Here is a 72089-nt window from a genome sequence, read left to right on the forward strand (position 1 = left end):
TCTTTAAATACCTGAGTATGGAAGGGGGCCGGGTGTCTTTGTTCTGATGACGTGGTTTGCTGGTAAAGCCAAAGTCTTTAAATACCTGAATATGGAAGGGGGGTGTCTTTGTTCTAAGTTTCACAAACAATAAAGATTAACAGATATTCGTCGTTCATAAAAAGCGAAAAAAAAATTAAAATAAAAATATAGAAAGAAAGAGAATTGATCACTAGTAGAAGAAGAAGAGGAGAGAAATAACAATACTAAATCAAATATTTTACAGGGTGAATATAAATATACTCCTCTTGTCCCTCTTTAAGTATTATGGTTTGAAAAACACAAATTCAATGTAGATTGAATGATTACTTTTTTGTTTACCAAATTACAATAATATTCTTAAAAATTAGGTCAATCAATATTGTTTATTGGAAAAATACTTAAAATGTCTCATTTTTGGATATAGATTCCAAATATGCCCCTCTAAAATTCAAATTCCCTCTTTGTCTATTTATTAACTCGTATTCGGCTCTACGTTAGAAAATCGAGACGATATGTTTCTTAACTCGCCGCCTCCAAATTAGCTCATAACCCGTCTCCTCCCCCACCAAGTTAGCTCAAACGTCGTCTCCCCTCCATATTAGCTCATAATCCGTCGTCTCCCCACCATGTTAGCTAAAAACTCGTCGTCTCCCCTTCATTTTAGCTCAAAACTCGTCGCTTACTCACAGTGTTAGCTATAAAATTAAATTTAATATATCTTGTTATTTAAAAAAATATATCTAAGAAAGGTACACATAATAATTTTACAGTATACATGACTTTTCTAAATCATATTATTATCTAAAATACAATATACAAGAACTTAAAAACCAATAAAATTTAAAATATTTAAATATTTTTTAATTAAGTTTTGGATCCATGTTTTTAATAAAGATAAGGTAGAATTTGTTTTTTAGCTAACACATGGTGGAGGTGATGAGTTTTGAGCTAACATGGAGGGGAGACGATGGGTTCTGAGCTAACATGGCAGGGAGGCGACGGGTTATAAGCTAATATGGAGTGGAGGCGGCGCGTTAAGAAACATGTTGTCTCGATCTTCTAACGTAGAGCCGAAGACGAGTTAGTAAGGGACAAAAGGGGAATTTAAAATTTGTAGGGACATATTTAGAATCTATATCTAAAAATGGGACATTTTGGGAATTTTCTCATTGTTTATTAATGCTAGTTGTGTGTGTTTAAGGGTAAACTTGGAAACTGGCTAATAAATTTTGAAAGTTAACATTTGTAATGTGATAAATAAAAAAGGAAACATGAACATTTTTAACGAGACGGATGAGTATAAAATGTTTGAGCTAAATTTTAGAAAACTTAACTGATTACCGGATATTTAAATTCACTTTATGAAAATTGTGTGAATTACGTTTTTAATTGATAAGATAGTATTGTAAATTTATAACTGAAAGGTTCACTAGCAAGGAGCTAGCAACCAAAAACAAACAAGTATACATAGTAAATGTGTGAATTAGTTTAAGCAAGCATTCACACGTTTTAACAAAAAAATAGCGATGAAAAAAAAAATCAAATTTACAAATAAAATGCTGAAAACCCATTCATGTTGATTTGGAGCTATGAATAATGGATTTTGGGTCTCACTCAGGGGCATTTCCGTCCATTGTAGTCGTCAAATTTTCATTTCTATTCACTTTCCTTGAGAACTAAACCTAAAGTTCAGATTGGAAATTATAACTAAGCAAAATAACTAAGTGGTCAAGTCAGCAATGATGTAAATATAACCAAGTATATTCTACATTAATGACTTTGGGGCTATTTGGCAACCTCTGCACCAGTAAGTGTTGAATCAGTAAGACGTCTGATTGAGCTAGTAAGTGTTGGGTCGGTAAGTGTTGTATGGTTAGACCTTAATAATTTTGTAGAATGACTATTTTACCCCTATGAACCAAGGGTGAGCAGAATTCAGTTTGACTCGAAAAATTTCCAAGAACCAGACCGAGAAGTTCCCAAAACCGAACCGATATTATGTAGACAAGTTGGTCATCAGTTCTTTGGGTCGATCCTTGGTTATGCACCGAATGTGACCGAATTATTAAAAACTGGACAGAATTCGTTTCATGTATTAATCTAGTTGGTAACGAATCACTATTAGTATTAGTAGCCTCGATTCTCAATTTCAAGAAGTTGAACAAACATTATCTTCATCGAACCAATTTTATAAGCAAGTTTTATACACGCATTTCATGAGCAATTGATGTACGTGTGTTTATTAGATGAAGAGTCAAATGGTTTGGCAATTCCTGAGGAGGGGATGAGTCGAGAGAGTTTTGAATTAGAGCTCTAGATTTTTGTTAACATTTTAGAAATTATAAATTTGATTCAGTTTAGCCCCAGACCCGTAAGTTTAAACGAGAATCGTCATTAACTTGAAGCATTACGTTGGTTTAAATTTTAACAATCAGTGACGATCGAAAATAATTGTGTACTTGCAAATCACCCATTGTGAAGATATTGCTAAGTACAAACATCAGATTCGTTGTGTAGGAATTGTTTGTGGTAGTTGGTGATAAAGAAAGGCATTGGATTCGCGAGTCAGATTATAGAAGATAATAGCATTATAGCAATGAGAACCTAATAAAGATAGATGCAAAGGTTTGAGGCGACGGGCCTTGCAACTAGAGGCAGAGTCCGACGACGAACTGAAAACTGATTGGAAGTGGCTTGTGACTAGATGAAATGCTTCACCGGAGATCAAGGAGGTATTGATGGATATAGAATGTACCTTCTTCTTCTCTCTGTATAAGTATAGGATGTATAGGGTGGTTGTGCGGTGGCGGTAGATGTGCGGTGGTCGATGGTGCAGAGGTGAGCGGTGGTTAATAAGGGGAGGGGGGGGGGGGGATGTTTTTGACGAGTGTGTTTATTAAGGTAAAGGGTATATCTGTATACTGAATCAATTAGCAAGATTTTGGAGCTAAAACACTAAGAGGTGTACTAAACCATTAAGAGGTGTTTTTTTTCATTTCCTGTTTCAAATTTAGTGTTTCCTGAATAGGAGTGAACTTGGTTCTTTTTGGGTTAGTTATGGTGTAAGACCAAGCTTATAACCGAATTTTTCAGTTTAAAAACAACCCATTTGAATAATTTAGTACAAATCAGTCAAGTAGTCAACCGTCTTTTGGGCTTGGACAAACTAGCCTAAGAAACACCTATATTTATAACTTGAGCCTTGAAAAGTGATGCCGAACTAATTGTTAATTTGTTATACTATATATATTGGTATACTATTTAGCATGAAAGGTATACAATTTGACTATAGATTAACACTGGTGATTAGTATCAAAATTCAAAAGCATAGAATTTGAGGCGTATTGCCGTATTGGTAGAGTGGTTAGTTTTTTTGAAGGAGCGTTCTTGGTGTGACGATAACAACGGTGGACAGACATCCGTGATGCCTGTGACTGGCAAAGAGTAGAGGCAGTGGAGACAGATCCATGATTTGTTCTCACTTTTTTCATCATATCACGAACTACACTAAAACCCTGTCTTTACGGCTATTAGGCATGAGCAATAACCGATTTGTCGGCTATCACTCCTTTCAAGTAGAGTATAGACATTTTTTTAAGCAAAACATAAATTATACTTACTAAAACAAAGTTAGCGTTAAACTTTCATTAGATTTTAAAAATTACATAATTCAACAAAAAAAGAAGTAATAATTAAAAATCCACCTCTATTTGCTCATTATTTAACGTTTTCAGTTTATACTTTGCATTTTAGGAATTTATAAAGAAGTCTTCTGAATATAGACGATACTTAAAAAAAAATACAAGTTTTTGATCACGCATTATAGACGTCATACCACGGTTAACAATCAGTTTGGACATGTTAACTAGACGAAACAGGTGCACTACCGCCTAACCTACCCAAATGGATGCCGACAGTAGCTGCACGGCAAACTCCACACGGTTGAGAACAACAGAGTACGTCTCTACGCCCTTTAAAAGACTGTACATGTTAACTAGACCGACGAACCAGCCACAACAGGTCTGGCCCAAAACATTGCATATAATTCAAAAAAACAAGACACCAAAACTTCAAGTAATAGACAATAAAATCATGAGAAGGCTTAAAACTTCAACAAAACCAATAGTTTTAAACCAAGGTATCAAAAACACAATCTTATTAAAGGTCGAATTTTAAAATGTTCATAGATAAGCTAGAAATAAAGCCAACACAAATGCAACATCAGATACAACATCAAACTCCAATAATAATCGCTTTCGAAACAAAACTTTGATTAAATATAAGTTCAAATTCAACAAACCATAGTATTCTTAAAACAAAACTAACAGTACCAACCATAACCATCCACACTCAAACCCAAACAACAAACCTAAGCAGTAAGCAAAACAGCACCACCAGCCTCCTTAATCTTCTTCTCCGCAACCTTCGAAACCAGCTTCGCCTTCACAACAAACGGGTGCGCTGCCGGCACATTCCCCTTACCCAACACCTTAAAGTACCCATGCTGAGTCACATCAATCACCGGCACCTTATCGCCCGTCGCCTTCTCCTTTACATCCTCCGGAACAAGCGACCAAAGCTTGTCGACGTTCACAATTGGACAGTAAAACTTGTTACGGAGCTTGTGGAAGTACCGCATACCGACCTTACCGAAGTATCCGGGATGGTACTTGTCGAAGAGAATACGGTGGTGGTGCATACCTCCAGCGTTACCTCTACCTCCCGGATGCTTTCGGTGCTTACCGATACGACCGTGGCCAGCGCTTACGTGGCCACGCTTCTTTCGGTTCTTTCTCAAACTAGTAGTCATTTTCTCCTACATTTATTATTAATTCAATACGAATCTCTAAATAAATAATATCATACATACACAACAATATATATATATATATATATATCAATTGAATACAAATCTCTAAATCAATCAAATCATACATACGCATCAATAATATCATACATACACAACGTGTATATATATATATACGAATCTCTAAATCATTCAAATTATACATACATACGGATCAATAACCTAAGGATTAAATATCAAGCTCAAATTCAAGGAATTAATCAAACAAAGCATATATATATACGGTTTAATATTTGTTAATACACAATGTAATATACAGATTAGGAGATTTGATATTAATCGATACAATGGAATTGATATGTACCTGAAGATAGCGGCAGAAACCCTGTGTGTTGAGTCGACGGCAGAAAATGAAACCCTAGGTGGTTTTTATAGTAAAGTGTGATGGAAATTGTGTGTGGGCTGGAGTATGTGGGCTTTGATTTAGATGATACTACTGAGCAGCCCAATAAATGTATTTTGGTTACTTCCAATTTAAACTACTAGTTTTAAACTTTTTACACTTGTATATAGTGGTGCATAAATCGGATTTTTTAAATATTCGGGTTTGGATATGGAACCGGGTTCGGGTATGACTGGGTATTGGTAATAATCGGGTCGGGTATTGTCTCTAAAAACCATACCCTATGCATCGGGTTCGGGTTCGGGTCGGGTATAGAACCGGGTATTCTAAAACCGGGTGTTTGAATACCCTATTATCGGGTATTGAAAAAACAATATTTACGGGTTTTTTCGGGTTTTTTTCCGGTTTTTTTTCGGGTATAGATTGAATTTTTTAAAAGTTTTCACTTTTTAGGGGTATTTTTCGGGTTTTTTAAGGTATTTTTCGGGTAAACATCGGGTATTTGAAATACCGGTTTCGGGTATTGGAAAAACCTGGTTTCGGGTATGGAACCCGTTCGGGTTTTCGGGTATTACTGAGTACAAATCGGGTCCGGTTCGGGTTCGGGTTCGGGTTTTAGTGCCAAAATGCATACCTTATCCGTACCCTACGGGTAGGGTCGGGATCGGGTTCGGAAATGAAAAAAACCGGTTCCGGGTTTTTATTTCGGGTCCGGTTTCGGGTTCGGGTTTTTTTTGCAACGCCACTTGTATGGGATGGATTAGGGTGTACAAAACCAGTTTTATTTCCATAATCAAAAGCGATTTGATCCAAACCGGTTTGGTTTATAAACTGGTTTAGAAGAAAGAGAGGGCGACCTGGTCCATCGGTTCGGTTTAGAACCATTTTTTAATCGATTTGGTTGTTTAAAAAGGGAACCAGTATCAAAACCGGCGGTTTGGGTCGGTTCATAAACCAGTTCTGGTCGGTTTGCCATGAACCGGTCTTTTTGTACACCTCTAGATAGAGGGATTACGGATTGCGTATGATATTAGTTTTTAAATTTTTGTGATGTAGAATGAGTCAAGTATATGCTAATACTCGGCTCAATTTCCTGAATCATGCATATTCATATTCGTTTGGCCATCTACAAATTCACTAATTTCTAGTAGTTAGTGGTTCTATAACTTTTGGTAATCAAGTTATATAAATTTTTCATTTGTTTTAAATAATCTCAATCATGTCATACTGACATATAATAGTTTCAACTTCACTCTTGGTTGGTGTCAGTTCCAACTAATAGTGCATTGTTAAAAACTGTTCGCAACTAACAGAAGACTAACTCCATTAGTTGCCGGTTGTCAGAAAAATGCTTTTATTTAGCCGGAAAAGTCAACCTGAACATCATCTGAACACCACATTACCACGAACTGATTCTGATGGTGGTTCTAGGGTTCCTGTGACCTCGATAACTGGGACTTTTACTAAAAAAATATATTCATATAATGCTAAAAAATGTTTGGTACAAAAATGTTAAGTTTTCCGAGAAAAATGTTAGTGTTCCAACCAAAAACATTTTTTGGACCGTTGAACAATGCATCTTTAGTTAGAACCGCCACTAGGCAAAAGTGAAGTTGAGACTGTTATTTGTCAATAGGGCATAATTATGATTATTTAAAACCAATATTTCATTTTAAAATAGTAAGAATGTGTGTGAGAAATCTAATGAGTAACTTCTAAAATACTATCGGTATACCTGATATGACTAGTAATTACCCTTGCTATATACATCCAGCAGGTATAAGACAATGTATAATTGAGTATGGAACTGAGATTACTAACTCCCGTCAAATCAACATCCCTAGATTCGTAACAAATTTCTATTTTCACTATTTTTGTGCCACTATATTAGTGCATATCAATACTTTCATGAATTTAAAATATTTGTGGTAGAATTTGAAGTTGATCATTAGTGGAATCACGTATTCAATAATTTACTGAACAAGTTTTAATATTGTAGAAAGTAAAACCGACAAGGAGTGATGATGTCCTATAATCTATATCATTGTCATATCCATTTGTAAAGTGGTATGATTTCACAACTCTAGAGTGAATACAAATGTGAAATAATAATACTTCAAATGAATCGTATTATACTAGGGATACGAGTAATTTTATTATTCATGTATATACCGTACATGCAGAAAAAAAAATCAATCAATTTTGCTTGAGAAACAAGCGCACTCAAAAAATTTCCGTTCCACTTGTAAATGAGCGACTCTTAACCCATTTTGACTTGTGGCCATTTTAGGAGTAACTTCCGTAACTTGTAGTTGTTGATCGTCCATAACTTGTTTTCCGTTACAAACTATGCTAACTTTACAAAAGTTAGGTGCGTTCTTCTTAATGAACTCTCCTTTGCCCGGCCCCTTTCTCAACCGCCTACATAACAAGACGAATGCCTTACCTTTACCATTTTTCATGTTTTTTATAGAAAAAAGTTCCAAACGTTTTATCAAAAAGTTACCTTAGCGAAGGTGTTCTTTTAGTTCCGATGACAAGGTTGGTAATGTTGACGACTTGAATAAGATCCAAGATAGCCTTAGTTGTGGTATTGCTCTCGAGAAGCATTGTTTCAACGGCTATCTGTTCACCCGACCCAAAATGTTATTACATATAGAAAAAAATGTTCTCTTTATGTGAAATACTAACGAAACGTACCTTGGCATCTGTGCATAGACGTATATACTTTTGTAAGAGGCTCCTTCTTTTGTTATTCTCTTCGTTAATGTATATCTGGACTTGCTCTTTGCTTAATTGGCTCCTAGATAGCTTCCCAACTTTTATGACATCAAAACATATATGTCAGATAGTGTTATCATATACAAGATGAAGTAATATAACCAGATCCTTTTATTAAGTGCATTTACTCTCTATTCTCGAGTCATTATTATAATATGTCTATGACAAGGAACCCGCTAGAAAATAATATAACGTTTACTTTGCACAGAGTTCTATTACTATTAATGGGTGGCTCTGCGATTTCTTATGGGCACATGCATCCCAGGTAATTCAGTCTTATGGTTCTTCATATGCCTTGCACATGACGATCTTTTAAACATTTAACTCCCAAAAACATGTCTTCAATGTTATTTAGGTCGAGGCAACCATTTGTGAACCACTACCTCCACAAAGATCATCGTGCCCTATGGCCTCTCCACAACAACCATTGGCCTAATAAGGATCACGACTATTGGCCTAATAAGGATCATCATACCCTCTGTAACATCCCAATTCCTCAAGACTTCACCAACCAATGTTTAGCGGGTTTCTCTCGAGGTTCGTGGAGCTACAAACTATACATTGCACATGCTCTTAGAGAAAGTGGTCAAAGTTGAAACAAGAAGGGTTATGAAAAGCTTTTCTAATACCATTTTACTCTTTTAGATGCTTTAGGTAAAGGAAGAAAACACCTATGATCTATACATGGATGAATGCATTTGATTTGGTCGGTGGAATATGTATTATTTGGTGTTTAGTAGAAAGAATATTTGAATTTGAGTTTTATACGTTTCTGTTTTCACTTTTAATGGTTGTACATAATTAAATTCGTGTTTAGAAACGTATCGTATTTGGTTTTGATGAAACGATAAAAATGACATGAAAATATACACCGTGAGGGAGGCATCCGAGTATGTGACGGTATTAAACAATTAGATTCTAACGAAATACACACTAGGGACTAAATTTTGCTATGAAAAAAAAGTATGAACTATGCATATATAAATTGATTAATAATTTCAGAGAGAATATTATGACAAAGTTATTGTAATTTATTATTATTTTAATGTTAGCTTTTGATTATTTAAATAGCATTAAAAACAAACCGAAATATGTAATTTGACTCATATAGGAAAGCCCTTAATAAAATATTAAAAGTCGGTTTTTAAATATTAAAAAGTTATGGTAATGTTAGCTAATTTTGAAGTTGTCAAGCACATTAGCTATTAAAAGGAATAATAATTGTTTAATGAACTCAATTATTTTCTTAATCAAAGTTTCGTATTTGTCCCTAAATATTTAACTATAATTCATTATACTATACTAAACTTAATTTATCTTAAAAATCTTATAACATAACATAGATAAAATAAACACACATCAGCCGAATATTCAAATTTATATATTTTTAATTAATAAATTTAAAAAGTTAATCTTGTCATGAATAGTATGATTTGTTATGTTTGTAGTGTTTGGTAACAAATAAAAGAAAAGGGCAAAAGTGCCTCTTTAAAATACTTATAAAAGTTAAAAACATTACTTAACAACCATCAATAGTCACTTAAAAAATTAAGGTTATTAACACAATTATAAACTCTTAACTAAAACCTAATTTATAAACTTTAGACAAAGTCATCGAAAAGACATAGATTATTCTCACACCATATATGTACCTGGAGTCTGAATATGTGTGACAGGAGGGTAGACATGAACCAAATAAACACGAGCTCCTGGAACCACAAGATGATCAACAGCCCATTTGACAACATCTAAATCATTCTTCCCGACAGCAACAAAAACATCAACAACTTCTCTAGTAACATGATCACTCTTGTTGTCTTGTTCTTCAACCTCCACAATCTCCGGTGACATGACTCGCCGCCACGTGTGTCGTGACCCTTCTTCAATGATTTCTGAAGTTTGTTCATGATCATTATTATTATGATCACCGTTTGTGTGTTCTGACATAACAAGATTATTAGATTACAGTTGGGTTGTGTTGTGTTTGGGAGATTAAAACAAAGGTGTGTGTGTGTGAGAGTCTGGTGGTGGTGGCGGTGGCTTCTTGTGAAATATGAATCTGTCTCGTTGCTTTCAAAGCCTTTTTTTTCATATAAATAATTAAATGGCTTTAATAATCTTTCTTTCTATCTTCATTTTTTTCTTTCTTCATATTTTATACACTTTGACACACGTATACATATATACAACATTTTTTATTTTCTTTATTTGGACATGATAAAAGTATTATTATTTCTACAATCTACTAATCTAGCTTCATCTTGAGTTGAATATGGAATAATTTTATTATTATTTTTATGTTATTTCAGTAAAACAGTTTGTACAAGTATATTATACGGTTTTCATAATTTTTTACTCGGTTGATAATATTATGAAATAAATAAGATTCGACCTAGATCTTCATTGGATTATTATTGACGTGTGTTGAAAATTTCGTATACTAGAGATCTCTACTCGTGATACGATCTTCTTCTCACCAAACCTGGCAAGATATGTTGTAGCGATTGCTTGAACTTTTGGAGTAATGTGACTTATGGGTTTGAAAAGTGAGCATCTTGTGATTTAAACGTGCTTCTTGTTTGTATTAAAAGGGTAGTCAATTATAAACCAATTTATGTTAGGTTTGTGCACATGTAAGATGTCTAAAGTGATGATATCTCTCAATTGATTTTGTACATGATTTGTGATTGAGTTAACTTGTTTTACATTATTCAAATATTCAACATGATTTGTTCAATAGTCAACATTTAATTAATATCTTTAGCTTTTTACGAATTTTTAAAATTCAACTAGACGTGTGAGAAAATAGTCATCCTAAAATGACTACAACCACACATAAATCATCTTCATCTCATCTCTATCGTATAGACAGAGTGGCGTGTTTGACACCATAGTCATGCATAGTTGAGTGCGTGATAAAGTTCACATGAGGTTAAAGCGTGTTGGTGAGGTTACGTGTCCCTAATGTTCTAAAATGGCATGATTATTTAAGAGAATTTTCAAATCAAAGTGATTTGCAATTATAAATTACGATTTGATTCCCCATAATTAGGAAGAAGCAAATTATGATAGTGCACCTCACAATTATTTTGGTCTTCAGTTTGATAAAACCCACCATAGGAGCATTAACACAAGTACTGACTTATTGTGCTATCCTTGTAAATGAGCACTAAAAGTCTGCTATATTAGAGGCCCAAATACAACACTGTGCTATAAGATAAGTAACAACAAATCAACAATGAATCACATGTTCAATAAGTTTCTAATTAATAAAGGGATTATAAATGTTATAATAACTTAGTTTTACACATGAATCATATTATCTGCTTTTTTACACCTGAAGTCACTCAACTTCAATAACTATTTCGATTTAACTAACATACAAATGAAAACATGTTACTACGATAACTGAACTTGTATAATGTATGTCACGTTCCAACATGCTCAATTTATTGATTTCAAAAGGTGAAATGTGTTTTCACAAGGTATAGTTTGATATGGACACTTATTGAGTCAAGCCACGATCCATACCATTAGTAACGGATTTTTACCACTGGAAACCAAATCAGGCGCATGAAGTGAAAGTCTTTTTGGGTATGTTTATCGGTTTAATAGTTTGATTTAGTTGCAAGTTTATTTATTTGTTTGAATTTTTAATTTTAGGAGTTTGAGTCATAGTATGTTTAGGAAGTTATTTAATATAATTATATGGTTAGGGTATATAATTATGGTATCAAGAATTATAATAAACTGCTACAGTTTATCTTTGTTAAGATCAAACTCCGTATTCATATTCTTGGGACTAATTTCCAACAAACTAAGCATTTACTAACGGTTTGGTTTCAGGGATTAGGCTTATTCGGTCCATATAATAAGAAACCATATATACGATCAAAATAAAAATAACAATGATATATAATTTATTGATCAACTCCATGTATTATATTATTAAGTAAAGCTCAATCATGCTTATAGTTTAACTTAAAATAACTAATGGTCGAAGTAAGATAGAAAAATTACATATAGCCTAAAATCCTACCGTTTCGTTTGGTTCGGTTTTTCAACCAATGTATAGTATAAACCTTAAACCATCATTGTACATATGTGTATCTCTGACGAGCAATGTCTATCGGTGATCGGTGGTGAGTCACAAAGTCACAAACATAATCCACATTGAAGTCTTGCCTTCAATGATCCATGATGTTATGGAAGGTTGTCCTTACGTAGGGCCAGCCCGTGGGCCAACGGAAACAAGTTAGGACTTTAGGCTCACATTTAACTAAAGCCTATAAATCCAAAGAAACATTATATATAAATATGTTATAATGGGTAAAGTAAATTCAAAGTAATGTATTGGTGTGGTTGTAGGCTTGATTGTTGCTTAGGTATAGGCCATGAGTTCAAAACATGTATTGTATTTAGCAAAAAAAAAAAAAACTTTAACAATTGTCGTAAAAAAGCCCCAAAATCTTATTTCGATTTAGGCTTCCATATATGTTGAGCCGGCCTTGTCCTTACGACATGTTGCCAAGTCATGTTCGAGATTTTGTGAAGTACATCTTTATTATATTAATATATTAATTATATTATTTTACTATTTAAATAAACTTGTCGTTGCAAACGGTCAAAAAGAGTCAATGGGCTGCGTGGTCTTCATCAGGCGTACCCCATCATGAGTGATGTGGTTAGGGTGGCGCGGTGTTGGCAGGGTGTCACGAGCACCAGGTCAACACCACACTAGTGGTCAACCAACTCTCAAAAGGGCTTTTAATTTTTTAAAAACTCAAAACAGAACAACATTGAATCTCACAATTAGCACGTTAATTTCATTTGTATTTGATCCAAATTCATTACATATATACCCTCCATATTAATTGACATATATAGAACTTATCGATCTTTTCTAGCCAGTATAAAAATTTTTAGTTGGAAGTGTAACCTCCTTCGCATATGTCGCATGTCAAAGCCAATCCATGAACACTTAATATTACAAGATCATCTCGCATCATCACTATACCACTACTACTACCAAAAAGAACCATTACTTTTCAAAAGAGTTCAACGACTAGTGTAAGTCTCGTGTCTGTCCTTATTATGGACAACTTGGAGGTATGGCATCCTGTTGGAGAGAAATTAATAAAGTCTAATTCAGGACCACCCATGCGTATGATGCGCACACACGAACTTGCGCTCCAGTCAAGTTGAGGTTAAACACGATCATTGCGGCTTGAGTCGCCTTTCTTAACAAAAACCTAGCCAAATGTAACATATGATCAAAGTTTGTTAAAAAGATAGATATATATGAGACTGCCATCAAATGAAAAGGATTGAAAACATCAAAAGTAAAGTGACAAGAAGTGGAGGGGACCGAGAATCCACTTTACAAATGCGGGTCAATTATATTATGCTACAAATATATATATATATATATATATGTGTGTATACATGATACATCACAAGGTAAAGGAAAGAGATGGGAAATATCATGAAGCTGACAACATGAATGCCAAAGACTACCCATCTACATGTCATAAGATAATAATGAAACCGTTGTTCTTGAACTTAATATTATTCTCATAGCTATGTAGGGCCCACCTGGACTACAAGAATATTAACATACACGTATAAGGTTAAGATTCCTTGAATATTAAGTTGTGACCAACGCCATGTTCATATTAATTTGCCAGCTATGGTTTTTAGTAGATTTGTTCGCATCAAGTAATTTCTTGATTTGTGGCGGGTCCTATATATAGCTAAGTAATAAGAACCATCAATTCTCGGTTTAAGTGCGGGTCTTAAAATCCGGTTTATAACAACACACACTACTTACGACTTAACGGTACTAAACTAGTTAGAGCATTCACATCCCAAATTTTATCTCCATTCATATAATTTAATTAAAATTCAGCTTTAACTTTAAAATTTGTTAACATTTGAAAATAGAAAGCCACACTCTTATTCTTTATACGTATCTTTATTTAATTAAATAATATAAATTTAATCAGTGTTACAATTTTTCCCTCTTTCACTCGCGCAAAGTCATAAAAAAGGAATAGTGAGTTTTAAATTTTTAAATATAAGAAATCATTATTCAAACTATACATATAGGAAAATATAAAGAATGGGATGGAGTGGGTTTTGTTATGTTTTCATATATTTTTTTGATACGAAAGATTACAAGAAATAAGATGTGAATGCTTACGGAGATAAAAAGTAATATTACTTGGTGTTAGTTATAGTTATTAGTACTTTATTATGAGAGTTTAGTTGTATATATTAAAATAAGTTTTTCTACTGTTTTTTAATGTATACAGACAGTGTGTCTAAATTTTATCTGTAACAAATTATAGCATGATTAATGTCTTTACTTCAACTAAACTAAGAGTGTTAATTATAGTATTAGAGCATTCTCATTTCATTTCTCATCCTTATCTCTATAATTACACTAAAAAAATACTACATTTCTCTCTCCTGTTCAATTAAAAAATATTTTTTATACCTTTATCATTACAGTTTCTCTCTCCTCTACTCACAACCAATCCAACAAATATTAAAAAATAAATAGGGGCAAACAATCTTCCCCAAATGTTTCCCTAAATTTACAAAAAATCACTACATTTTCTCTCCACCCTATAATTTACACTCACAACCACTCAAAACCTCACCCTAAAATTTACATACTCTCCTCACATAAATTTAAGAGACGGGATGTGAATGCTCTTAGAACTTTATTTTTATTATAGGTTTTTAACTTTTGCCGGTGTTACTAATTTATATATATTGACAGTTAGGATAATTTTATAAGCAGTCAAGGCACATGATATATCAAATATTTTATTATTGCAAGAGAAAACTAACTAAAAAACTCATTACAATAATTTTCTAATGATCACACATCTTGTCAAGCTTCTAGCCAAGTTTTATATTTATGTTATAACTATAACTTATTAACCAAGACATTACTATAATAATCATATTACAATTAGGAAACTAAACCAACTTGACTGACTTGTCAACTTAGGTCCTTTCATTTCACTAACTTATGAACACGGTTCAGAATTACTAACAATCACCCTTGTAATTTCATAACCGTAATTGTAACTTGATTTTACTTGTTCATTAGCCATTGATCGTCTTCAGTTCTTAGTCCAGTCATTTGGTCACAGTCGGATCCGATTTTCAACTTGAAATCAAAATTTGAATCGATTAACCAAGAAAATTAAACGTCGATCTTCTTGTCACCAACTTTGGTAGCAAATATGACTCAGATTTGGTTCCACTGTTCCCGGATTAATAAACAAGATTTGCAGCCGCTTCTTGAAGCAATCGGTCGGCAGTCCTTAGATCTTCTTTGGCGTCTCTAATCTGTTGACCCTAGATCTCACTTTATAGATCTCTCCTTGGAGAAAACGATCAACCTTATATCTCTTCATGACGGCGACATGCTTTCATGCGATGACTAGATCTTGATATCAACCCAAGGTACCTTGATCTTGGAACGCAATTACACCAAGCTCTGATACCACTTCAAGGCACATGATCGATCAAACATTTTATAACTGTAAGAGAAAACTTATTCAAAAACTCATTACAATAATTCTCTATTGATCACGCATACCAAGCCCTATATTTATAATTTAACTCTAACTTGGTGACCACGTTACCATAATAATCATATTATAATTATGAAACTAACCAACTTAACTGACTTGTCAACTTAGGTCATTCCATATTCATCAACTTGTGAATACGGTCCGAAATTACAAACAAGATGTTTTCCCATTCACTTTTACACTTAATTTCTTTTTTTTTTCTAAACGGCACTTTTATACTTAATTACCTTAGCTATATATGATTATTTGTTTTTAAATCCGATACCTGTTAGAATAATCACTTTAATCAATTTGTATGGCAGCATAGTTCATCATGAGATTTGATGACACATGTGTAGAATTCCAACACCATTGGGAGATATTGGAAATATATTTACAAAATGATCATCATGATTCATGATGCACACTGTACTAATGGTGGGGTGTACTAACAATATCTACATCTCTATATATCATGTTGATATATAAATAGGCATATCTTCAACTTGGTGATCACCAACTTCTGCAAAAGAGGTCTTTGAGCACTGTATAAGCTCAAAAATGGCAAAATCTTTTCTTCTTCTTCTCAAGTTTTTGATGATCATACTAGCCGTCGTTTGGGCTTTCTTATGGATTATGAAACCGACTCAAATATGGACACGAAAATGGAAAGAAGCCGAAGAGGCTGCAAGAACTACAATTCTCGGTTCCAATGGTAAGATCATCTAAAAGTTAATAAAGATTTAAATCATGATTGTTTGTTTATACATGGTCACCTACTTGCTATCGGATAGAATATATTAGGTACGGTTTCTTGTTATATTATTACCATGTTTAGAAGATATGATTTGACTAAAGTATATATGATACTTGCAGGTCTTGATTTCGTTGTCTATTCATTCCCTATTATCCTTTCGACGATAATTGGATTTGTGTACCAACATTTGAAAACAGAAGAACAAAGACGAAGGTAATTTAGAGATAAGACTATGATTTTAAACTCATTAATAGTTCTATGTCTTGATTACTTTTGTGTCGTTTATTTTCAGACAAAGGAGGAGTTTGATCTCATCCTTATCAAATCCGATCATCGTCAATAGTTTTGTTGGTGTTTTATCTGCCATGGAAATTCTTGTGATCTTCATGTTCGTCATCTTTCTAGCATGGACGTTCTATTTACGTGTATCTAATGATTTCGAGAAGATGATGCCTGCTAGAAAGTTGATGAAATTAAACATGTGAGCATTCTTCATACCAACTTGGCATTCTTTATTAGTGTTTGGTAAAGAAATTTGATTATACCATCAAATATTGTCCAATTTGATCATAAGAAGGTAACAAATTTGTTTTTGTTTTCCCGAAAGACCCCAAAGGAGGTAGCCCATCTTCGGATGACCCCACTTGAGCATGCTTTGATGCTTCAGTGTGGAGCACTCCTCTCATCTTCAACCAATGTGAGGGTGTTGATATTGAAACGATGTATAATTTGCTTAAGGTGTTACATAATCAGTATTGTAAAACATTAAACAATATATATCTAATTATTACAAGTTCAGATTAACGTGCATATATCCAAACACTACCCTACAATCCATTTTAGTAATCATGATTATTTTAAATCACATGATCAACAATCTAAAACAAGACTTGATCTCATGATGTCTTATTTTTTTATCCAGATGGCAATATAAGACCTTTAGGATGGCAACACGGTGTGGATTGTTGGCGGAAGCATGCCTAGCATTGCTTCTATTCCCTATCATGAGGGGAATGACTGTTTTTCGATTATTCGACATCCAATTTGAAGCATCTGTTCGATACCATATCTGGCTTGGGACGTTGATGTTATCATTCGCCACTCTACATGGCGCCGGCACTTTGTTCATATGGGGTATCAAAAACATGCTTCAAGATGAGGTACATTTCTTGAGCTTTGCAATTTTTGGAGGCCAAATGAGTAATGTTCCAACTATTTTTATGAATTTTATAAATATTTTTTAACTTTATGAAACTACAAATAGAAAAGGCTAGTATGAACATTGTAGCAAACTTTCTGTCACTTATCAAAATAAAAAGTCACATGCTTTGACCTAAAAAAGTTAAATTGGATCCTTTTTAAAGTAGACTTGTTTACATTTAATTCATTAACTTTAAACGTTGAAAAGAAATATACTAACCCTTAGATATGGTTTGGCCGAAAAGCAGAATCTAAACCTAAAATCAATTTGAGTTGAACTATCTAATTATCTTTGTAATAAATAGAAGCTACAATTTACATACGTTTCGTTTTACTCTTTTAACAAGCTCAACATATCTTTTCACGTCAGTAAGGATTTGTTTTCATATATTACTATACTACACAAAAAAAGAGTATATGATGCTAGAAAAAAAGAAAAAAAAACACTGCATAACATTTGGGTCCGCCTCCATGACTAAAACTGACCTTAATTTATGTCTAACCGTCGGTGCACCATAAAACATATCCTTAGATCAATTTATTGTATTAATCTTATCATAATCAAGAGTTACAACTTGTTTATGTTTTTTTTCCTTAAATTATTTAAAATTACTTCAGTAAATAGTTAATGATAATGCACAAAAATTTACCATGGTTGTCTTAAATGTAGTCGCGCGTAGGCAACATGGCACGCTTCATGTGGTCCACAAGTTTTCCCTACCAATGAAAAAAAAAAAGTTTAATTTGTTTTGATTATTCTGTTATTCCGTCAGTTTACCAGTAGTTTTTATTTCATATATAATGTCTCGTTTTTGTTGTTTTTTATTTTTTGGAAAAATAGGTGTTCCAATGGCAAAAAACAGGAAGAATATATCTAGCAGGGGAAATATCACTTGTTGTGGGATTAGTCATTTGGATAACATCACTTCCACAAGTGAGAAGAAAAAAATTTGAAATATTTTACTACACACACCACTTATATACCATCTTCATAGTATTCTTCTTGTTTCATACCGGAGACCGTCACTTCTACATGGTGTTGCCTGCCATTTTAATTTTCGCCATCGAGAGGTTACTTAGAATAATACAGTCGAGGCCTGAAACGTGCATTCTTTCTGCTCGGATCTTTCCATCGAAAGCAATTGAAGTTATACTGCCAAAGGACCCAAGTAAGATTCCTTGAGTTGTCACTTGTTTACTTATTAAATCGAGGCAACGGATTAACAGTCATTACAAGATGGCTTTTTGTCCAGTTTGGGTCATTCAGTAAATCTACTAAGCGTGTAAAAAATGACGAGTTGTTTGTTAACGTGACATGTTATTCGTCATACAAACCACTAGTTTTGTAAAAACTAAGCTGAAAAAATGAAAATAACTTATCTTAATCTATAATGAAATGTGTTATGCAGGTTTGAAGTACACACCAACAAGCATAATCTTCATAAAGATACCAAGTATTTCCAAATTTCAATGGCATTCTTTTAGTGTAGCTTCAAGCTCCTTGGTTGATGATGATACAATGTCAATAATCATAAAATGTGATGGATCATGGACAAATTCTCTTTATGACCTAATCCAGGGAATGCCTATTAATGGGCCCGATCAAAGAGCCCAAAGATGCATTCCGGTTTCAGTTGAAGGCCCGTATGGGCCCGCGTCAACCGACTTCCTAAGGTACATAAAATAATCATCCATTAGTAAAGATTTGAGCAGGGCCCTACCCCAGAGCTCGATGGCCTTCGTGGGCCTTGGACGAGTTATATAAATAGACCTCAAAATATATTAAAATAAATCAAATATTGATATAATATATTGATATATTAAAAGAAATTAAATACTTATGGGCCTCTAATCTTGATAGGTCTTGCACAATTGTCTAACTTGTACATGCTCTAAGCCGGCCCTGAATTTGAGTATGCGCGGGTTGGACACATTGGGTGATGTGTCCAAACAGTCTGGATCAAGTTAACCCTAAACAAATTTATGGTCTATTACTCCTATTCAACCCATTTGAAGCAAAACATAACCTGAATCGGCCCATTTTTTAAAATGTGGGCAAAACAGCCACCTCTGTCGTCCTGTTTTTCTTTCTTCCACTTAACTTTAAAAATGTAAAAAGAAAACTAGCGTTCCAAATATTGACGATCCTATTCAACCCGTAAGAGGTAAACCATAATCCGAATCGACCTGTTTATAAGAAAATGGGCCGAAAATGCCACCTATGTTATCTTGTATTTTACTTATGTTTAACTTCAAATCATTATGCTTTCAGCAAATATGATAGTCTGCTTCTAGTCGCCGGCGGGATCGGCGTGACTCCATTTTTGAGCATATTGCAAGAAATTTCTTCTACTAAGAGAAACAATTTCCCAACAAAAATACAACTTGTTTATATCATGAAGAAAAGCAACAATATCAGTATTCTAAATTCCATCCTACCTCTTCTTACCAACAAAAAATCCAAAGAATTTAATCTCAAGTTGAAAGTTTATGTGACCCAAGAAACACAATCGGGCGCAACGATTGGTGATATGATACGCGAGTTTTCTCAAGTCGAAACGGTTAACTTTGAAACGGAACGTATAAGTTACTCACCAAATGGCCATGGGAGCCCGATTTTGAAGGCTGTTATTATCGGGTTCACCTCGCTTTTGTTTTTTGTTCTTTTGGTTACTTTTAGCCATGTTTTCTTGCCTTGGCCTAAGAAAGGTTCTACGAAAGAAAAAAACGCATCATCGTTCGTTGATCTTATTGTTATGTTGGCTTTCATTTTGTCCATCGTTGTCGGCGTGATGGTGTACTCGGTTTTGAGGTTAAAAAGTTTGAGGAAACAACATTTGATGGATTTTAAGAATAAAGGAAAAGAAATGAATGCAAGTTCCTTGCAGTCAAACCGAAATCTTGATGAACATGAAGTACATTTTGGAGCAAGACCGAATTTCCATGGTATGTTTTCTTGTTATATGTTTTTTTACTTATGAACGGGTTTTTCAGATTGTGTTTTATCTTAAAACGGGTCAAGTAGAGAAATTTATTCATAAAAAGGGTCAAATGGGCCAAACGGGCTCATCTCAACCTAACCCATTTTGACCCGTTACGGCGTGACCTAACAAATCTATATTTACACCTCTACTTACAATTCAACAAGTTTTAAAACCGGTATGTTCAATAAACTAATCATGTAGCGCGTAAATTTTTGCAGATATATTTTCAAACTTCCCAAACGAAACGGGTGGGTCCTATGTGGGGGTGTTGGTATGTGGGCCCGAAAAGATGAAGGAATCAGTAGCTTCAATTTGCAGGCTAAGTTCTCAAGGTTCCATCAAAACAAAGAAGCCATACTTCAATTTTCACTCACTAAACTTTACTCTCTAGGAATGTATGTATGTATGTTTGGTTGCAACTTGCAAATATAAAAGTTAGCTTGTTTTGCTTTCCATAACTGTTCTTGTTATTGTGCCCCGGGCCCAGACCTGACCCGACCCTAGAGGGCCTGGTTTTCGGTTAATGGCTGGACCCAAAGGTTATAGTTAAGGCCCACAATCTGATGAGGAACATGTCATGGGCTGGCCCAGTTAGCATGATATAGACACACATGACATAACTAATTAAAAAGATTTGTAAAAGTAAATTATTAATAAAATCTTATATGTTATAAACAATTTAGGATGCCGGTAAAATGTAAATATTTGAACACATTGTGCTTGACTTGAGCCTTTTAGTTATTATTATTTTTTTTTAAGTTTTACCCATTTTTCCCGCTAAACATAACCCAAACCGACCTATTTGTTGTAAACGAGTCGAAATTGACTCATCTACAATATTGCAAGAAAACAATACAAATTTGTAAGAAAATAATACAAAATCAATATATATTGACATAATAAACAAAAATACCATTCAGATTGTCCTACTTGCTATATTGCTTGTATGTTGTATCAACAAGCAAAATATAACACAACAGAAGGTGCTGTATACTTACAACCGAAGCGGCGGCAATGACAGTGGTAGTGGTGGTTATGGTGACGGCTCTTTCGTGCTTTCTTGCAAAACAACTCTCAGAGCAACAGTGGTATCCTCACCCAACAAGATCGTTACCACCTCCCTCATAGTCGGCCTATGCACCGGATCAGGGTGGCAACAACTCAACCCTAACTTCATCACCGCCTCCATCTCCGCCATGTCATACTCCCCCTTAATCCTCACATCCACAAGCTCTAATAGCTTCCCTTCAACATACTTTTCCCTAACCAAATCAACCAAAATCATATCGTCATCCCTATCCCGCCACGTCTCAATAGGCTTCCAAAGCTATAAACATCACTAGCCGTCGTGGGTGCCGCCAGTATAGCCAGCTCTGGCGCCAAATACCCGAGTGTCCCCACTACCCGCGTGGTCCCCGGTACCTCACCTTGCGTGTACAACTTAGCCAACCCAAAATCACCCAACCGTCCTCTCATATCCAAATCCAACAACACGTTACTCGATTTAATATCTCTATGCACCACCACTTGCTCCCACCCGTGATGCAAATAACTTAACCCCTCCGCCACGTCAGCCAACACCCGTTTCCTCCCCGCCCTACCCAAAACACCCTTCGGTTTATCGAAAACCCAAGTGTTTAAACTACCATTCGCCATATAATCATACACGAGAAGCAACTCGTTACCTTTTCTACACCAACCCCTCATTTGAACCAGGTTTTTATGTTGAAGTCTACCCATACTCTCGATCTCGTTCATAAACTCCCTTAACCCTTGCTTCGAATCATGATTCACACATTTAACCGCCACTTCGGTTTTGTTACTCAACGTTCCTTTGTAAACTTTACCAAACCCACCCGCACCAAGAATCTGATCTTTTGAAAACCCGTTCGTAGCGGTTTTCAGCTCTTCGTAATCATACCGGTGAGGCCAGTATTCAAGCTCCCAATCTTCAATCTCATCTTCTTTATTTTCGTTTCGTTTTTTCAGCCAGACAGAGAAAAAAACACCTAGCAAGCATAAAAAGAACCCCACCGAACCACATACAACACCCACTATAGCTCCGGTGGACAAACCAGAATTCGACTCCGGCCGAGCCAAGAAAACCAGTAAATTTGTAGTATTGATGTTTCTTGCGACACCTGTGTCGCTAAAACTCCATGCTAGAACCCTCTGTGCTTCAACCCAAGTGGTTTTACCAGAAGAAAACCCAACATACATTTGGGGAGACACATAATTAGCAATAATCGGATCTCGGTAAGTAAGCAACGGTCTAACTGGTCTGGACATACCCGCTGGAGCGATCGTGACGTTGATCTCCAATCTAGGTCCATCGAACTCAATCCACGCGTGTATGTTTTGCCCGCTTCGCATATTGATCCGAATGAAGCTCCCACTGGAGTTGTAGTAGCCAGCATCAACATATACCTGGGGTGTTCAAAATAATGAGTTTCAATATCCAAATCAGTATTCGAATTTATTAATTTTAAAAAATATTTAAGAACCTTAAAAAAATTTTACAGCTGCAAACAAACCGAACGAACACGAACAAGGTCCTATTCATGTTCGTTTGTTAAGAAATAATGTGTTCAAGAACGGTTCACAGACACTTACAGAACGAGAATTTATGTTCGTGCTCGTTCATTAAGGACATGAATGTGTTCACAAACACACACAAATGAAATTGGCGAAGCCTAGAGATTGAGATCGATGAATTTATGAATGTGAATAATGAGAAATGAAATGGAAACAGTGTGAGAATATAGTTTCCTATTTTATGTTAGGAGTAATAAATTAAAGAATATATAATGTTTAGATAAAATAAATGTAAAAAAAAAACTTTCATGAACAATATGTGCAAACGAACATGAACGAACTTCATGAACACATTACCGAACGTTCACGAACACAATTGAACGAACGAGGGCTCTATTTATGTTCGTTTGTTTAACTAATCAAACGAAATTTCTTGTTCCTATTCATTCATTTATTAAATGAACGAACATAAATGAACTTCCCGCCAAACTATTCCCTGATTGTTTGGTTCGTTTACGGCCCTAATTACGGTAGAGGTGTACAAAAGTAAACAGTTTGGGACCAATTCTTTGCAAACCGAACTGGTTTGAAAATAAAACCGGTTTAACCCAAACCGGTTCCCGAACCGATCCAAGCCACGGGTTCTGGGACCGGTTCCCCTTAAGATCTACCAAACCAGTATTAAAACCGGACCGGTTTGGGTTTAAACCGGTTCGAAACCGAACCGAACCGAGCTGGACCAGGTCGACCTCTGTTGTTCCTAAACCGATTTTTAAACCGAACCGGTTCGGTTTTGACTAGGGTTGACCAAACCAGTTGGTTTGGGAAAAAAACCGGTTTTGTACACCTCTAAATTACGGACATCCGAAATATCTGAATATTACAAAAATATCTAAACTTTAAATTAAATATCCGAAATGTCCAAAAACTATCTGAAATATATCCGAAATATCATAAATTTCTAACTAATACTTGTCATTAAACAATTTTAAAAAACATTTTGGATTAATTCGGATATCCGAAATATCCTATATTTTCTAAATGTCCAACCCGAATGACAATATAAAATTTCGGATATCCAAACTTCGGAATTTTGGACAATATACCTCCGATTCGGGGCTATTAAGATCAATCCCAACATGATTATCATTCGTTTCATTAAACTCATCCGCACCCGAGTTCGAAAAAACCCCAAATACTGCCCTCCAATTGCTCCAGGAGGGTCAGTAACATTAGACAACACAAAGGTGATCCCAAAGCCAGGACTGGAACTGATTTCTGGCAATATAGAGAACACGAACTGGGTCGAAAAGACGGTGAGGTTATTGGAAGTTGGTTGGATGATTTGGATTGGAGTTGGGTAGAAGGCTCGGCCGATGGACCATCGGTTTGAGTCGTTGGATAAGCGGATGACAGGTGGTTGGATGCGTGCGTCATGTGAGAGTGTTAGGTTGGTGGCGGTGGTGAAGGAGTTGAAGAGGAAGTCAACGGCGGTGGTGGGTGGTGGTGGTGGTGGTGGTGAGAGGATGAAGATGAAGATGCATAGTTGGGGTTTGGGTTGGGGTTTCATATGATGGATTTGGGATTATTATTTGTTGTTGCTTAAGGAACAGTTGACAGCAAATGTTCGATGACATGTGTTTCAAACATGGGTTGCTATGCTTAAGGGAAAGACATGGTTATATGAAGAGCAGTCAAATAGTCTATTTATTATGGAAAATCCCTAAAATGACCCATTATTATATAATATGGTTTCAAGTTTGTTCCCTCAAATTTAAGTTTTCAAATTTGTTCTTTTGGTATTTCGTCGTCGGCGACATGTTAGCGAACACCGACGATGTGTTAATATAACATAGGGTTGACAATGCGTTATGTTGCTAACATAGGGTAGCAGCGATGCGTTAATGTTTAAAGCAGGGGTTCGCCGACGATGCGTTTATGTTGCTAACATAACATAGGGTTGACGATGCGTTTATGTTACTAACATTGGGTAGCAGCGATGCGTTATCAACTAACGCATCGTGGAACCCCTGCTTTAAACATTAACGCATCGCTGCTACCCTATGTTAGCAACATAACGCATTGTCAACCCTATGTTATATTAAAACATCGTCGGTGTTCGCTAATACGCCGTCGGCGACGAGATACCAAAGGAACAAAGTTGGAAACTTGAATTTGTGGGGACAAAGTTGAAACCACATTTTATAAATGAGCTATTTTGGAAATTTTCCCTTTTATTATTTATAAGGTACACACAATTGAAAAAAGAAAAAAAAATCCTATATCAAGGATTTTTTTTTTTTGGTATACTTTGATTGTGTGATTTCACATATTTAACCCATTCATTTAAAACTTTAACCTGTAAACTCAACATGATCGACAACCATTATTGTTATATACATTAATCATTTGATAAGCGAGGTTGTTGTATATATGTTGATCAATATGAGGTTGTTGTATATAAGTTGATCAATATAAGCCACGTAATTAAATCATCGTTTAACGCATTATTGAAATCCGTCAACTTGTTTTTCACATTTACAACTCGATTCCAACCCACCAAATTGTCAACCAATTTGACTCTTGCGATAAATTAGATTAAACAAGTCGCATTCAGGACTTCGGGTTACACCACTTTAAGTGTTAGAGTTGTTTCCTTGACACAAATAAATATACGGGTCAAATTAGAGTTTAGTTATTCATCTAGTTAACCCGCCAACCTGACATGATTAACACCCTTATTTTAATGTTACTGATCATAAATGAAAGGCCATCAACTTGTGAAGCACATGACCACGTGCGGCTGGGATCTCCAGTTTCGTGCATTACTTTTGAATTCAATCAAGCACACTCAAAACATCTATCTATGACAGTCGCCTCTGATCCTTTTCTAAGGTACACCCGTAGGACAAAAGAAATGTATAATGTATCTAAGAAATCCGGGTTAAACTTGTTGAATTGTCACGTAAATATAGACTTTAATACTTAAGCTTGAATATGCGACTCTACGAAACGTACACCACCAAAGAAGGATTCAAATGAAACTTGTTAAATTGATGAAGACGATATTGTCGTATTAGGTCCGACTCAATGTTTTTCAACGAGTGAAAATTACTTTAAATAGTTGATAATACCAAGTGTAGTTTCAATTCTAAATTCGTTTGATGATTGTTTGTTTTTTGGGTTTTTATTTACTTGCTAGTGCCCGTTTTATAACCGTCCTTAGAAAAGGTTGATAATACTAAATTCATTTCAAAACTCAGAAATATCAAGTGACAAGTAAAATAAATGATTAAAACCGAATAAGGTATTGATGTTTTGTACTATTTATATAAAAATCTGATGATACTAAAATTATTTCAAAACTCGTAAACATCCGAACGAAATAACTGATTAAGGCCCCATTTTGAACTATTGTGTATGAATGATTCAAGAGAACGAAAGAAAATTGATGGTCAAACAAACACCTAATGCACCAATTGCAAGTCAAAGGTGGACTTTTATATCTAACAAGAAAAGGTCCTAGTCATTTATTCAAAAATACTTATGCAAATTTTGTATTTTTGTAAAACTAGCAAATGTGCCCACGCGATGCCGCGGGTTTCTGCAGGTTATCTTCTCGTATTGGTTTGTAGTGTGTGGCGTGGTCTGTAATGGGTTATCAGTGCGAGCGCGCTACCACATGTGCATATGGTTTGTTAGATATTGTTTTTTGTGGGGTGTTTGTGTGTTGGGGGGGTATTAAAATACTAACGTATGCATATATATTGTATACATCGTGTTTTATGAAATATTTATTAGTAGTGGTCTTTTTGGTTGCGGTTGGAGTAGAAAATATAAATAAGTTTTCCCAACCGTTCTACGGCATCTGAAAGACTGAAACATAAACGTTTTTCAAAATCAAATTGGAAAATCTATGATCATATTTATGCATTTCGTTTAATAGTTATCTTAATTAAAAGTGTTTAATTCAATTGTTTCTTACTTGTAAAAGATTATGTACTCCATATATTTTACAGTTTTACCTTAATGATAAGGTGCAAAACTTAGTTAAATACATTCTAAATGATAAGGTGCAAAACTTAGTTAAATACATTGACTCGTTAGCTGCTGCTAAATGCATGTTTGACTTTCAAAAAGTCAACTATAACAGTATCTAAATGACCTGAAATGAAGTTTACCAACAAAGCAACAGTACACCAAATTTCTAAAATATGTTCGATGTGAAACTAAATCTTTTTATACCATAATTTCCATTGTATTTAGTTTCACTTTTTGAGTATTCCCAAAGTACCATTCTCGTAAATCTAGCCCGTATTAGTATTTTGTCCACTGCAAATCCTTTTTTTCAAACTGTTTCAAATAACCCGAAACAATTAGCACCTTTTTTCCTGGAATTGACAATAGTGTAACCCATTTTAACTTTTTCAAACATAATACAAAATAAAAAATAATAAGGGAAAAAAACTTGTGAAGCTAATAAAAAGCAAATGATGTCGATAGAATTATTAGCAATAGAGCAATAATTGCATATGTTGGTGATTCATATAATCTATTTCCGTTGACCTCATTTAACATTAAACCCTGGTCAAAGTATTTAAATTTATTTTTTCAAATGTTAAGTATTAGCCAAGTCTTTTTACCTTTAAGTTTACCCAAGGCTTAAGTAGTTTAATATAGAAGTTTTAAGCTAATGCCTCAATAATTATTTCCCTTTTAGTAGTCCTAGTCTTCTGAAAACTGAATAGAAACTGTCACTCGTTAAACACCATAAAGACTAAATAAAATAAAAATTTGAGATGACAATATTTATTTGTCTACTTATAAATGATCCAATGTGGGTATTTTTAACCTCAAATGGAACACCCCATACCCTATGCACGATCATTATCAGAAAGAACATTAATTAATAATATTAATGATGGAAAAAACAACAAAAGACAATACTCTTAAGATGTACTTGGAACAATATTAATTATCACAAAGTTTAATAGCCATATCACACACCGGAAGTCTCCTGTTGATGTTATTATAGTCAGTATTAGGGGTGTCAATTCCTGACACGACCCGAAACCCGACACGAAAAAATATAGGTTTATGTTGGCTGACATGACCAGTTTTATTAAACAGGTCAACCCAAACCCGACCCGTCAAAAAGTGGGTTGACTCGTTAACCTTTTTAAGAATTTTTAGAGAAGTTAATGTTTTGGTTTTAGAAATAAGAAGTTTATTTCAAAATATATTCAATAATTTGCTAGAATCAAACTGTTGGTATGGTTCCATTTTTATTTTTAAACGTTTCGATTTATTAAGATTGAAAATTGTTAGTACGGTTTGGATCACACTTTTACCTAAAAACCGTCAAAACTGGGCCACAGTTGCATATATGCACGAGCCACGTGATCCAACCATTTAGTAAAATCACATAGTTTAACCAATAACCACCAACAATAATTTCAACATGTTAAGGTAACACCAATATTAAAAAAGAGAAAAAGAACAATTTAGCATCGAGAAGAATATAAAAATGAGGTGCTAGGCTTCACACTGCAGGGTGTTTCAATCATAGGTCTTGTTGAATTATAGGCGACTGATTTATACTTGAAGGCTTGAAACCATATATTTTCAAATCTTCAAACCAAATAGTTTTTAAGTGAAGAATGCATAAATTTTAAATGCACTGGAGTATGAAGTGGAATTTCAAGATTTCAAGATGAGCACCCATGCTGTAAATCTCCATGGCTTTCGGTTTCATCATAAACTCACAATTATTTTCTTGTGAACACATAATAAAGACAAAACACTCAATAATCAGACTAACCAATGATGTATGCTCTGATTCGTAAACAAACTGTATAGGACTGGAAATTGGGTACCTGTTAAAGACACGATAATACCTGTTAATAAAAAAAGTGCGGTATGTGAATTTTTTATTTTCTTAAATAATTGAAATTAGTAGGCTAGACTCCCTCATTATCCCTTATTGTTACACAAAACTTAAAACTGTCTTATAGTCATGACATATAAAGTAGTTAAACGAGTCGTATTCAAGTTTGATATTTGTGTTACGCGCGTCGCCTCTTACCTGTTAAACCTGTTAAGCCACGAATTGCCAGCCCTAAAACTGTATATAAACACTTAATACCGATACCGGTACCCCGGGTATTGATATGTAGTTTATTTGTTTTGACTTGAAAACTGAGTTATATAATACATCTAAATTCGACTTGCTTATATATTTGCCTTATCACAAATGAACCTCTTAATGGTTGAACAAGATATGTTGATATTATCAAAATTGTAATGGTAAAAATCTTTTAAATATATGAAAAAAGCTATTGTTTTGGGATATTTTAAGCAAACAAAATGGTTGATTTATGATGTCACTTTAAATAATAAAAAAATATAGACTAAAATTAGTTTGGCATTCCAAATAGACAAAATGGTAAAACACGTCCTTTATGTTTGGTCTGATTTTCAGTAGACGTCCTTTATCAAAACAAATAGCAGAAGACATAATTTATGTATCAAATTCCTTTCAACTTACGTCCTTTGACACTAACCTAGTTAAAATTTTCTGTTAACTTTGATCATGTGCTTTGCACATGAGGGTAGTGTGGTCATTTTACGCCTTTAAGGATTGTTTGTGTAATTAGACTAAAGATTTGACCTTTTGTGTAGTAATCATCTTCTTCATCACCATCCAACTCATCACCACCATTCAACACCATCAACTCCGGCCACGACCATCCAACACCATCAACTCCGGCCACGACTATCCAACACTATCAACTCCGGCCACCATCGCCGCATACCATACCACCACCAACTCCGGCCACCACCAAATCCATCTCTATAAACTTTGGCCACCACCGGCCATTAAGCCACCATAACCAAATCCATTTCACACCAACTCCGGCCACAACCATTCAACACCAAATCCATCTCGTCGTCGCCGCCTACTCTGCACCCTCTGTTTTTCCCAGATCTCGTCACACCCACCATTAAGCCACCATAACCAATCAAGGATTCCACCTTGTACAGATCTAGTTTGAATCCCTAATCCATGCCCACACATGTTTTGAACCCCGATTACCACCTGAAACCACCACTGTCGCCGCCTTTAAACCCCCACTTGACCACCATCATCGTCTTTCTAATCTGCGTCTCCACCACCACCACCACCTGTCATCTCACTCCACCACCATCTATGGAAACCACCACCCAAATCAACAAATAAGCACCACATCTCCCATAGTAGATCCATGATATACTTACCCGATTTCACCCACTCCGACGAAAACCCACTTCCCAAATTTCCCGATTCAACCGTTGATTACATTTATGATATACCCGAAGATTGCTTAGCCTTAATTTACTAGTTTCTAAACTCCGGTGATATTCTCGGCCGCCACCACTGTTTTCGGCGAGGTTTGTGTGTGTGTGTGAGAGAGAGAAAGAGCGAGAGAGATGGTGAAGATTTGCAGGGGAGAGAAAGAGAGAAAAAGAGAGAGAGAGATGGTCAAAATTTTATGTAATTTTATTATATTTTTAGTTATTAAATAATAATGTTAAATGACCACAGTACCCTCATGTGCAAAGCATATGATCAAAGTTAACAGAAAATTTTAACTGGGTTAGTGTCAAAGGACGTAAGTTGAAAGGAATTTGATACATGAGTTATGTCTTCTGCTATTTGTTTCGATAAAGGACGTCTACTGAAAATCAGACCAAACGTAAAGGACGTCTTTTGCCATTTTGTCTTCCAAATAAAGCCATTGGAATCAAGCGGTTGATAACTTCATGGCTTGGCTCGTTATACTTAATTGATCCATTAAAAAACCCGAATCCACCCACTCGAAAGCAAATTCGTTAAAAGTTGCCATATCAAATCAGTGGAAACAAAAAGGGACCCTCACACCAAGGGCCACCGAATCCAAGTTCATATCAATGTTTTTTGATCTGAAAAACCTAGTAGGCACCAAACTAAAAGCATGACCCCAACATTGACCTTATTGACCACCACAGGTGTCGTTGAGGGTGAAGATTGTGAATCCCTAATCTTCCATACTTCAAATCCTTGAGTATATATTTTTTCTGTAGTTGCTTCCCTTTTTTCTTCTTAACTTACCGATTCAAACAACATCTAATACAGTCCAACGGCAAATCCCCCGTTCATCTATAATGGTTCACATCGATTCAATAGGAAAAAAAAGGATTAGTTCAATACATGAATTAATTATAAATACGACTAAATGAATCAATTAGGAATGCAAGAATATCAATGTTGTAAAACTCGCTAGGCGGTCCCTAGGCGGCCGACCCTCTTTTAGGGAGTACTCGGAGTACTCGTGGAGTACTCGGCTTATACTCGGACATGATAAATATAACATAAAATAATTATTGGATATTATATATATGTTAAGATAAGCATAATTCATGTCAAAAATAAACATAATTCATATAAAAAAACATAATTCAAAAAATTCATGTTTTGTTGTTATTTTTAATTTTTCACTAAAAATTAAAAAAATTAAAAAAAATAGAAAAAATTAAAAAAATTGGCCGAGTTGACCTTGGAGGCCGAGTAATCCCGAGTACTCCGACTTTTGACCGAGTTGGACCTTGGCGAGTAATGGTGTCCGAGTTGAGAAAAGGCGGCAAGGTTGATATCCGAGGACCTTGGAATCGCCGATTCAAAGGCCTTGGAATCCGACTTTTACAACACTGATGAATATACAATCTCATATAAAATGAAAAAGAAGAGCACATAAACAAAATCGAACATAGTTGATTCAAAAATAAAAACCCTAAATATGCAAATACATAATCGAACGAATATGAGGAATACATATGTGAAGCGAATCAATTGATGAAGAATATTGTTTGATTTATACGGAAGGGATGAGTTGTTGAAATTGATTAGCTTTGATTTCTCATTAATTGGAATCGGTGTTTAGTGTTTCCCCATTGATATCGTGAAGAGACGGAACGTCGTCGACCATAAAACGTCCAATATGTTTAATGTAATAATTGAGATTTAAGTTAGCATTCAATTAAAGCATTAGATGTTAAGCTAATCATCAATTAATCATAAGAAAATTATAAAAAATACATGTTTGTCCTTCACACTTGTGTTAGATCTAGTTGTACCGAACACTTTAAGAATGAAACGAGAGATTGACTGTAATACCCGGAAATTTGTTTAGCAATAAAATAAAATAATAAAGCAATAATCGTTGAATGTTTTGGGGTCAATTATTAGATGTGTTAAAATCTCATTAAACAGATGGAACGTTAATAAAAAAAAATAGTCGAACATTTTGGATAATAGAAAAAAAATGAGTTTAGGGATTATTTAAATTAAATACTAAATAGAAAGGTTTGTTTGTAAATATTAAATTAATTATAAAGCAAAGTTGGAGGACTAGTTTCGCCATATACCAAAAGTTGTTTTGAAACCCACTGCATCTTCCACGTGATTTCCGGCAAAACTTATAAAATTTGAATTATTAGATGTAACCCTATTATCAAAAGAATGGAGCGTAACTTGAGGTACACGATTCGTTTAACTATATATTCTTTTCACAAACCCTACATCGTGTTCAACCATATCGCATTCACCATTACGACACTACCACCTCCCTGTAACTCGTCGCCGGAAAACCTATGCCACCCTATTCGCCGATTGTTGTCGCCACCGTGGTTAACCACCACTGCTGCTACCTATCTTCTGGTTCAGTTCTGTTCAACTATCGAGCACATACCACGAAGTCCGACTTTTCCGTTTGTCTACAACTCGTTTCGTTTTGTGCAGCTACTTAGGTAAGAACTTCCGACCCTCGACTACTACGCGTTTCGTACATATGCTTCTGTGAGTTCGATTCATGACGGCGACTAGCAGATGTTTAATATAAAACGTTTTGTTTTGGAAGAATATATGTGAGTATAAATAATAATAAATAAATAAATTAAGCATCTGTTGGTTTGTTTCTTTCGACCATATATATACTAGCAACATATTTAAATAACTATTAGTATATTTATGAATTCATCAAATTTCTAAAGCTTGTTGTGTCATTTAGTTATGTTTTCGTAAGTCACACCATGATTGAAGAGGAGATTGATATTATTATAATGCTAGAATATTAAGTTTATTCATCTCACAGTTGATTAAATAATAAATAAAAGTATTGGTTTTTCATTAATAAACATGTTATAACAAACGTTATGAATCCGTCGCCGGATAAGTCACTAGAACCCTCAAGTCAAATCGAGTAACATATTTTATAGTAATTTAAAGTTGGTGTCAATAAATCGAAGGTTCTTATAATTGTTGAAGACAAGCCAACTTGTTACTTTTGCGTAATAATCAAGGTACGGATTCTGTTTCTTGTTACTTCGTAGTACGGTTTCTGATTTCTGTCACTCATAGTATAAATTATATTCCGTTACTTCATTACGGTTTCTGTTTCCGTTTACACTTAGTATTGACTCTATTCCGTTACTTTGTAGTACGGATTTTTGTTACGCGTCAGTTATATTTTGAGTTCAGTTATTTATATAATATATTTTAGTTATAAGTTTTTAGTTTTAGTACTCTGTTACCCGAGCATTTTCTGACTTGTCGTTGGGGCGTCAACGGCATGACACTTGTCGTGACAGTGCGTAATTAAAGTTCACGGCGTCTCTAACCAGTACTTGTGAAGTATTATGGCCACTTAGGGGCGTATGGATCGATCCTAGTTCTGTTCTGACTTCTGATTTCTGGGGGATGGAATAATGTGTGTACGCCATACGTACCATCTCATAGGTGCATGGACTAGCTAGCTGTGTACCCCTCTGTTTTTGGCTCTGGGTGCTTCTGCTTACATGACTTATTTTATTATTACATCACAAGTCGTGTAGTTTAGTATCTGTATATGTTTCTGTTATAGTTCTGATATGTTTTAATATGTGTATATATATATATACCTCTGATTATGTTCAGATCGTGTATCGGATTTTGGTAGCGTCTGTCCTGATTTGGTATTGGTTCCGAGTTTATATTCGAATCGGTTTTGGTGTCAACGTAGTTCAGATTTAGTTCAGTGTGTATATTTGCTTTATGTATGTCCGTCTTTACATGTACTATTGTTCTTTCCGTTACTGGGCAATTTTTGGCTCAGCCGTGTTTTCTTGTTTTGTTTTTCTTATTTTGTTTTCAGGTAATCCGGGATTCGGGGAATTTAGTGATGAAAGATAATAATGAAGTTAAAGCTTTTAAAAGTTAATTCATTTTGTTTAATAATATGACGTAGTTTGCATTAATTTTTGTTGTATTTTGGATTGTGGCGTTGATTTGATATCTGTAATAGTGACACGTCAGCCCGTTCCGGGTTGGGGTGTTACATTGACAAATTACTTTTTCTCCCCAATTATGAATGTCTTTTTTGTCTTCATCATGCAATTGTGAAATTACGATAGTTGTCATTCACTTCTCCTTAATAATAATATAATATAGATAATATAGATAGATAATATAGATATAGATACACATATTTATTCTTTCATTTTTGTATTTCTAAGTAATAATAGCATAATTCATTAATTATGAAATGTCATTTTTGTCCTTATCATTCAATTATGAAATACCTAAGCAAAAGGATAAAAGAGTAATTTCATAAACCATGAATTATGAAATGTCCTTTTTATCCTTGTGATGCAATTATGAAATGACATTTATGTCCATCACTCTTCCTTTATATATAATATAAATATAGATTAAATGGTGGCTCATCAATTACATAGATAATCCAAATAAAAAGGCTGAATTTTTACAATAATATAGATATATTAAATTTAATTACAAGGTTGCAAAAGTCGTTAAGCGGACCCTAGATGACCGACTGGGGAGTTGGGTGTACTCAGAGTACTCGATAAATACTTAGATAGTACTCGAAAATGGTAAATATGAAGAAAGTTAACTTTTAGATATAATATATGTCACATATCATAATTATACTAATATTTATAACAAAACAAATGAATATCAAAATAAATAAGAGAAATAATTTTAAATACTAAATTATTCTAAAATTTGTTAATCATTAACTAAAAAAGTGATATCCTTATTTTAATATTATAGAAATATGAGTTATGCTTTATTTTTTATGTCAAAATCGGCCCAAGTTAACCGACTAGATGCGATTTCGGCTGAGGTTGACCACATTTAATCGATTCTTAGTAATTAGACGGAGTTAAAGAAACTCTCATTGATGTCATACCTTATAGCGAGTATTCAGGGAGTACTCGACCTTAAAGACCTACTTTTACAGTATTACTTAATTATATACGTAATAAAAGACAAATTAAAGTTTAGGCTAATGTATTAGTAAAAGATAATTTATTAAAGAAAAATAGGGAAAAAGAGGGGGCGACTAGGAAGAACTGAGAAGTGAAAACCTCAAACATACAACCAAGAGAAAAATAAAGGAAAAAGAAAACAATTTGAAAAATCATAACACATTAAAAAGGGAAATTTACCAAGCTAATTGGCATCACTTCTCCCAATTGATGACGTGAATTTGATGTCGTTTATCACTAATTAGACATTCGGAAAAGCACGTTGTTAATTAAAAATAATGTTATTTCTTGCTTTCCATAATAATTGATAAATGGGTTACCTAATTGTTGAACTTGATTGTCTAGATTCACACTAAAATGAGAAGCAAAAACATTTATTTATGGGTGTTCTTTTATAACATTACATTACCAAGTTCAATGTTTTAAAAACTGATATTTTACTTGTAGCGGATTGAGTTATAAAATGGTACAACCGGTTGAACCGGATTATACCGGGAGGTTCAACCGGTTGAATAATTTACCTTGTAATTTTTTATAAATATAACTTTAATCCAAAAATAACCCAAAATTAAATGATTTTATAAAAAAAATAATCCAAAAGTTAATCGATATTATAAAAAATAATGTAAAAGCATTCAATCTTTAAAAAATAGTTCTAAAGTTTACACGTTTGAATGTTAATTGTTGGGTTAAAAGTAGTTTTGAAAAAATATAGGCTACAAATATCAAAAATTTATCGGACCTAAAACCGGTTTGCCGGTAAAAACCGGTATTTTAAACAAAAACCGCCGGTACGATGTTCTAGCAAACCGGACAAAGATACCAGACTCAAAATACCGGCTTGTTGGGCGAAGTCCGGTTTAACCGGTTCAACCGGTCGGTTTGAACCGGTTTCTAAAACACTGACCAAGTCAACACTTGTTTATTTTATTTGCATTTGATATGTTTTGTTGCTTGGCGCTTGAGGCTATGAAACTACTTAGTCACGTCTAATGAATAATAGCGGATCAAGACTAAAATCTTAAGGGTAATGTTTTTTTTGTTGCCATATATCATTCAATTTAAATGAAATAGAAATAGAAACACAATAATAAATAAATTTTAAACACATTGGGTGAAGAAATATCTTGTTCAACAATTGAGGAGGGGTAGTCTTATATTTTTTCAAGGGTAGTAAAATACAAAAAAATGTCAGAATTTTGTTTGTATTTCTGAAAAAGAGTTGAAAGGTATTGGAGGCTAACTCTGCTTATATAACATGTCAGGTCTTGCTAACAAGTCTGAATAATAATGTTATAAACACATGATCTATGAATATGAATTTAAACTAACAAATTTTGGTATTAAAAAAGATAGCAACGCATCATATTGTATGTTCGGCTTTTTATATCGATTTATACATTACTCTTTGATGATAAAAGTATATGATTCACATTTGTGAATTAAAAATGGCCACTTGTTTAAATTTTAAAACGTGACAAAACAATATAAAAAGAACTTGGTGCTAGGTACATTTTATGCCATTTCAACATCATATAATTATGTTTCTTTATTTTTGGAACGCATATAGTTGTTCACAAGTCTTTTGACTGTATAAAAACAAACGAATATCCGAATAATTTGTATATTTCCCGGAAACTTAGAAAAGTGTCATTGAGTCGTATATTGCGTGTGAGAATTGATTGTTTTTTTTTAACAATAAACTAGACCCTCAACTATTTATCACTACAACTTTTAACCATCATTTAACGAGATGTTAGATTACATGCAACTCTTATTCCTTGAGTTTTAAATTTAACCAATAACCATGTTCTCTGGTTCATCTAAACTAGAAAAAAATGTAATACCATCTATAATTACTAAGAACCTTAAACAATAATAACCATATAAATTATTCAAAGTCTTTTATCATTATATAATTAGGTGTTCATCATGTTGGTATTTAATATGGTTATTCAGGTTTTCTGAATTAGGTAGACATTATATCTCTATCTCTACTATATATAAAGTAGGAGTTAAGGACTTCTTAAAACTTAAGAGGTACAAATTGTATTACATAAATCACAACACTTTATGCATGTCTTAAGGTAGTTAAGGGGGGCATAGCAGTCTTTTGGCAAAATCAAATACACGATTAAAGACAAACTTACACTAATAGCCCCTCAACTATAGTTAACTACTTGTAAATATAAGTAATAATTATAAATTTGGCCCTTCATCTTTCCCTTTTTATATGACAAGTTTATTTTTTTTGTTACTACTATATCTCTAAATATATTATGATTTTAAAAAAACCGAACTCACTGTTGCAACATGCATATTTTTGTCGATGTTTTGACATAAAAATTGTTTAATACCGAGTTATTGATTATAATGTACAACTCATTATTGCATCAATGTACACGTCACTAGATAATATAAAAATAGTGTGATTTAATTCACATTAAATACAATTTTTAAATCTAATTGAAAAAACATGTTCACTCCAAGGCCAAACTATACGGTTACCACATTTTTTCTAGGGTCAATTGGTGTGGAATTTCAAAAGAATGTCATGGAAATCTTCAATAAGGAGATCAATTTACCGATGTGGAACATCACTTGTCAAGAGAGGTTTCGCGTTGTCACCTTCGCCTACTACTGGGTGCACCTTGCACCTTATATGTTTTGTATATTTTTGTTCAATTTTATATCTTCATTGATTTGCTTGTTTTTATTTTATTCTATGTCACAAAACTAGATTTTAACAATTTGTTTATGACTCGGATTTTTAGTGGTCTCTAGGGTCAAAGAGGGTGGGAGAAAATGGGTAGCTTTATTATTGAAGTATGAGCAAGACCAGAAATTGCAGTCACAACAACATAATTCAAAAGTCAAGTTAAATGAGTTTATGTCAAAATGAGTAATTATATTACGGGCTTCAGGTTAATACGTTTTCGGGTCGGAACAGGTCCGTCAAAAAGGTTTGGGTTAAAAGTAGTTTATTTGAGATGATTGTACATTTCATCTTTGCTTCTTGCTTGTCGCTACATGTTTTACGCGTTCAAGTATCAGTTACGTGGATGACATTGTTTAACCCTAATGAAAAGACACTCTTCATAAATTGAATTTCTTTGTATATTATTTGGAGCTAGAATGTATTTTTATTATTTTAACTGTGCTCACCACAAGGTGTTCAATGAAATGCTTATGTTTTAGTTTTGACATCATTTTAATAATTTCTTGCCAAAAAGTCTGTTATCTGTTAGGTAATAATCTGATTTATTAGGTGAAAATTTCATGTTATGTTAGGTGATTATCTTATTTATTATCTGAGTTATCATGTGTTAATCTGATTTATAAAGTTAGTGTTCTTCACCATCTTCTTTTAATATTTCCTCCACTTAAGGTTGCCATCTAGGATTACCAAAGTAATATTCTTTTGTATTTTTGGTTTTGTTATTTTCACAAATCATTATAGACGTAAAATCCGTGCGGGTTCGTTTACTAGTTATATATCTAGATTCTAAAACCCAAACTTGACCCTGTTTCTCCCGGGTTTTATCAGGTTGGGTTAAATTGGGTTTCGAGTATTTAACCTAGAAAACTGATAAATCAATATTTGGCCGAGGGGAAGTAGAATCGAACGAAAACATGTAGAATTGAACAAAACCCGATCGAACAAAAACCCGTAGAATTGTTGTTGTAGATAAATTGAAAATTGTAAAAGTCGATGGAATTAGAAGGGCTCAGGTTCAGGTAGCGTGAATTCCGGTTCCATGGATACGATCATACGAGTACTTTTGGGTTCGGGTAGGGGTGCAAACGAGCCGGGCTGAGCCCGAGCTCGGCCCGTGAGTTGTTTTTAAGCTCGAGCTCAGCTCGGGCTTATATCATTTACTATTTATTAAATAAATTCTATATATTTATAATTATTTTTATATAGTTTTTCCAATTATAGTTTTATGTATAGCATAATATATATTAATTAATATTTATTACACACACACATATATGTGTATATATATATACTAGCTTATATCCCATGTTACACACGGGTTTAAAAAAATTAATTAATAAATATAATCTTTAAAATTTGAAAAATCATATTAACATGTACCTAAATAAGTTAAGTTAGAATATTTGGACACGTGTTGGTTCCTATCACGTAAACCAACGAACATGTACAAACAATTGAACAAATTCTTTTTTTTCATGTCTGTTAGTTAAGAACTTACAAACACAGACAAACATAAAAACACAAACAATGTAAACAAACAAAGTAAATGGGGAAATCACGGCTTAGGCAAATTCACTACTCAATGGAAAAAATGATAATATACGGGCTTGTTTTTTGATTATTTTTACTAAATTAACTTGATATGTACACTTGTAATAGCACATAAATCAATACAAGTGGTAGTAGCAGAAGTATTACATAACTTTTCACACGTCAAGAAGCAGTATGAGTGAATTCATCATATATCAACTTAATTACATTAGGAATCTTTATGCTATTGAGGTGCATACTTGATTAAATGCATATTCAATTTACATAAAAGCATATAATATATTTAGTCCTTGTAGTGTCTCTGAACATACAATGCATATACCAGTCACTCAGTTGACATAAATCATGATCTAAATAACCAATATCCAAGGACCTGAAATGTGATTTGATTCGAATGGAAGTAATCACGCACCTGAATAGAAGATATTACATTAAAATCCACATTAAGTGCGACGAAAAATGTAATATGGGCAGCAAAAACATACCGTTGTTCCATCTTTGGTTGAGTAATCAGTTCCAAATACTTTAAGTGCAGGTAACCTACCAACATCCACTTGCTGAATGAAAGGCATAAGATTGTTCGGAGACCCCAAAGGATCCTCACCAATATACCCACTCGGGTGGGCCCCAACTGGGTAAGAAATACCTTAACATTATCATTTTCCACCCAGAATCCGAAGCATAAATGTCACGAAAAATGTCCTCAACCATCAGCTGAATCAATTAAACGTGTATACGTTAAACACATCAAATTCCTAGAATAATGATAATAATTTGAAATGTTTGGTACCTTGATTCGTCCGTATGGGCTGGCTGCAGATAACGGGAAATCTTCTGTGCAAGGTAACACCTTAGGCCAACCATAAACAGTAGCTGACGATGAAAACACGATCTGCAACGTTTAAAAAACGAAGAAAAACATGTCACATTTACAAACTATATATTAACATAATATGTACGAAGTGAAGCAAAGAAATAACAAATTTTATACCTTTTTGCATCCGTGAGCTTCCATAACTTCCAACAGAGTTAAAGTGCCAACAACATTGTTGTCATAATACATTAACGGCTTCTGCACACTTTCACCAACCGCCTTCAAACCAGCAAAATGTATGACAGCATCAAACCTAAGTTTCAATTAAAAATCCAAATTAATACAGACTCCCACTTGTTTATAAATTATAACTTATAAACCATCAGTAAATAAGGTTTTTTTACTTTGTGGAGGCAAAAAGCTTCTTTAACTCTGACTTGTCCCTAATATCAATCTGCAGTGAATCAAAATAAATAAAACACAACTATTAACTCATAAATAGATAAATAATAATAATAATAAATGAAAAATATTTTCTTTTTTAAATGAGCTTACTTTTAGGCTCGGGCTTGTTTAAGTTTGGCTCGATCGAGCTTTTTCACGAGTCGATCTCGAGTAGCTCGGCTCGTTTGCACCTCTAGGTTCAGGTTAATAGTTTCTCGGGTCGGCCTTGACCCGAAACCTAGAAACAAGTAACCAGTAACCGAACTGAATTCAACCAGCTCGGATTCAGGTTCAGGTTTATAGTGTCTCGGGTCGGGTTTCGGGTTGCGGATAAAAATGACGACAGGCCAACTTGGATCATGTCATGTTTTGGGTATTATGATAACTTGATGTGGATCTTGGACCCGAGTTTATTTGTTATTCTTTTTGTGCAGTGTTCACATGTAAGAGTGTATAAGTTTCATCATTAATGGCGAGGATTAAACCGCAAGCTCTGTTACAGCAAAGCAAAAAGAAGAAAGCACCGAGAAATGTTTCTCTTTGCTACATATAGACACTGGTCTCAAAGGTTTGTCGATAACAGACACTATATCAGTTACATTAACATACGTTTATTTATTTATATCGTTTGCATAAGAATATTGCACTAGCCAGTGTTTGATCATACGCATGCAGTACACGGCACACGCTAAACGCACCTAATGAGTGATTTGTGTGTTACTTTTAGGTCAATAATGCAGACGGACGACGCAACATCAAAGTTTTAGGTACACATAACATTATATTAATTTAATATATTTGTTTCAATAGGTATATTGTAAAGTTTTGTATCTTTTGAAATCAAAGAAATCTGATGTTCCAAGATACGCTGTAAGTTTCTTGTGTCTTTTATATTTTCGTTAAAAACGATACATTAATATCAGTCTGGCTTTTGTTTAAGCTGCGGTGTTGTGGTTTTGATACATTAATATTTGTGTATCTAGATTTTTAACACGTCTAAAGGTTTGATTACTGTGGAACTGGTTCACCCGAAATTGTGGATGCGTTTATTGATGCCTGGTGAGTATTTGTTATTAACTTATGATTCAATGGCATCTGTTAAAAACTCAAAATTATATTAGTTTGATGCAATTTTCTTCTGCATATTTTATTTGAAAATTAAAATTGTAATTGTTATCAAGCCCAACCTCGATCCTTGTATAGGAAGATAGTTTAGGCTCGCATTTTTAAGTTTTAACTCTTTTAGACTTCTGTGTATTAAAACCGAGCTCGAGCCTAGTTTAAGGCACTACACACGTGCTCATACTGAGCTTAGGCTTGTTTAAGGTTTTTCTCAAAATATATAAAAATGATTAACAATGGATATAAGTTAATTAATAAACAATAAACGAACCAAGCGTGAGCCTAACTTGAGCTTGAAAAATGACTCATGAGACGAGCCGAGGTTGAGCTCGAGCCTTTGTTAGTCAAAACGAGCCGAACTCGAGTCTATTCGAGTTAAGGCTCAAATAGGGAAAAATAATAAAACTTGATTATCAAAACGGGAAACTTGAATATAACCACGGATTATTAATGTTTTGAAATGTATTTTGCAGCCAAAAGGGACACTTTAAGGAAATGCAATTTCAACGCGTAGTGAAACATTTTGTAATCCAAGCAGGCGACTCTGAAGAACACGCGGTTATAGAAGATTGGACTTCTAGAGAGAAGCACTACAATCAGCTTGATAAAAGGTTTATTTGAATCCACACGAACCATCATCGTTTTTAATGCATAATTCACTCATCATATTTTTTTTCGATATAGTTTAAAACATGAAGCGTTTATCCTTGGAACATCAAATACCAAACAAGATAAAGACGGGTTTGATATTTTCATTACAACCGTACCAATTTCTGATTTTAATGCAAAGCTTAATGTGTTTGGACGCGTTATTAAGGGAGAATATGTCGTTCAGGTAAAACCAACATTGTAATTTATCGTTTTGGTCTTTGTTGAGTTTATTGATTTTAATTTGGAATTTGTATTATCCAGGAAATCGAGGAGGTGGACACCGATGAACATTACAAGCCTAAATCTCGAATTGGGATAATCGACGTGACACTGAAACAAAAGATTTAAGGTTCGGGTTGACTTGATCCATGGACATAGTTGTTTTGAGTATGTGTTTATAAGTTTGTTATGCACACATTGTACAAATTGTGGAAGAACAGTTGGTTTAATTAGAGTTTTAGGTCATACAATATTTTTGTCATATTTGTTAAATCATTTTTCTGCAAGATTCTGTTTTTGTTGTTTTGTTTTGTTTTATAACACTAAGGCTATGCGTAGTGGAGGGGCTACAATTGGGGGCGAATTGCGTCGTGTGACGCCTAGTCAGCAAGGGGTGAGAATTTGTTTTTGGGGTGTAATGGTGTTGTAGGCTAATATATATATACATATATATATATATATATATATACCACACACAAACATATATAATAATAATATAAATATACATACATATACATCTCCAGCGACAAGAACAATCCGCCCCCGCCCAAATCGCCCCAAATCGCCCACGGGGCGGTGTTGTAGCCCCTGTCGCCCGTTTCTCGCCCCAATCTGTCGCCCACTACATATGGCCTAAGGCGAGCGTATATTTGCGAGTCGCCACCTGTGAATTTTTTATTTAATTTAGGTGTGTACTCGTAAGTCACAAAATATTTTTACAGCGACACCCATAACATGTTTAAATAAATGACTTAGAAAAAAATTATTTTTAAATAGTTCAATATTAAAATTTTCAACGTGCTAAAAGATAAATTAACACACAAATGAAAAACCCATAACTTGTAAATAAAGTACTAGTTTTAAAACTAAATCCTAATTCGAATCTAGGGCTGTTCAAAAAGCCTTATTCGAATCCATCCAAAAAGCTCGAGCTAGGGTCAGCTTGGCTCGTGGCTTGGTCTTGGCTCGACTCGTTAGCTCGGCTCGTTGGCTCATTTAGATTAAACCCTAAATTTTAATATCTATATATAATAACATCATACCAAGAAATAAATAAATAAAAGTTATACATAAATTATGTCACCCGATACCTAAAACCTTATAAAAAATAACGAAAATAAAACAAATAAATTTATAAATTCTCTAGTTTATAAATTTTATATAATATGCATGTTAAAAATATATTTTTTGTATTTTATATATTTAAAATATAAAATAAAAAAATAATAAATAAAAAATAAAAAAATTAAAGGAATCCGGCTCGATGAGCTCGAGCTCGACTCGAGCTTTATACAAGCCAAGCTCGAGCCCGATTTTTCAGCTCGATAAAGAAAACGAGCCAGCTCGATTAATTTCGAGCTCGAGCTCAAACACACTCTGACTCGACTTGACTCAGCTGTTTTTACAGCCTTATTCGAATCCACCCAAATTTTATATAATAATAATAATAATAATAATAATATCAATCAACACTAAAAACCCTACGCCGCATACTAAAAACAAACCCAACCCTACGATAGAAGATTGAATTCGGCGCACAATTGAATCTCCGGTCAACAATGGCTCTCCTCCGATCTCACCTATTCTCCTTCACCCCACAACACCACCCTAATAATAATAACCGTAGATCCACCACCATCAAACCCTTCACCATCAAAGCCACCATCTCCTCCTCAGACAAACCCACCAAGCACCGCCGCCCCGCCGACGAAAACATCCGCCAAGAAGCCCACCGCCGCCACTCCTCCGACCAACACTCCACCTTCTCCGCCAAATACGTCCCCTTCAACGACCCCACCTCCACCGAGTCCTACTCCCTGGACGAGATCGTCTACCGCTCACGCTCCGGCGGCTTACTCGACGTCCAACACGACATCGAAGCGTTAAAAGCCTTCGACGGATCCTACTGGAAGTCTTTATTCGATTCACGCATCGGCAAGACCACTTGGCCATACGGGTCGGGTGTCTGGTCCAAAAAAGAATGGGTCTTGCCCGAGATCGATTCCGACGATATCGTATCGGCTTTCGAAGGTAATTCGAATATGTTCTGGGCCGAAAGGTTTGGGAAACAGCATTTGGGTATGAATGATTTGTGGGTTAAGCATTGCGGGATTAGTCACACGGGTAGTTTTAAGGATTTGGGTATGACTGTGTTAGTTAGTCAGGTTAATCGTTTGCGTAAAATGAACCGGCCCGTTGTCGGGGTGGGCTGCGCGTCGACCGGGGACACGTCGGCCGCGTTGTCGGCCTACTGCGCGTCCGCAGGTATTCCGAGTATTGTTTTCTTGCCTGCGAACAAGATTTCCATGGCGCAGTTGGTTCAGCCGATTGCGAATGGGGCGTTTGTGTTGAGTCTTGATACGGATTTCGATGGGTGTATGCAGTTGGTTAGGGAGGTTACGTCTGAGTTACCGATTTATTTAGCGAATTCGTTGAATAGTTTGAGGTTAGAGGGGCAAAAGACTGCTGCGATCGAGATCTTGCAGCAGTTTGACTGGGAGGTGCCGGATTGGGTTATTGTTCCCGGGGGTAATTTGGGGAATATTTACGCGTTTTATAAAGGGTTTCATATGTGTAAAGAGTTGGGGTTGGTTGATAGGATTCCGAGGCTCGTGTGTGCGCAGGCTGCGAATGCGAATCCGCTCTACTTGCATTTTAAATCCGGATGGTCGGATTTTAGTCCGGTTAAGGCGAAGACGACTTTTGCGTCGGCTATACAGATTGGTGACCCGGTTTCTATAGATCGGGCGGTGTATGCGCTCAAGAATTCGGATGGGATTGTGGAGGAGGCTACCGAGGAGGAGTTGATGGACGCGATGGCGCAAGCGGATGCGACCGGGATGTTTATTTGTCCGCATACGGGCGTGGCATTGACCGCGTTGGTTAAGCTTAGAAACAGCGGTGTGATCAAGCCGACTGATAGGACGGTTGTGGTTAGTACTGCGCACGGGTTGAAGTTTACTCAGTCGAAGATTGATTATCACTCGAAAGCGATCCCGGAAATGGCTTGCAAGTTGGCTAACCCGCCGGTTAATGTGAAGGCGGATTTTGGGTCGGTTATGGATGTGCTTAAAAAGTATTTGGAGAGCAAAGAATCAAGGCAGTAAGGTTCTATGATATTATGTCATTTGGTATTTGTAGATTTAGTGGTGGTGTTAGAGTTGTTAGTGGTGTAATGTGTTTTGGTAAGACTTGGGAAGAACATGTTTTGTAACTTCTGGTTTCCATTTGTTTGGGTACCATTGAGTTGTTTATGGTTTTTTAAAACCTTTTGGATTTGTTTATCGTTGCGGATTTGCTTGTGGGCGAGTGTTTGTTATAATCTGTTGTTTGTTTATAAGAATAAGAATAAGGTGTTTTTGGTAGTATTATGTGTTGAATGTATGATTATGCCATGAACCTCACGAAACATTGGAAGCCAGTTTCAAGTACTCAGTTTGGTTTCGTTTTAGAACTTGAAACTGGCTTTCAATGTTTCGTGAGGTTCGTATTTGCCCTGATGGACAAACCCAAAGTGGAAAAAAGGCGGTATCCTAGATTCTTATTCGATAAGAGTAATTTATGTTCGCTTATATTATGTTCGGCCCCTCATCCATTCAGTTTTCTTTTATTGTAGTTTAGTTTTAGTTTTAGACCTGAGGCAGTACTATGGGAATTCTTATCATATTAAACATTGGAGCTTGAACATTAGCCTGGATCACGCCGTACTTGTAAATGATATACACCCTTGTGTATGTTGTTCGCGCTATTGCAGAATTGCACTTAAACCTATTTCGATGATGATTGAAAAAAAGAAATAACGGGTATCATTGCCTAACTCCTCTTTTGATAAAAAATTCATCAGTCAAGGATCCGTTAACCAAGAACGAAGCCCTTCTTGATTTTAGGTAAGCCGCTATCCAAGACCTCCATTTGATTTGGTTTCAGTCTGGTTTTTATTTGGTTATTATATACTATATTATCTAATACGTTATCCGATTGTTAAATCTGGTCTAACCGGTTCAACCGGTCCGACCATTGACCCAGTAAGACGATCAATTTGGTGTCCGAACCTGTTATAAAAACATTGATATTTAACAAGAAAAGGTCCTAGTCATTTATTCAATAACGGATAGCAACGTTGTAAATTAATGAATGGTGTTACCTAATTGTTGAACTTGATTTTCTAGATTCACACTAAAATGAGAACGAAATTATAACATGACATTACCAAGTCTAACACGTGTTTATTTTATTTGCATTTGATATTTTTTATTTCTTGATGCTTAAAATTATGGAGCTATTTAGTCATGTCTAATGAACAATAACGGATCTATAACAAAATCTCAAGGTAACGTTCAGAATATTTTTTGTTGTCATATATCATACAATTTAAACGAAATGAAAATAGAAACACAATAATATATAAATTAAAACACAAGTGGTGCATATTTCTCCTTATCGACTATTAAGAAGGGATAACATTATATTTTTTCAAGGGTAGTGAAATATAAAAAAATGCTAGAATTTTTTTATATTCTCGACAAAAAGTTGAGGATAGTGGAGGCTAACCCTAACTATATGGTGGGTCGGGTATTGCTAACAAGTCTGAATAATAATATTATAACCACATGATCTATGGGTATCATTTTCATACTAACTAGTATTAATATTGAAAAAAGCTAGCGGCATACATATTGTATGTTTGACTTCTATATTAATCTAAACATTACTCTTTGATGAATAAAAAATATATGATTTACATTTGTGAATAAAATATGGCCACTTGTTTAAAAATTAAAACGTGACGAAACAATATAAAAAGAACTTGGTGCTTGGTACATTTGATGCCATTTTAACATAATATAATTCCGTTTCTTTATTTTTGGAACGCATATTTTTGTTCACAAGTCTTTTGAGCGTATAAAAACAAATGAATATCCGAATAATTCGTATATTTCCCGGAAATTGTGAAAAGTGGTATTCAGTCGTATTTTGCGTGTGAGAATTGAGTCTTTTTTGTAAACTATAAACTAGACCCTCAACTATTTATCAATCTACAACTTTTAACCATCATTTAGTTCTATTAACGGGGATGTTAAATTACATGCAACTCTTATCCCTGGAGTTTTAAGTTTAGCCATGTTGTTTGGCATAGATACTACTAAACCTAAGACAATAATAACCATATAAATTATTCAAAGTCTTTTATCATTCTACAACGGTTTTCTGAATAAGGTAGACATTTTTAAACTAAATCCTAATTCGAATCCACCCGAATTTAATATAATAATAATAATAAATATAACAAGAAGAAATATGTGCAATTTTTATTAAAAAACAATATAATTTCAATTTGTATAAGACTCGATTTAACTATTTGAAACTCAATTTAGTAACACCGCTATTCTATGCACTAAGAACGTACAATTTTTTTTATTCTAGTTAAGTTCATTTACACCTTATTTGAAGTATCAACTAGAAAGATTGAAACTATGTCGCATTGTTGTGTTCATTAATATCAAAATAAACCTCCCAAAAGTATTAATCGATAGTTAATTTTTGAAATTTGATATTCTAACTTTTACTTTCCTAAGTTTACAAACAAACTTGTCAATAGATTTACTTAATTATCGCAATACAAACCCAACATGATTAAGATTTCACTTTATTTTTTTTCAAATAAAACAAACCAAATTATAATTTACTTACGGTTGGATTTAGGGGTGCTCTTCGTGTTCGCTTTTTGGGTTTTGGGTTTCAAAGTTTTAAATCTTGACCCGAAACCCAATCTGAATCTATCACGGGTTTTTCGGATTTGGTTAATCGGGATTCAAGTATCCTATAAAACAAAAAAAAAATTAATAACTAAAATGCTAAAATTAAAACAACATTTTATTCTTTGCTCATAAGCAAATAATCAAGTAATAAACCAACATAGCTTGATAAAACAATCCAAAAGAAGAGCACAACTAACTCGAATCATAATCGTCTTCAATCGGGTGTGATTTGGTTATTCGATTACGACTGCTATTAGTAATAAATAAAAAAAATAATTAACAATAAACAATCGATCTATAATAGTTTTAATGTACAAAGCTTACGGCCCAAAACCACATATTAACCATAGATGAGGGACTAAAGTTATGATATAACAATTCTATTCCAACACTAAAAACCCTACGCCTATAAATTCACCACAATTCATCTACCGTATTCAACTCTCAACAACTCACTCAAAGACTTAACCATGACTCGAGTAACGGATTCCGTTAACAAACCGTCAACAACCACCATCAAGTTCCTATACAGCTACAACGGCAAAATCCTGCCACGTCACACCGACGCCACACTCCGTTACATCGGCGGCCACACCAGAGTCCTCTCCGTTAACCGTTCCATCTCATACTCAGAACTGATAATCAAATTCTACGAAGCGTGTGGATTCTCAGTTACCGTGAAGTGCAAGTTACCGTCTGAAGATCTTGACGTGCTGGTGTCTGTGTCTTCTGATGAGGAACTTGCGGATGTGATTGAAGAGTACGAGCGTGTTTCGCCTGATGCCAAGATTAGAGTTGTCTTGTGTCCGGTGAGTTCGGTGAAGTCGGTTTCGCCTGTTCCGTCTGTGGAATCGCTTGTTGAGTATTCGGCTGATTCGAAACGGGTTGCGTGTCCGGGAAGGCAATGGCGCCGTGAGTGTTCGCGGTTTGGTTGTAATGTTGAAGGGGTGAACAAGAAACGGTTACAGATAGGTGGTAGATGATAATAATAATAATAATAATAATAATAATAATAATAATAATAATTATATAGAGAATTTGATTGATAGATTCAAGTTCTAATCAGATTGTGAAGATTGCATATCATTTTATTGTGGAGTTAGGATTTATTAGTGAGATTTAATTAATTCTTTTAAATGATTTAGATCGTTTCGACGTGTGTCTCTAAACTTTCTTTTATGTTTTTTTAACAACGAATTTCTTTTAATGCTCTTATCTGACTCGAACTCAAGATTTTCACTCCTAAAACAAAGCGTTTATAAGCTTTGTAATTGCTAATGAGCCACCGTCTCATATTACTATTGGTCTAGAATTTGAATATTATGATTGAATTATAAAAAGTACAATTAAAAGAAGGAATAGTAAGCCTCCACCCCACCCCACCCCACCCCACACACCAAAATAAATAAATAAATAAATAAATAATAATAATAATAATAAATAAATAAAAATTTAGGACCACTTTATTTAAAAAACTTTTTATATTATAAAGACAATTTTATATGTACTTTTGAAAACGTATATGGTACCATAGATGACTGATTTTAACTTAAAAGTATGTTTCTAAAATTTTAGATTTGTATGTTTCAATGAAAACAATCCAAAAATTTACTTAAATTTGAATCTACAAATTTAGCACCATCAAAGTGTTAAAATTAAACTCGCTGACAGAAGAATAGAAGATACTTGGGGGTGTTCACGGTTCGGTTCAAAACCGTGAAACCGCCCAAATCGGTCATTGGTTCGGTTTCATGGTTGTTTTTTTTCTACGTTTCGGTCGGTCGGTTTCAAAAATTTCAAACCGTGGCGAACGGTTTGGTTTACGGTTTATACCGAAAACCAACCGTATAAAACCGGACCGTACTTTATAATTTAATTATGTTTAATTTCTTAAAATATTTTAGATTATATGAATACATTTGTTAAATTAGAACTAGTAATGTATATAAAATATGTTAACTGCAGACTTGCAATGAATTAGAAAATGTGTTAAGTCAAACCGTTAACTTTTTGATGTATTTTGGCATATTAAAGTTTGTTAACATGATTATTTTGATGTGTGTTTCGAACAACTTGTGTTTAAACTTAGACCGTGAACATATCGTGTTTAAACATGTTTGATATTTGCAAATTATTGACAACTATACTATAAATATATCATTACATATGTCGAACATTTGTATAAGAAACCCGAAAGGTACAAACCGTTAAACCAAACCGGAACCAAACCGTTAGTAACGGTTTGGTTCGTTTTGGTTTAAATGTTCTACGGTTTGGTTATTGTTTGCAAAAACTAAAAACCGTTACTAACGGTTTGGTTTGCGGTTTGACCCTAAAACCGTGAAAACCGGACCGTGAACACCCCTAAAGATACTACCATATTGTGCCACTAGATGGATTTTGACAAGTGAAAATAGCTAAATTAACTACAAAGAGTAAATCGAAGCAAAATTTGGATGTATCAATTGGCAAGAGAAATATATGATTAAAGACGAAAAAGAAAAATTTATAAGGATTTTGAGCCATATAAATGAATGATGCGAGACCGCTAAAGAAATAGATGGTCAAAGTCAAAATTATTTTCAAACAGAAAAGGTCCTAGCCATCTAATCAAAATGCATATGTGAATTTTTAGCTTATTAGAAAATAAATTTGTGGCTCACAGAGATTACATATAACAATCCAAATAAAAAGGCTAAAATTCAAACAATATAGCTTTATTAAACTTGATATTAAAAAGTAAGTTGTAACAAAGGTAAAACCAAAAATCCCATTAAAAGTGTTATGGTTAGAGAAATCAAAGTTCAAGATAGATTGAATAATTATTTTTTTAACTTACCAAATGACAATAATGTCTTTGTAAATTAGATCCATCAATATTGTTTATTAATGTTAGTTATGCGTTTAAGGGTAAATTTAGAAATTGACTGAGGGAATTGAATAAACGAGGCAATGGAATGGACCCTCACCATTCAATTGAAATGTTTAGTTACCATGTGGGAATGAAATGACTTATTAGTTTTTATTTTTTGATAAACTAGAAAAAGCCTGAATAAAATAAAAATGGTAGTGAGATGATGGTGGTGGGCGGCGAGCAGTAATGGTGGTGTTGGGTGTCGGTGGGCGGGAGCCGGGAGCGATTGTTGGTGATGGCAGGTGGTGGTCTTAGTGGGTGGTGGTGGCGGTTTCAGGCCGTAGTGATGGCCGGGAGCGATGGTTAGTGGTGGCGGGTGGTGGGCGGCGCTGGTAGGTGGTGGTGGCGGTGAAGGTGGGTGGTGATGGTAGCAAACGACGGATGCGGGTGGTGGTGGTGAGTGGTGGGTGGCGGGCGGTAGTGATGGCCGGGAGCGATGGTTGGTAGTGGCAGTGGTGGGCGGCGCTAATAGGTGGTTGGTGGTGGCGGACGGTGGAGGCAGGGTGATGGTGGGTGGTAAGAGGACAATGAGTAGTGGTGGTGTGGGGGTGGTGGAGGTGATATAGTGCGAAAAAAGGATGGAATGGAAAAAAAAATAAACAATATGGTGGATGTAATGAATATGAGGTGTTTTAGGGGGAATGAAATTGACATGATAATGGACGATTCTATTCCATTGACCAACCAAATATATTTTTCAGTCCATCATAATGGTCAATTTCATTCAAACTCTTATTCATGCGTACTAAACACTACCTAAGTATCTAAGTCTCATAATGTCTATAAATTAAACAATTAATTAGCATCCAACAACTTAGAAAACATCTCATATGAATATTAGAACACATATTTTATGATTAATATTATTGACCATCTAATCTAACTAACTAAGATTACGGATGTATTTGTTGTTGAGCATTTGTGCGGATTTTCATGTAAACGTGTTATAACCATCAATTATTGATGAGTTCGGGTCTAGTCATCGTACGATTTATTTTGACGGAAATTCACAGCATGAAATGTGATTTTAATATTAAAAAAAAGTAGAAAAATAACAATTTAAACCACAATAGACGTGATGTAGTTAAGTGATTGACCATATTGGCCAATCATGATTTTGGTTTTGAATGATCTATAAACCTTTCATCATAGGTTACAACCTTATAAACTAATACGGAATGTGGTCAAACACATTTTAATAAATTTAAACGCAAACATGTAGAAGCAACAGTTGAGCAACATATGCTAAATCCACTTCTAGGTGTAGATGATTAAATTTGCCATATGATCACGCAATTACAATTTATGCTCAAAACACACTAAGTGATTTGGAATAAACATTAATTAAGTTATGTTGGGCAATGACTAGAGATACCAGAGTCCTCTCCGTTAACAGCTCCGTCTCATACTTAGAACTCATCGTCAAATTCTACAAAGCGTGTGGATTCTCAGTTACCTTGAAGTGCAAGTTACCGTCAGAAGATCTTGACGTGCTGGTATCCGTTTCTTCCGATAAGGAACTTGCGGATGTGATTGAAGAGTACGAGCGTGTTTCGCCTGAAGCCAAAATTAGAGTTGTACGTATTGTGTCCGGTGAGTTCGGTGAAGACAGTATCTTCTGTTCCATTAGTTGGATCTCTTGTTGAGTACTCTTCGGTATCGAAACTGTTGCCGTGTTCGAGAAGGCGGTCTCGATTTAGTCAGGATCCAAGTGCTAAAAGTTTGTTATATCATGATTGTAACGTCCAAGGGTTGAACAAGAAACAGTTAGTTGGTAGATAAATAATAAGTAATAACAATAACTGTTGAAATAACGACTTGGAGATTACGCTTCAGTGGTAATTTCTTTTTGTTTCAATTCAATATGCTATTTTGTAACATTTTTAATATTTCTAATTGTTTGTTATTTGTTTTTTGTGCTTGTGGCTGGATATTGGACACATATGGAGTTATTGGGCTTGAAGGCTGTTATCTGGAGTTATTGGGCTTGAAGGTTGTTGCTGTTGGGTTTGTCTAGACTGGAGTCATAGCGGCTCTTTAACAAAATCGAGCCTCACATGTCATTGGGCCGTTGAGTTTGTTAAGTCAGAGTCTATATAAATTGGTTGTTTATTATATCAACACATAACAATAAACGATCCAATTACCAAAGAGAGAGAAAGTGTTCTAGTCTGTAATCTCTGATAAGTCTTGTAATCTAGGTTAGATTCATTATCTTGATTGAATCTTTAGTCTGTTGGATTGAGAGTTGAGAAATTAATATCACTGTGTTGGTGATAGATGTAAAGTTTCTGTTAAAGTCTTCCACTGTAATCTTGTATTTTGTGAAGTAGTAAAAGGTTAAAGATTGGATTACCATTTTTTACATGGTATCAGAGCCTTGATTGCTCTTGATTTCTTGGAGATTCTACGGTGATAGTCAGATTGAAACCCTATAGTTGGGTATTGTTACATCTTAAGATCGTGGTGTTCTGATTCATCTGGTACTTGTGGTCCTTGGATCTGTATTTTGTCAAAGATCTATAACCCTAAGTGAAGGTTACAGTCTTGACGCTTGGAGGTACCTTAACTTGGGCGCTCTCGGGTCAGATCTTTCTAATTCTTTCTTTCTATTTGCATTTATAGGCATCTTTAGTATTGATACCAGAGGATTGAAGGCCTGGTTGTTATGCTGCATTAGGCATTCTAAGTTTGTGTGCTATTTCAGCTGTGTATATCTTGTGATAAGTTGATTTCTATTTGTTTGTTATTATGGGTGATACTTATAATAATGATAATACTTTGATTAGTAAACTAGAAGCTAGTGATCCGCTGTATTTGCATGCTAGTGATTCTAGTAGTCTTACTGTTGTTAGCATAAAACTGAAAGGGATTGAAAACTATAAAGTTTGGACTAATGCCATGAACCTGGCATTACAAGTAAAAAATAAAATTGGATTTATAGATGGTACTTGTCTTAGGTCTACCACGGATGAGATACATGCAAAACAGTGGGATAGGTGTAATTCAGTTGTGCTTACATGGTTGTTAAGTTTTGTGTCTGAGGAATTGTATTTGGGGCAGGTCTATTCTAGATTAGCCTATGAAGTTTGGAATGATTCAAAAGAAACATATGATAAAGTTGATGGATCTGTGGTCTTTAACTTGTATAAAAAAATCAATATGTTTACTCAAAATAATCTTGATGTGTCAGAATATTATCACAAATTAAACATAATGTGAAAACAATTAGATCAAATTTTGCAATTGCCTCAGTGCAATTGTGAGGCTTCAAAAGAGTTTAATGATTTTAATCATATGATAAAATTGATTCAATTCTTAATGAGCCTTGACAGTAGTTATGAGGCTGTTAGAACAAGTTTACTGTTAACAGAAGAGTTTCCTACTGTCAAGGATGCTTTTGCTATTGTATCTAGAGAAGAATCTCATAGGAATTCTAACAGTGGTTCTTTAAATGGTCAAACTCAAAGTGTTGGGTTTGTATCCAAGTCAAATCAAGCTTTTGACAATAAAAGGAACACTGTAAGAAATCCTAATCAAGCTGTTAAGTGTTCTCACTGTAACAAAATGGGTCATAATGTGGATAAATGTTTTGAAATTATTGGTTATCCTGCATGGATGAAACATAGAAATAACACAGGAAGAAAGGTTGTTTCTAGTAACAACACTGTTAGTAATAATTCAGGTACCTTAAGTAGCTATTATGTTAATGAGCTTACACCCGATCAAGTCTCTAAGTTGTTAAGTCTTTTGAATGAAAACATTTCTGTCAGTACACAAAGCTGTAATGTGTCCGGTATTGCTAGTCCATGGTTTTATTCATTTAGTTATAAAAAAACCAGTATTTTGTTTTTCTACTAAAAGCAATCATGAGTCAAACCTTGGATGAGTTGTTGACTTAGGAGCAAACCAACACATGGTTATGACTGATAAGAGTTTGATAAATCAGGTTGATGTGTCTGATCTCAATATAAGAGTAATACACCCTAATGGTACCAGTGTTATTGTAACAAAGATTGGTAACATAAAATTGAGTAATTGTGTAACATTGTATGATGTTTTTGTTGTTCCAGATTATTATGTGAATTTAATGTCTGTTCATAAACTTGCAAAAGATAGTAAATTGATCGTGTTATTTGATGAAAACAATTGTTATATTCAGGATTGTGTAACCAAGAAAGTACTGGTGACTGGTAGTCAACTTGATGGATTATACTTTTGTGGTGATTCTTCACTACCTGATAAGGTGTGTTTTAGTAGTAGCAGTAATGTTGATTTATGGCATGCTAGATTAGGACATCCTTCAGATATAGTGTTGAATGCTGAATGTCTTAAAAGATTCTTTGAAGTTGACTAAAATTGACAATAACACTCTTTTTGAAGTATGTCACAAAGCAAAACAGCATAGGGAACCTTTCCTTTAGTTATCATCAGACTAAATGGTTAGGGGAATTAGTTCATCTAGATGCTTGGGGTCCTATAGAATCCAAAGCAGAGAAGGGTTTAGATTTTTTCTCACTATAGTTGATGATTACTCCATTGATCTTTTGTTCATCTCATCAGGTGAGTAATCACTCCCCTATTTTACTCAAGGGTAGTATGGGTGTTTTCAATGAAACATAAAACTGAAATTTTCTATCATGTCAAAACTTTTGTGTACATGCCTAAAACTCAATTCAATAAAGTTGTAAAACTTTTTAGAAGTGATAATGGGACTGAATTTTTCAATAACCAAATGAATGATTTTTGTGTTAATAAATGTATTATTCACCAGACTACATGTGCTTATACTCCTCAACAAAATGGAATTATTGAAAGGAAGCATAGACATTTGTTAAATGTTTTGTTTCAAAGTAAAAAAATAAACAAAATGATTTTGTTTTAAGAAATATTGGTGGTTATCAAAAACTTGTTGGTAAACTGATTTTATTTGTCACATACTAGACCTGATATTGCATATACTGTGCATAAGTCAATATATGCATTGTCCTTTTAATTCACACTAACAAATTGCTATGAGGTTGCTTAGATATTTGAAAGGTTTTTCTGGAAAAGGAATCTTATTTAGCAAGAGTAGTGAATTGGGATTAAAGGTATGTTCTGATTCTGACTGAGCTAAATGTTTAGAAACCGGTAAATCTATAACTGGATATTGTGTGTTTCTTGGAAACTCATTGATTTCTTGGAAAAGTAAGAAATAGTCTACTGTGTCTAGATCATCTGCTGAAGCAGAATACAGGGCTATGTGTTATGTAACTTGTGAAGTTATTTGGATTATCAATTTGTTGATTGAATTAAATATTAAAATATGTTTTCCAGTTAGTCTAAACTTTGATGGTGCAAAGGTTTTCATTGATTTTCATTCCATAAGACAATGATACAGAGATGAAATAAATAGAAAGTACAAAAAGCTATCAAAAGAAAAAACTAATTCCAAGGCAACGAATGGGCAGTATACTAAGGCTTACAAATGAAATAATATTTGATGATTTATAGAATGTTTTATTTCAATATATTCCCCCTCAAGTTGGAGTGTGTAGATCTCTAACACCCAACTTGTCAAGTAGAAATCGAAGCTGTTGGCCCCTAAGCCTTTAGTTAGAAGGTCCGCGATCTGCATTTTAGTGTCGATACACATTGGCTGAATTTCTTTAGAGTCTACTCGTCGCGAACGAAATAAAAATCCATTTCAACATGTTTTGTTCTTTCATGAAAAACTAGGTTGTTGGCGATATTACGAGTTGCCTGGTTGTCACAAAGACAACAAAGTAGACCATCAAAAAAAATGTCCAAATATTTTAAGAGCCATCTAACCCACAGAACCTCATTTACTGTCGAAGCCATTGAACGGTACTCGGCTTCTGCTGGTATGAACGAGAAACTACCGATTGTTTCTTTGTCTTCCAAGATATTGGCGCTCCCACCAAGAGAAGTAAGTAACCTGTGCGAGATTTGCTGGTGTAGGGACATCCGAGCCAATCCGAATCACAATAAGCAGTAAGATTGCATCCTCCCTCTCGTGGGAAAAGGACACCTTGTCCTGGTGTGGCTTTGAGGTATCTGTGACAATCGTCAATTTCAGGTTAACTCCGTTAACTCAACTCCGTCAATTCAAACTTAAGATCACTGAATCTATAACGCACACCTCATTACATTTAAACTAGGGTTTAAATGACGCTTAACACTTACTACATGTGTAGTCTTTCGGGAATTGCACCGAAACGCAAACGAGTTGACGCAAACGATTGGTGAATAAACGAAAAACGTCAAAACAGTAATTATGTGATAATTATGTGTTAGACTTATGTGTTATGTGATAACATGGTTATAAACGTTAACTCAAGATGTAAACAAGTTAGTTTAAGCTAGTTAAGTAATACTTAGAAGTGGAGGGGCCAAAGTGTAACATAGTATTATTATAAATACTAATAATAATAAACCCTAACTATTATTTTCTCTTCTCCCTAAATCCCGATCGGCCTTCCCCTTGGCTCCTTGGCTGCCGTCACCTATACACACACATACAACCATCAATTTCAACTTTTGATCGAAGATTAAGGTGCTAGGAAGGTAATAAACGACTATCCTATGCATCCTTTATACTTGATTTTGATGTTTAATGGGTTAATTGAAAACCCTAGATGGCCGATTTCATGTGTGTATGTAACTAATATGATTGTTGTTGATTTGATAACTAGAATGAATATTGTTACATGTTAATTGTTATGTCTTTGATTTGAGTTCAAACAAAAACCCTAATCATGTATGTAATGTGTAATTGATGTGCATGGATAGTGATTATGGAGTCTAGAGTGTTATATGAATGCATGATGGTCCATAGATAGTTAATATGTTGAGTTTGGATGCAAACAGTTTCTGGACAGATTGTGTTATTGATGTTTAATTGACTGTAACGAAGTGTAAATGTGAAAATTGGTTTAGATTATTGATACTACAGTAAACTAGGTTGAGTCTAGTTTCTAAAGAATATAAATTTGCAATTTTTGGACGTGGAAAAGTTAACTTTTATGATTTTACAAAAACGTTGTGCAAAGCTGAGCTGTTAGACCTGCTGTTAGGTTGTTTTGTAAATATTATATCTCATGAACTACAAAGCCAAATGGGTTGGTTCCACTTCTGGAAGTTGACTTGTTGAGTTAGGAACCTAACCCAAGTGGTCTTGCATTTATTGGATTTTTCGTTTAACAGGAATTGCAAATAAAATTCTGTTGTGCATGAATTTGACTGTTATGAGTTTGCTGTAATGATTTGATGATTGTGAGAAACCTATGTGGAATAAAAATAAAATAAAACATGTTCTGGAAACCTAATACATGTATGCTTTTGTGATGATTTTTGATGAATTAATTGAGATGCTATGATCGGTGTAATAGTACAATCTTTCAAGTAGAATTTCTGTCTCGGTGAAACTAGCTGCTGAGTTTTGTGAAAATGCATGAAACATGATACTTGCTATATAATTGTTATGATTTGACCAAATTGCCCTCATGGGGAATAATGGCTAGTTAATTGTTATGTGTTGACCAAATTGCCCTTACGGGGAGTAATTGCTAGTGATGTACATTATAAATACATGACATGTAAATAATTGCTCACACATGTAACGTATCACAAATACACTTGTTCAAGTCACACACGATTCACAAGAGTAAACACGAAACATGTTGTGTGCATAGGTATTATGTGCCGGTCTAGAGACTCGCTAAATTTCCGACACTTAGAAAAATCTCTTTGTTGTTTTAGAACGCTAGAGAGAGTTTTTCTGTGACGCGCAGCTTGGTGAATTATTTTGGGAATACTTCGCAAACAGTGAGTTTCACTTTCCCCTTTTTAAACTGTTTTCAAACGCTTTTCAATTGGGGGAGATAACATACTCCGAAAACACATTTAAGATTTTGTTAATATAGATTATATATCACTTGTAAAGACTAAGTGGAAAACGCAATAACTAAAGTCCTTCATTCACATCGAACCGTTTAATATTGGATAATAGCGAGTCATTGTTGAGTAGTACTACTGGGTTTGACAAACCCCACCCAACGCTAAACTCGACTGGAGGTCGAGTGAGTGTAATCTTGGCTAAACACATACCATGGTCGGGATAGACCTGGTGGCAAGGCAAATGATAAACAGTCAGCTTCGGTGTAGTGATACTTGTTTTATAGGCTAGCTACCTATAGATATATAATTGACATAACACTATCTGGTAACGCAAAACGCTGTAACGCAAAAAGCTGTAACGCAAAACGCTTAACGCAAACGCTAAACGCTTTATTTTTATATAAACTGTGAACTCACCAACCTTGTGTTGACACTTTTAGTATGTTATTCTCAGGTAGCCGAGACGGCGCGCGGTTTAGGATCATGCATTGCTTGAAACACTTTTAATAATGCAAACTTATTTTAAACTGTTATCATTGGGTTTTAAGTCGTCATGCGTGACGCAACATTGGTTTCTATGGTTTTTACGCTTCCGCATTTAATTACTCGTAAACGTTTTCATGGTTTTGAAACCTTGTTTTATGGTTTGATTATAACTAATGATTCCGATCCTGTTAGTTCACACCCTCTGACGGAAAAACTCCGTTAGTGGATTTTGAGGGTGTGACAGTATCGTAAAATGCGATGTACAGCATCCATGTGGGTCTCTCTTGGGTCAGCAACGAATTGGCTTAAAATGTTCACAGCGTAAGCTATGTCAGGCCGAGTGGCTTGCAAGTAAAGCATTCTGCCTATTATGCGACGATAACGGTTAGCATCTTCCTTTGGCGCATCTTCACTTTTATCTAATTTGTGATTTTGTTCAATAGGGAATGAACTCGGTCTACATCCTTGTAACCCGCAGTCGTCGAGAATATCCAAAGTGTATTTTCTTTGACTTAGTACCAAACCTTCACGAGTACGCGCAGCTTCAATGCCAAGGAAATACTTTAAGTTTCCAAGGTCTTTTATGCTAAAATGCTTGTCAAGACCACTCTTTAGGCTTTGAATCTTGACAGGATTGTTTCCAACCACTATGACATCGTCCACGTATATAAGGGCAGCCACAAAATCTTTTCCTTCTCGTTGTGTAAAGAGTGAATGATCGGCCTTAAATTGTTTGAAGCCGAGGTCAAGCAAGACATTGGTGAATTTTTGGTACCAATTCCTTGACGCTTGCTTTAAACCATAAAGAGATTTCTTTAACCTGCAAACTCTTGTTTCTTTCTCTTTAGCAAAACCTTGTGGGATCTTCATATACACTTCTTCGTTTAAATCTCCGTGCAAAAATGCATTATTCACATCGAGTTGGTGAATGACCCAGTCTCTTTTCACTGCCATTGCCAAAAGGGTTCTAACAGTTACTAGCTTTGCCACAGGGGCAAAAGTGTCATGGTAATCAACACCTTCCATTTTTGGAAACCCTTTGCCACTAGACGCGCCTTGTATCTTTCAACTTCACCATTTGGTTTGTACTTTACTTTATAGACCCATTTGGAGTCAATGACATGTTTTCCTTCAGGTAGTTCTTGGAGGGTCCATGTGCCATTTTCTTCGAGGGCACGAATTTCCTTTTTCATGGCTTCTTTCCACTTCACATCTTTAATTGCTTGGTGAAAATGCTTGGGCTCATCATTGGAATCAATGGCCGCTAAGAAAGCTTTGTGTGATTTAGAAAATTTTGTATAAGAGACAAAGTTAGTTAAAGGGTGTACAGTTGAGGAATTTGGTGAAGTGCATGCATGGTCGACCGGTGGGGTAAGCTTAACAATAAAATCATCTAAGTACTTTGGTTGACTTTTGTTTCTTTTCGCTCGGACATGCTCAGCAACTTCAACTTGGGGAAATACATCATGATTGTCTTGATTTGGCAGAAATCGGTGAGATGTTTCAATCTCGTTTTCATTCATGTGTTGTGTCAGTGGGCTTGCCACCTCCACACTTGGGCTTTTGTTAGAAGGTGTTTCACCAACATTGATGTTTTCACTTGGGTCTTGTATTTCGGTTATTTCTTCATCCACAATTGGAGTTTTAGTAGTTTTATTTGGTCTCTGCTCTTCATCAAATGTAATGCCAAAAAGGTGTTTCCATTTGATTTAGTTCCTCTGGGTTGACTACTATTTTTCTAAAGGGGAAATGGTCTTCATGAAATTTGACATCTCGAGAAGTTACTATTTTTTTGCCATCAATGTCATAAATTTTTACCCCTTCGTTCCAGGTGTATACTCCACAACAAACCCGTTTTGTTGTGGAGTATGAGGACAAGTTGTTTCAAGTATCATTCCTTGTTCATTGTAAAATTTGAGCATATCATTAGATGTGAATTCACCACCATTGTCACATCTAATGCATTTCACTAATTTTCCAAATTGTGTGTTTATCAACTTGCAAAAGGAGATTAGGCATTGGATTGCTTCATGCTTATGTTTTAGTAAGAAAACCCAACCGCCCCTACGAAAATCATCGACTATTGTCAAAAAATAACTCGCACCCGTAAATGAGGGTGTGCGATATTTTCCCCAAATATCACAATGTAACAATTCAAAACACTCTTCTGTTTTAGTATTACTGTCTTGAAAAGGAAGGCGAGTGTATTTTGCTTTTGAACAAGAATCACACAATTTATTGAAAGAAGATTTACCAGGGAAGTCAATATGAGTTAGCTTGTCAACGGAAGCATGTCCCAACCTTTTGTGCCATGTATCTCCGGATGTCATCATGGCCTTTCTTTTGTTGTCAATTAACCGCATCCGGTACAAACCTCTTCTACACTCACCCGTGCCAATCAAGTTTCTCGTGTTTAGCTTTTGCATTACACAAAAATCAGGAAAAAACGTTATAGCCGACTGTAAATCATTGGTCAACCGGCTAACTGATAAGAGATTGCAAGTCAACTTTGGTATATGTAACACATTTTTAATCTTTGCCCCTCCTATTAAGGTGCATTCACCCCTTCCTTTAACAGGTATGACGTCCCCGTTAGGGATGACAACAGGGGCTTCGAAACGGTTTTGGAATATGTTTTTAAGGATGTCGCTGTTATGGGTAATGTGTTTGGTAGAACCGAAATCCACCACCCAATCAGCATCGTTGTTCTTTCTGCCGGACATGAATGACATAGGTGTTGCATCTTCCTTTCTTCCTACCATGGTCGACTATGAGATTATGATTTTATTGTGAGTGATCGCTGCTTTGATACCATCTAAACTTTGATGGTGCAAAGGTTTTCATTGATTTTCATTCCATAAGACAATGATACAAAGATGAAATAAATAGAAAGTACAAAAAGCTATCAAAGGAAAAAACTAATTCCAAGGCAAAGAATGGGCGGTATACTGAGGCTTACAAAAGGAAATAATATTTGATGATTGATAGAAAATAGTTAGTTTATATTGTGATAGTAAAACTGCTATATCTATTGAAGCTAATCTTGTGTTTCATGATGGAACCAAACATTTTGAATTGGATCTTTTCTTTTTAAGAGACGTGATTACAAAAGGATATATTAAAACTGTGAACATACAGTCGAAATTTCAAAAGGCTGATGTGTTTACAAAGGATTGTTTATAAAGCAACATCATGAGATGTGTAAAGTGCAACAAATGCATCACATGTTTGGCTATTGATTGGATGGGGGGTGGGTTGAAATAACGACTTGGAGATTATGCTTCAGTGGTAATTTCTTTTTGTTTCAATTCAATATGCTATTTTGTAACATGTTTAATATTTCTAATTTTTTGTTATTTGTTTTTTGTGCTTGTGGCTGGATATAGGACACATTTGGAGTTATTGGGCTTGAAGGCTGTTATCTTGAGTTATTGGGCTTGAAGGCTGTTGTTGTTGGGCTTGTCTGGACAGGAGTCATAATGACTATTTAGCAAACTCAAGCCTCACGTGTCATTGGGCCGTTGATTTTGTTAAGTCAGAGTCTATATAAACTGGTTGTTATAACAACACACAACAATAAATGTGACATTCGTCAATTTCGGGACAATCTTATTTTCGTTTCGTATTTGTTTATTATGTAAACTGACCCGTTTTATAAACCGAAACCCTAGATATATTAAAAATGTTGGATTTTATGTTACAATATTATTTTACACTTGTTGGGTCTTGAAAACATCCTTTTCGGTCCTTAAATCGTGTAAAAATCACTTAAAACGAACTTCGGGGACCAAATCTGCCATTTTTGAAAGTTTGGAAAATCTGGTGACCAGCCCATAGCGTGGCGTGATGGGGTGGCCAAGCCCCATCGCGTGGCGCGATGACCATCTGGTCTGCAACTACGGATTTTGTTTGTTTGTGTCTTGTTTTGATCCATTTTTCATGCAAACTCTTGTGTTTCACACCCATATTTGACCACCAACATTACCCTATATATACACCACCATTTCCCTTAATTTTCCCCTGCTACAAATCCAAAATCTCTCCCAAATACAAAGATCTTAATGTTATTTTCTTAGTGTTCTTGAATGTTTGACTTCCAAAAGTCAAACTGAGTTTAATCTTTCATTCTCATTAACTTATGTTGTCTTATTAACACTTGTTTATGGTTGTACAACACATATATAATATACACCCCTTGTTACCTTTGGTAGTTACTTCTTCGGTTCCGATCGGTGAGGTTTCGGACCTTGTAAGGCAAGGCTTCATGGAGGACTTACATGGTCCTTGTTATATATTTTCCGCGCCTAACAATCTAACTTTATTATTGCTTACTAACCATGCTTAACTTCTGCTCATTTTAGTTTATTTACAAATTCCATGGTTATGGGTTTGAGGGTTTATGCTTCGGTTTAACCGTAAATAACTCTAAACCGTAAACCGAACTTTGCTTACTAGTTTTTGTTAAATACTTGTTTAAACATGTTTAATGTTAGATCTCAGTTTATAAAACCATGTTTTTATGAGTTCCATGGTTATGGGTTAGTAGATTCTAAACTCGGTCTTACCCGAAACTAGATCCGAACCGTAAACCGAACTTTTGTTTAAAGACTTTATTGTTAACTTTTTGGTTGTATAAAACTTAAGTATTTTCATTTGTACACTATTATACAAGTTCTTGGATATTTGGACATGTGGAAACCATCTATGAACTTATTGTGAGATGGAAACCGAACTAAACCGAACTTTCGTTTAAAAGACTTTATTGTTAACTTTTGGGTTATAAAACTTAAGTTTAATCATTTATAAATTATTATACAAGTTCTTTGATATTGGACATGTGGAAACCATCTATGAACTTATTGTGAGATGGAAACCGAACCAAACCGAACTAAACCGATTTTCACTCGCTTAAGACACACAAGTGTGTTTTTAGCTATCAAGACTTGCATATTTCTTCAAAAATAGTTTACAAACTGAATTTAATTATTTTCTTAAGTACTTGGAAATGTTGGATCCAACTTGATCTCATAACAAAGTTTGGACCGACAAAACTGAACACTCGCTTAACGTACGTTATTATTTCTAAAACAATAGATCTACATACTTGGTTAAGTCTTATTAAGTTTTATTGAGTTATCTCATAACATTCATTATTTTGGAAAGTTGACTTTGGGTTTTGACCAATTATCAAGACCCGAACCAACAACCCGAAACACTCGCTACAACCCGTTTTAGTATCTTTATTCAAAAGGGACTTACATTCTTGCATTTTACCCACCTTATTACTTAACACATGTTGAGTAAATATTGAGGTTAGATACTTTAACTCGATTTCGAGCAAACTTACATTTTTAAAGGGTTATTATTATAAGTTCTTAAATATTTACATTTTTAAACCTTAAACTTTAAATTGTTTGCATTTATTTTCATTTATTTTATTTAAAGATTTCTTAGACAACCTTGCATATTCAAGTTTTCCTTTCACCTAGACCTTGCTCGATCAACCCCATCCTTCCGGTTACTCGTCATTTTACCGATCAAGTTTATTACTTGAACGTGAGTACTTTTCATACCCCGTTTTCCATCTTTCGTTTTGGGGGTGATATAGCATACTTATTCAAACTAAATGTTTTATATACTTGAGTTTTAAACCACAAACTTATTTGTATACTTTACTTAAATAAAGGCTCGATTTGGTGTTCTATGATTATAAGCCTATGTCTTTATCGCTTTTGGTTGGTGGAACTATAAAATCCTAGACTATATGGCATCCCCTTATAGCAAGGTGTCGTTAACGTAATGCAATTAACGATAACTATAAAATCCTAGACTATTTGGCATCCCCTTATAGCTAGGTGTCGCTAACGTAATTCTATTAGCGATTTTATCAATTTATCCAAATTATTGCTATTATTTATTGTTTCGTATACAAGTTGTGGCTTTTTCTTATTATATACATACTTGTTCAAAAACTATGAAGTTGCTCACCAACCTTTGTGCTGACAAACTTTATTTTATGCAATGTTACAGGTTTGACTTTTGTTGACTCGAGGACTTGACGAGAAACGTTATCAAGACTATTAGAATATTAGTAAAATAAACAATATATTTGTTTACTTGTATTCAATTTGTTTGTATGAACAAGATGTGTTGTTTATTGATTTATGAAATAAATGAGTTGATTAAATATTGTCACTTTAATAGTGCCTGGTGTATTTGGGCAATCTGTTGCACCCCGACATGTTCCGCCGCCTTTGGTCGGGGTGTGACAATAAATGATTCATTCACCAAAGAGAGAGAAAGTGTTCTAGTTTATCGCTGATAAGTCTTGTAATCTAGGGTTAGAATTCATTATCTTGATTGAATCTTTAGTCTGTTAGATTGAAAGTTGAGAGATTAATATCACTGTGTTGGTGATAGATGTAAAGTTTCTGTTAAAGTCTTCCGCTGTAATCTTGTATTTTGTGAAGTAGTAAAAGGTTAAAGATCGGATTACCATTTTTTACAATAACATACAGAATTTGATTCATGCTACAAGTTCTAAGCAGACTGAAGAAGATTTTGAATGTTGTAGGATTTATTGGTGAGATTGAAGTGATTCTTTTAGACGACGTTGATCGTTAAAAAGAGTGTCATTGGATTGTTTTTCATGTGTTTTTTAAAGGTGAATTTCTTTTAATTTTTTATAGTAAATTTCTTTTAATTTTTAATCCATCTTACGTGCAAGACTAGACTTGAATTCAAGACATGCCATTCTAAACCAAGGTGCTTTACATTGTTCATGTTATTCAACTCGGTCTCTACCTGTCATTTTTCATGTTATTCAACACTAGTACAAATGTGGCTTAAAGATGCGGTCAATTTTCCCACAAGGTGCGGGTCAACGACCGCACCTTATACCATCGCACCATTTGTTAAAATGGAACCGCATCTTCTGCCTATTCAATAGAGGACCGCACCTTCTATTTCATCCAAATATGAACTGCTGCTTATTTTGAACCTCTAAATATGAACCTCCTGCGCCCAAATGATGCTTTTTTTGTGACCGCACCATTTGATTCTATTCTATTTTTTATTTTTAGTTTCCAGAACACAAAAAATAGTATATAAAATATAATATGAATTTCATGAAAACCCAAAAGATAATAATATACAGAAAAGTTTCAATAACCCAAAAGAATTTCATGCAACTCGGTCTCTACGATTTGAATATTCTTGTATAATTGAAAAAAAACAATTAAAAGAAGGAATAGTAAGCATGGGGACTTCAAGTCTTCGACAACAACACAAGTCAAAAAATTATAATTCAATAACTTCACTCATATCATGCCACTCGATGGAATTTGGCAAGTGAAAATAGCTTAATTTAGATATTTGTAAATTTCAAAGGTCAAAACCTTAATATAGAAATTAATGGAAGATTGTAAATATCTTAATCTAGAATTATAAATGTTTGTTACCCATTAATTGAAGATTGTTTAATGGCTGCTGCTAAACGTACCCCACCACATCCATTTTTACTAAACATACCTCATTCCTTAGGTTTTACATTAATACGATTTAGATCTTTTTGTTGTTTTTTTGTCATTTTGTTATCTTTTATTATCATTATTATTTTTATAAAAGCATTTTTATTCTTTTTTTATTTAACAATTTTTTTTATTTATCTTTTTATGTATATTTAAAAGCCTTTAATAAAAACATAGTTTTTCTTACTTAGAAAAACGTTTTTTTTTTCTTATCTAATAAAGATTGTTTTCTTATTTTAAAAAGTGTTTTTTTCTATACTTCTTTTAATCTTTTTGAAGAGTGTTCTTTTTAAATTAAGAGAGTTTACATTCTTTTATAAAATACCATATTAGTTTTTATAAATAAAAAGATTAAATAACATATAACTTAATTGATAAACAAATTTGGCTCTTTTCTCAAGTAACATTAACTCATGTATCTAAACCTAACAAAAAAAATCAAATTATTTTGAATACATTTTATATAAAAAAACTAGCTAGAGACAACATACAAAACTTTTTAATACATGTAAAAAATAAACAAAATTTTAATACGATCTTAATGAAATAAAATAATAAAATCAATAACAAAAACATATAAAAAAATTGTAAAACAAAAATAAAAACTTAATAGTTTTTTATTTGATATTTTAAGAGTATTATAAATAAAATAAGAGGGATTATAATGTCAATTACAAATGTTAAAGGGAAATGAAAGTTCAGGGGGGGTGCATGGTTAACAAGTGAGGGGGTACGTTTAGCCTTGCCCTTGTTTAATTCATAAGATTATGATTTCAATTAAAACATCTTATAAATTTATACAGTTTCACTTATACAGTTTCTTTTTCAATTCATATTTTCAGCAATATACAGTTTCTTTTTCAATTCATATTTTCATCAATATACAGTGTCATTAATCTCCTCCTGCACTATTCTTTTTGACAGGTTGTAGTATTCTTTACAGGTAATTCGTTACAACTGAGTGAGACCTAAAGATGCGGAAATGAAGTTGAGGAGAACATGCAGAAGATGTATTGTCATTTTTTTAGGTTTTAAGAGACGATACTATCAACTTAGAACACACACAACTCACTGCAACTATTCTTGTTGTAACACTTAGCATCGATTAATATCACTCTCGAGTTGTATTTTCACTTCGCGTTCAATGAGAAGAACAAACGTGTAATGCTGCACATAATACCGCTAGAGAAGTGTTGGATAGCGGATTCTATACTAGCCCACGTTGTTCAAAGATGTAGACGAATTCGTAAAAAGATGTGACACATGTCAAAAAAGTGGCAACATTTCAAGAAGGAATGAAATGCCAGAGACAAGGATCCAAATTTGTGAAATCTTTGATGTGTGAGGATTGGATTTCATGGACCGTTTCCATGTCACATGGAAACAAACATATTATAGTAGCAGTAGATTATATATCCAAATGGGTAGAAGCACAAGTGTTTCCAACTAATGAAGTAATTAAATTTTTACAAAGTTGTTCACTAATTTTGGAGTACCAAGAGAATTGATTAGTTATAGAGGCACACATTTTTGTAATGCTCAAACGGAAAAGATATACTCTATTTGTGTTTATAAAAAATATACTCTATTTGTTTCCCTTTTCCTTTATTCTGCGTTGCAGAGACTGGAAAAGGAGCGCGTCGCCTTGTTGCTATGGACGCATAATGGGTTCACGCTTGCTAAGGTACAAATCACTATAAAAGAGCCCGAGGTGTACACTAAAAGAAAAAAAAATGCATATCAAAAGATGGGCCAATTGTGCATTATTAAAATGATCTGTGTGAGAACTATGGAGAATTTTATAAGCATAGGCTAGTTCATTAAAAGCATATTTGGATGAATCCTTACCAATCTTTAGAATGGGTTAGTGCTTGAAAGTGTGGGATCCATGGTTAATTGGGTAATAATGTATATTATAAAAGGTATAATCGGAAGTGAAAATCCAGGTTTAAAATGGACTAGTATTTTGTCAATTGCAATTAGTAGGGAGTTATTTTATCTGATTTAATTTAAATATATAAACACTTAAAAAATGTAATTTAGTGACATAAAAATAGTGCAAAACAAAAAAGTGTCACTAAATGCTCTTATATGAATGTGCGGCACACAAAAAAATGTCACTAGAAGCGACGACGCTAAAGCCTTTAAATAGCACTTTTTCGATCTGCCGCACAAAGTTTTTAGGCTTTTAGTAGCACTCTTTTTTTTTGCCACAATTAAAAAAAGACTTTTGTGCCTTTAAAATTTATTCTTAGTTGTATACTTGTATTAGTTTTAGTGGCACTTATTTTTTGCCAATATATAGAAAAACTTTTGTGACACAAATTTTGGTCAGTAAAAACTGTCTATTTAAATATATGTATTATTTTTAGTGGTACGTAATTTGCCACAAAATTCATCTGATTTACAATATAAAATAAAATTCAATAAAATTGTAAATGTGAAAATCATAATACCATAAATTTATTAATAAGTTCAATTCAATACATATTACAAATGTTAGACAAAATTTGTGATATAAGTATCAACTATACTATTTAGTTGATCGATAGTTTGTGAATCTAACGAAAGAGCACCATTGCTTTTGGTGACCGGCATCTTTCCAACTGGTCGAACACATCCTTCCAACTAGTCGAACCCATCGTCTTTTCTTCGAACCAACTTTTAGGTAGTCATCGTTTGTAAAATCATTTAGATCACTGGGTGCATTCGTAAAGTCATTTGCCATATCTTTATTTGCCATATCTTTTAATGAAACCTAAATGCATAATAAAACAGGTAATAAAAAAATTAAATGTACCCATGATATATAAACATTAAAAATGCATTACCACAATTGAGCATCTTTATCATCAACATTACTTCCATCTTTATGAATGCGAATTTTTATATACATTTCTCCTCATGTCGGGTATACACATTATTCTTCGATGACAATAAATTGCCTTTGATGGTTAGTAAATAGTAAGGAAAATAAAATCCCAAAAATAAAATAATAATAATAATAAACATAAAAATAGCTAAAATAATACCATTCCATGACGTAATCTAGCAAACGACTTTGTCCCATTAACAATAGGCTCCTTCATCTTTGAGCGGCCTGTGGATGTAATTGGATAGCGATACTTGAAAACATATATTTTAACATCACATGTTCTCTATGGTATTTAATATATGATAGCGTCGTCATTTTTAGCATGCCCGATCAGCGAGCCCCATCTAAAGCAATCTGACCCGATCAAAATATATACTTGATTTAGTTACCAATGAGCCAAACCAAATACCCTTAATGGTTAGGTACTTGTATCAAAATTTTGATATTATGATAGACGATTCAAAATCGCTATGCTGTTGTTTAAAAGATGTTCGCACAATTAATTGATTTATTCTTACTACTATCTTTGCATAAAAAAATAGAGTATCAATTAAGATTTTTTTAAGAAATGAACTACATAGTTACATCGTTTCACAAAAACACATAATGACATATTATTTTTATCAATTTAACAAATACATTCTCTTTACTTACCTCTAATTGAAGGTGGGTTGAAGCACCGTTCAACCACTCGTAGCCGCTGATTGAACCGTTTCTGAATCCGGTCGGACTTCACAGGTTAAAATCGGCTGGTCAGAGAGTAAAAACAGAGCCGGCGAGAGAGCAGTGGCGAGATGAGAACAAGCGGCTGTGGATTTGGAATCGTGAAGGGATGCAGGCGTGATTGATGAATGTGTGAATAAGATGATTTGAAAAGATTTTAGTGTTTAAAACGGGCAGGAATCTCAGGGGGGAAAAAAGAGAGGGGCTCCTATGACACGTGAAGGCATGGGTGGACCTATAGCCAATCGTGGGTGGGCAGCCCCCCGTTAATTTTTTTCTTCTGAGTGTTATACAGGTTTGAAAATCCCGAGCGCCCCCCATAAAATTTTGCAACTGCCCCTCTTGAGCTAGTTGGATATGTGTAAACTCGCCGGATGTGTGTGAACATCTGCGGTACGAGTTGTCGAGGCTGCAAGTATCGACAAACATTTCTAGAAATTGGAAACGAAGGATGGCGAGATAGGTTAGAGATGGCGGTTTTTGTTTCAAAGGCATTTATGTGAATCGTGAACTGTAGAATGCAAACATAGGGATACTAAAATGATTGGGGAATTAATTACATTTTTTTTCCTAATGAATGCTCTATGTTTTCTTCATATTTATTTTGAACACAAATAACTTAAAAGTTTAACTAGTTTCATTTATTTACAGTCTACACCAATGTTTACTTAATTTTGCTTCATTAACGGTTAATGCATATAGGTGCGACAATGTTTACGTGAAATCAAGGTGTTACAATTGAACCATTAACGTGTACGGCTTCAATGTCTAATCTGATTTTAAAATTATTGGTTATGGCTGGATTTAAAAAAATAAAACACGTAAAGAATAACTTTAGATACACTAGATTTTTATTATATTGCTTATATGTTTACTTTATAACCAAGCTTGACTTGACTTGACTTGACTTGACTTAAACCGACCAAAAAATTATTATATAGCGATATACAAACAAA

General features: G+C 34.4%; 5 protein-coding genes and 4 pseudogenes across 8 annotated transcripts; 4 read left to right on the top strand and 5 right to left on the bottom strand.

The window, feature by feature from the left end:
- Nucleotides 1-4273: 4273 nt before the first annotated feature.
- LOC143575989 (large ribosomal subunit protein uL15x pseudogene) lies at nucleotides 4274-5210 on the bottom strand (annotated as a pseudogene). The gene is made up of 2 exons (XR_013142869.1): nucleotides 5193-5210; nucleotides 4274-4837 (listed from the first exon to the last, which is right to left on the bottom strand). The product of XR_013142869.1 is annotated as a large ribosomal subunit protein uL15x pseudogene (transcript).
- A 2069-nt stretch (nucleotides 5211-7279) lies between these two features.
- On the bottom strand, nucleotides 7280-10147 carry LOC143575990 (U-box domain-containing protein 33-like). Its single transcript, XM_077060211.1, has 4 exons — nucleotides 9665-10147; nucleotides 7932-8050; nucleotides 7738-7856; nucleotides 7280-7652 (listed from the first exon to the last, which is right to left on the bottom strand). Exons 1-4 carry the CDS (start codon nucleotides 9957-9959, stop codon nucleotides 7424-7426), a joined length of 762 nt encoding a protein of 253 aa, XP_076916326.1. The 5' UTR covers nucleotides 9960-10147; the 3' UTR covers nucleotides 7280-7423.
- A 5770-nt stretch (nucleotides 10148-15917) lies between these two features.
- Nucleotides 15918-21416, top strand: LOC143575986 (ferric reduction oxidase 8, mitochondrial-like). Its single transcript, XM_077060209.1, has 8 exons — nucleotides 15918-16319; nucleotides 16481-16574; nucleotides 16654-16842; nucleotides 17284-17521; nucleotides 18403-18730; nucleotides 18971-19235; nucleotides 19834-20507; nucleotides 20764-21416. The coding sequence occupies exons 1-8, from the start codon at nucleotides 16166-16168 to the stop codon at nucleotides 20934-20936; spliced, it is 2115 nt and encodes a 704-aa protein (XP_076916324.1). The 5' UTR covers nucleotides 15918-16165; the 3' UTR covers nucleotides 20937-21416.
- Nucleotides 21417-21476: 60 nt separating this feature from the next.
- Nucleotides 21477-24650, bottom strand: LOC143575994 (L-type lectin-domain containing receptor kinase S.1 pseudogene; annotated as a pseudogene).
- A 15388-nt stretch (nucleotides 24651-40038) lies between these two features.
- Nucleotides 40039-41314, bottom strand: LOC143575995 (UDP-glucose 4-epimerase GEPI48-like; annotated as a pseudogene). Its single transcript, XR_013142871.1, has 6 exons — nucleotides 41207-41314; nucleotides 40914-40993; nucleotides 40687-40822; nucleotides 40486-40587; nucleotides 40181-40409; nucleotides 40039-40107 (listed from the first exon to the last, which is right to left on the bottom strand). The product of XR_013142871.1 is annotated as a UDP-glucose 4-epimerase GEPI48-like (transcript).
- An 87-nt stretch (nucleotides 41315-41401) lies between these two features.
- Nucleotides 41402-43234, top strand: LOC143575991 (peptidyl-prolyl cis-trans isomerase CYP21-4-like; annotated as a pseudogene). Its single transcript, XR_013142870.1, has 7 exons — nucleotides 41402-41521; nucleotides 41681-41720; nucleotides 41764-41823; nucleotides 41937-42012; nucleotides 42549-42686; nucleotides 42760-42910; nucleotides 42988-43234. The product of XR_013142870.1 is annotated as a peptidyl-prolyl cis-trans isomerase CYP21-4-like (transcript).
- A 1270-nt stretch (nucleotides 43235-44504) lies between these two features.
- LOC143575996 (threonine synthase, chloroplastic-like) lies at nucleotides 44505-46320 on the top strand. Its single transcript, XM_077060214.1, has one exon. The coding sequence runs from the start codon at nucleotides 44505-44507 to the stop codon at nucleotides 46050-46052; it is 1548 nt and encodes a 515-aa protein (XP_076916329.1). The 3' UTR covers nucleotides 46053-46320.
- A 2854-nt stretch (nucleotides 46321-49174) lies between these two features.
- LOC143575997 (RAF-like serine/threonine-protein kinase PRAF) lies at nucleotides 49175-49687 on the top strand. Its single transcript, XM_077060215.1, has one exon. It carries the CDS (start codon nucleotides 49175-49177, stop codon nucleotides 49685-49687), a length of 513 nt encoding a protein of 170 aa, XP_076916330.1.
- An 11296-nt stretch (nucleotides 49688-60983) lies between these two features.
- LOC143575998 (uncharacterized) lies at nucleotides 60984-62768 on the bottom strand. Its single transcript, XM_077060216.1, has 2 exons — nucleotides 62261-62768; nucleotides 60984-61675 (listed from the first exon to the last, which is right to left on the bottom strand). The coding sequence occupies exons 1-2, from the start codon at nucleotides 62766-62768 to the stop codon at nucleotides 60984-60986; spliced, it is 1200 nt and encodes a 399-aa protein (XP_076916331.1).
- Between the last annotated feature and the right edge of the window lie 9321 nt (nucleotides 62769-72089).

Source organism: Bidens hawaiensis, unplaced genomic scaffold, assembly GCF_021521415.1.
Source record: "Bidens hawaiensis isolate Kalapana, Puna unplaced genomic scaffold, B.hawaiensis_p1.1 tig00027827_1, whole genome shotgun sequence".
Classification (NCBI taxonomy): domain Eukaryota; kingdom Viridiplantae; phylum Streptophyta; class Magnoliopsida; order Asterales; family Asteraceae; genus Bidens; species Bidens hawaiensis.

Excerpts from the sequence above, each read along its gene's own strand:
- LOC143575990 (XM_077060211.1), bottom strand. The coding sequence starts at position 9,959 with ATGTCAGAACACACAAACGGTGATCATAATAATAATGATCATGAACAA. Across the intron at positions 8,051-9,664 it reads CACACATATTCAGACTCCAG|TTGGGAAGCTATCTAGGAGC; the intron begins GTACATATATGG and ends ATGTCATAAAAG. Across the intron at positions 7,653-7,737 it reads AAAAGAACACCTTCGCTAAG|GCGGTTGAGAAAGGGGCCGG; the intron begins GTAACTTTTTGA and ends CTTGTTATGTAG.
- LOC143575986 (XM_077060209.1), top strand. The coding sequence starts at position 16,166 with ATGGCAAAATCTTTTCTTCTTCTTCTCAAGTTTTTGATGATCATACTA. Across the intron at positions 16,320-16,480 it reads TACAATTCTCGGTTCCAATG|GTCTTGATTTCGTTGTCTAT; the intron begins GTAAGATCATCT and ends TGATACTTGCAG. Across the intron at positions 20,508-20,763 it reads AGCAAGACCGAATTTCCATG|ATATATTTTCAAACTTCCCA; the intron begins GTATGTTTTCTT and ends AAATTTTTGCAG.
- LOC143575996 (XM_077060214.1), top strand. The coding sequence starts at position 44,505 with ATGGCTCTCCTCCGATCTCACCTATTCTCCTTCACCCCACAACACCAC.
- LOC143575997 (XM_077060215.1), top strand. The coding sequence starts at position 49,175 with ATGACTCGAGTAACGGATTCCGTTAACAAACCGTCAACAACCACCATC.
- LOC143575998 (XM_077060216.1), bottom strand. The coding sequence starts at position 62,768 with ATGGTAGGAAGAAAGGAAGATGCAACACCTATGTCATTCATGTCCGGC. Across the intron at positions 61,676-62,260 it reads AACTCATATTGACTTCCCTG|AGCAGAGACCAAATAAAACT; the intron begins GTAAATCTTCTT and ends CATTTGATGAAG.